At 36.6% G+C, this 72,089-nt stretch overlaps 2 pseudogenes; both read right to left on the bottom strand.

Moving 5' to 3' along the window:
- Positions 1-38,623: 38,623 nt before the first annotated feature.
- LOC116628920 lies at positions 38,624-40,683 on the bottom strand (annotated as a pseudogene).
- Positions 40,684-46,558: 5,875 nt separating this feature from the next.
- On the bottom strand, positions 46,559-48,508 carry LOC116628904 (annotated as a pseudogene).
- Positions 48,509-72,089: the final 23,581 nt, after the last annotated feature.

The following is a 72,089-nucleotide window of genomic DNA, read 5'->3' as shown; positions in this document are numbered from 1 at the left end:
TGCACATGCTCCTACATCTGGCCTTTGGTGGGCTTTTAGAAATGTGACCCCTGGCCTTGGGCTGTGGGATTAGGGAGGATGGCTAGCATATTGCATGTAATGCTATAGGCCTCTTCATCTTGCCAATGCTTCTGTGGGTGAAGGTGGTTCTCTGGGATAGTTACAGCTGTTTTGGAATAATCTAGATAGGTTTGTGAAGTTACACATTTTTGAGTCTTGCTCCCAGAGATTCAAAGACAGTAGATACATTTAAAGTGGTGGTGGTGGGACAAAGGGAGAGTGGATAGGATCTGAACTGCTTAAATTCTCTCCAGGTCTATCTAATAATTATTTAGATTGGGAAGCTACTCTGTATTCAGCAATCTTAGCATTTCATTATACTTTAACTTGCACAAGGAAGTCAAAGACTGTAGAGAAAGCCTGTAAATGGGAATAGGGCACTCTGGGCTTTAGGTCCTTGTTTACTATTTATTATTTGTGGGAGCTTGGCCAATCACAGAACCTAAGCCTCAGTGACTACACTTGTAAAATGAAGTCAGAAATGTAAGTAATTATATTTTACAATGTTCCTAAAATTTCTATGAAAATAATAAAACTTTAGAAATACAGTTAAAATAAATTGAAAGTTATCTATAAGAAAACCATACTGAGAGTTTTTGATAAAAATTGACATTTTCTTGTTTTAAAAGTTCTCTAAAGCCATAACATAACATAAATATTCAATTGAAAAATATTTTTCCTGGGGCGCCTGGGTGGCTCAGTCGTTAAGTGTCTGCCTTCAGCTCAGGTCATGATCCCAGGGTCCTGGGATCGAGCCCCACATCGGGCTCCCTGCTCAGTGGGAAGCCTGCTTCTCCTTCTCCCACTCCCCCTGCTTGTGTTCCCTCTCTCGCTGTGTCTCTCTCTGTCAAATAAATAAATAAAATCTTTAAAAAAAAAAAAAGAAAAATATTTTTCCTTACTGATTTGTTTAAATGATTCTGGAATTGTAATGATTACTAAAAGGTCTGGTATGACTTTCTCTTATATCTCTTTCTCCTTCAACTTTATATCAGAAAACATGATCAAATTGCACCTTAGCAGATTAGCATAGAAGCAAATACAATTGAAGGGAAAGACAAGCAAAGAAACTGTCATCATGTCAAAATACATTTTCAAATCAAAAGCATTAAGAGATTTAAAAAGTCTCCGGGAAGATTCATAGGCTCTGCGAATATATGATTTGTTTAAATTAACCAAAGGCAAAAGCAAGTATTGAAGACAGAAAAATATAGTCAAGCCACAAGAACAAGAAGAAAAATAGGACTAAATCTGAGAGGATTAAAATGTATTAATCCTTCCTTGTTAACGTTGCCAGGTGCAATGATAAAGAGAATTATGAGTCACTCAGGGACACACAGTCAGACGGAATAATGCAGTGCCCTTAATTCCCTTTCTTGTTTGGAATTGAGAGCAGTTGTAGGTGGAGGCACATGTGCATCATGCCACATACATTCCAGTTTTTAATTATTTAGATATTCTCTCTTTTTAAATATCATGCTATAAACTATATTAAGAATGAGCAAGCTATAACAGCAATACTTAAAAAAAAAAACCTGAACCCAATAGTTTGGCATCTAATTTATTTAAATATAAATAAGATGGAATTTAATTAATATCTTGTAAATAAAAGTATGTTTAAGATCAATAACAATGCTTTTAAATTCTGTATACCAAAGAAAACAGGAAAAAAATTCCAGGTGTCCTTGTAGTGAAACAATGTGCTTTTTCATTGAGGAAACACAAATTTGCAATTACAACCTTGCTGCTTATATATATATGTAACTTTGAGCATGTACTCCCTCTGAGGCTCAGTGAGGAACAAATAGTTTGAGGTGTGCTGATAAAGGGGGACAAATGGAATTGGTGGTAACTATACTTATGAACTTAAGAGGTAGAAATATGCTCTTACTCTGCTTTGGCATGTGTTTTTCTTCCATGAGAGTTTTTGGGAAGAACTTAAAACATTTGCAAATATATTGCATTTTCCTTATGTATGAATTGTGAAAATTGCATTCCTTTTTGTCTTGGAGTATTAGGAATAAATAATGAAAATTGTTCAACCTGGGCTCTAGGTCTTTGTCCACTATTAACTATTTGTGGGTTGGGCAAATCACAGATAACTAAACTATCCATAATTTTGTACCTTGGACTATTGATGGAAAAAGTGGTGCAGACACTCAGGGATGTCAGTGGTATATTTAGCACCAGTATACATCTGGAAATTTCTTTGGTCCTCCCAGGTTGTTTTTGTAGCTTGGAACATACCCATAGCCAATAATAAGAAATTACTACTGGATGAGACATGTGAGAACAAAGATTTCTGAACTGGGTGCAAACATTGAAATTGCAGGTATATGTATCTTCTCATTCATGATGATATGAGTTGTTAGGGTAGCCAGAGATGTGTCCAAAGTGAAAAGAAATTCAGTAATTTGAATAAGGGTATACATTATATAAACCTGAGTCAGAATAAACCTTGAGAAACCATATTAACAGATTTTACAATGCCTAAGGGAATCAAGAGGCTAATAATTTTTTCCAGAGATAATGTAAGTTAGAATGCTTTTGATAATTCTCTATACTACTGGTATAGAGAATACTATTTATCCCTGTATATCCATTCTTGCATAGTAGTAAAAACTTTGATTTTTTAACTGGACTTATGACTACCAAAGTAAAGACATTTCTCAGCCAATGGAAAAGTTGTGGAATATAAGTGGAAATGTTATTTGGTAATTTCCAATTAAGAAAACAATCTCAGAAGCAGACCCATAAATACAGAGAACTGATGGTTGCCAGAGGGAAGGGGGTGGGGGGAAGGGAAAAATGGGTGAAAGGGAGTGGGAGATACAGGCTTCCAGTTATGAAATGAACGAGTCATGAGGATAAAAGGTACAGCATAGAGAATATAGTCAATGGTGTTGTAATAGCATTGTACAGTGATGGATGATAACTACACTTGTGGTGAGAATACCATATTGTATAGCCTTGTTGAATCTCTATGTAACATTGTATGTCAACTATACTTCAATTAAAAAAAAAAGAAAAAAGGAAAAATACAATCAAGAACACCAGCAATCAGGTAGATGTGCTTTTGAATGGACTACAGATTTCAACATAAAGAAAATAAAAGTTAATGGAAATCTTTAAATAATGAGTCTGTTCAATAGAAGCCTCTATAGAAGCTCTCCACATGAGGGAAATAATATGAATGTGAGCTAATGGGTAAAAATAGAAATATGAGTTTCTGAAGGTGACCAAGTAGGCATGGCCAGACAGGTGTCATTATTTTCTTCTCAGAATAAATATTAGTGGGCCTATGAAATTCCTTTATTATTTGAAAAGCTCCTGCAATTAACTTTTTTTCTGGAGAAGAAAACTTATTTCCAACAGCATGAAAAAGAATAAAGCACTTAGGAATAAATTTAACCAAGGAGGTGAAAGATCTATACACAACTGATGCAAGAAATTGAAGAAGACACAAATAAATGGGAAGATTTTCCATGCTCATGGTTTGCAAGAATTGATATTGTTAACATGTCCATAATACCCAACAACTACTGATTCAGTGTAATCCCTATAAAAATTCTAATGACATTTTTCATACATATAGAAAAAACAATCCTAAAACTTGTATGGAACTACTAAAGACCCTAAAGAATGGAAGCAATCTTGAGAAAGAAGAGCAAGACTGGAGGCATCACACGTCCTGATTTCAAACTATACTATAACACTAGAGTAATTAAAATGGTATGGAATTAACACATAGATTGATGGAACACATAGATCAATTGAAAAGATTTTTGATTTATTATATTTTACTTTTATATTTATTAATTTATCACTTCCATATTTTTAGTAAATATATGCATATGTATTTCAGTGTTTTTGAAGTTAGTGTCTAGCTCATTTTCTTCTGGTTTTTATTGCTGTTTAATAATGCAATATTTATGGGCACCTGGGTGGCTCAGTGGGTTAAACATTGGACTCTTAATTTCAGCTCAGGTCATGATCTCAGGGTCTGGGCATCAAGCCCCTGTGTCAGATTCTGCACTCAGCGGGGAGTCTGCTTGAAGATTTCTCTCCTTTTGCCTGTCTCTCTCTCTCTCAAATAAATAAATTAATCTTAAAAAAATAATGCAATATTTATGGATTTTCTATTGAGAATGGCCTTGGCTGTGTCCCCATACATTTTGATAATTTGTTTTTTTATTTTCTAAATAGATGCATTTGGTTTTAGTTCCTCTATGATCTAAGAATGCGGTAACTTTTCATCCACAATTTGGATTACCATTTTTTCTACAAGTGTGTCTATGTTTTTGTATTGCTGTCGCTTCACATGGTGAGATCCTCTTCCTTTTCCTGACCTCCCTTGGCCTTGTCCGACCATGCCCCACCTCCTCTCCATGTCTTCCCATCTGATTCCTTTTTATTCTTTTCTCTCATGATATATCTCTATTTCTTTTGCTACTTTACTATCCTAGTGCAGTTTTTATTTTATATTGTGGTTATTTATATGTGTGTCCAAGTCCTAGCTTGTAAATTCTTTTGGTGCAGGATAAATTTTTGATTTGTCTTGAATTTTACAGAGTAAGGACTTGGTAAATACATAGGTGCTGAACAAATGCCTGTTTTTGAGTGGCAGAGAAATACGAGATGCTCAAACCAGCTAAACTGACCCAGGAATTCAGTAGAAAGAAATCCCAGCTTAACAAGTGGGAGCAGGTCCAGAAAGTAATCAATGCCAAATTGGAACCAGAATGCAGTAGGCTTCAAGGGTGCCCTCAGAAAGATGAATGGGGATTACAAGCAACAAACAGAATGACAAATGAGCTGGGTGATAGTAGTGACACAGTGAAGAAAGCATATGCTTCTTCTCTCAAAAATAAAAAATGAGACAAATAGAAAGTCCAGGAAATATAACAGCTAAATGTGTCTGAGAAAGTCATTGTCCAAATGTGGGATAAACTACATAAGGCATGATTTTGAGCAAATAGTGAAGTATAATTATGGAGAGTTCACTTGACCTGGATGCTTAGGATCATTACACATTGATTAGTAGTACAAGGATGCTGATATTGGATATACCATGAAGGAAATAGAATCTTAGCATATTAGTTGGCTCTCCATTGAATATTTATGTAGTCATTATATTGTAACTGCTGTTAGTTTTCAACTCTCAGAACATCTCTATAGACAAAGCATGAAGATTTAATTATGGTTATAGAACAGAACCGAAGTTAATAATCCTTATCATGTAAAAGTAATGATTTTTCTGATGGAAGGTAGAAGGTAAAGGGGACATATATGTGAAGGCTCAATAAAAGGGTGTCAAGTAATTAATTAATGTTCTCAGAATTAAATAGAGAGTTAAGTGTATTTTTTAATTCAGAAAGTTTACCAAAATGAAAACTAAAAATTATAGAATTAATCTTTTTGTTTCCAAGGGGGCTTAATAAACAGCAATTGTCATCCTCACCTGGGTTCCTAGGTAATTGAAAAAAATAAGGAGCAGCAGGGAGAAGGAAAAATATCACTTTGGTTACTGGTACAAAATGTATGAGGCTAAACAGGCTTGCTAAGTGAACTTGAGTGATGGACAGACTAACTATCCTGTAGTGCAGGGCTAGAGCAGGTCCATACTAACAGTAGAGAACAGCAGAGAACTTCTGGACAAGTCCAGAAAAAGAAGTGAAGGTAATTAGGAGAGAACCATGCTTAGTTTATTGTTCCTGATTTTACCAATTAGATATTCATTCAATGTTTTTCAGCTCCTACAGTATGGATAAAGACACAGAGAATGGCCAGGGAGTTGAAGTCAGTGGAGCCACAAGAACATAGTAAGTCACTTGAAGTGGGAACTAAGATTGTCCACTCACCACCACCACCACCACCATCACCACCACTCACCACCATCACTCACCACCACCACTCAACACCACCACCACCACTCACCATCACCACTTACCACCAATCACCACCACTCACCACCACCACCACCAACACTCACCACCAACACTCACCACCACCACTCACCATCACCACCACTCACCACCACCACTCACCACCACCACGACCACTCACCACCACCACTCACCACCACCACGACCACTCACCACCACCACCACCACCAACACCATCACCACTCACCACCACTCACCAACACCAACACCACCAACACCATCACCACTCACCAACACCACCACCACTCACCACCAACACCACCAACACCATCACCACTCACCACCACTCACCACCACACCACCACCACTCAAGACCAACACTCACCACCACCACCACCACCAGTCACCACCACCACTACTACCAACACCATCACCACTCACCACCACTCACCACCACCACCACCACTCACCACCACTCACCACCACCACCACCACTACCACTCACCACTACTCACCACCACCACCACTCATCACCACCACTCACCACTACTCACCACCACCACCACCACTCACCACCACTCACCACCACTCACTACCACTCACCACCACTACCACCACCACTACTCACCACCACCACCACCACCACTCACCACTACTCACCACCACCACCACCACTCATCACCGCCACTCGCCACTACTCACCACCACCACCACCACCACCACCACCACCAATAGCACTCACCACTACTCACCACCACCACCACTCACCAATACTCACCACCACCACCACCACTCACCACCACCACCACTCACCACCACTCACCACCAACCCCACTATAAGCTTGAGGGGACTGGGATGAGGCTAGGAGGGTGGGGTTGGCATAAGTGAATTGATTCTTCACCTTTCATAGTTGGCTATTGGTAGATATTATCTAAAATGAATAAAACAAGAGAAAGCAGATTTTTCTATTTAGCAGTGAACAGGTTTCCTCAGAAGAACTGGATGTTTAAAATAAATTTACTCTATAGATTATAAACTCTTCCACTTGAATTTTTTTTTTTTTAGCACTATGGATGTCTTATTGTGGTTACAAAAGGACAATAAAGTGATGTATTCTTATAATTAAAGTTCAAAATAACATTCTCCATAATAGTAATATTTATTTATTTATTCATTTGTTTGCTTGTTTATTTTTTTAATAAAAATAATGCCCAATGCGGGGTTTGAACTCACAATCCTGAGATCAAGACCTGAGATCAAGAGTTGGATGCTCTACCGACTGAGCCACCCAGGAGCTCCCACAATAGTAATATTTTAGGATTAATAATTGAACTTTATCTGATCAAAGCTCTCTTTCTCATTTTACCCCTCAAGTTTACAGATATATAATGCTCTAATAATAATACTACTTTTGTAAATACGAAAAACCCTAACATTTGTTGTATGCTATACTGTGTGTGAAGAGATTTTTGTGAAGGAGATTTCTATTAATCTAGACAACACTGCCATGTCACAGATGAGGGACTAGGTGACTTGCTCAAGTCACAGTGTATGAATGCCACAGCAGGGAATTCAGCCCAGTCTGACACCCCAGACTGCAATCTAAAACACATCACTACACAGACCATATTCCATCCAGACAACCCCAGCAAAGTTTGTGAGGATATACTTACTGTGGAGAACAGTTGAATTAAACTGAACATTTTCTTTTAAATGGCTTTATTGGGGTTTAATTTATATATCATGAAGTTCATTCACCTGCTTTAAGTGTGGGACGTTGTCTGCTGTTACAGATGACCAGCAGAGGTGGATCTTCTCAAGATTAACTAAATGGCCCATGCTCAAACTGTTTACAGTCTAGCTGGGGACATGGCATGAACACAACTACTAAAGATATAATAGTACAGATATGATTACAATCGGAGTAAGATGGAAAATTCACTCTGCCAATGCTAGAGTGAAGTTTCAAAACTAACACTGCAGATCCTACTGAGTATTTGAACGGTAAATAGGTTACAATTTTAATTTTCAATTAGGAGTCATATCTCTCTTTAACAGAGAGTAAATGAGTCTCAGAGCTTAAATAAGGGACTAATTCCACTCTTAAAATTACCCACAGGAAAGCAAGAATAATGAACATGAATGTCTTCTCCTTAGAACAATTATATTAAATTTTTAAAATATTTTCCCACAAGCACTAAAATCACAAATTAGAAGAATATATTATGCAAATTTTCTGGTAAAGAGAGAAACTCCTTTGGCATATATTGATTCAAGAAAATGAGGAAATGAATCCTCAGATGATTTTGAAATAATCCTTCTTGAGAATTGAAAGAAAATCTACATACAGAATGAGAGAGCATAGAGGCTTAATGATTCCATGTGATTAGAACACATGTAAATGTGCTGAATGCATGTATTTACTATTTAGTATTAAATGCTTGGTTTTGCTGGGATTTTCTGGGGAAGAAGATCACATGTAATATCTCTATTTTGGGAATTGATACCAAACCATAAGAAATATCACATAGTCCGCAGAAAACTAATTTTTAAGGAAACTTATTTCAATATTTAGCATTTTTGTAATTTTGGTTTGGACTGCATGACAGCTCATGCTGAAAAGATAGTTATTGAAGAGCTAATATGTTTAGGATATTTTCTGGTATTAAAGTTATATCATGAAGTTAATTTTGTCACTAGTGGTATATGATGAAAGTGGTAATTCTTGGTACCAAGTATGAACATCTAATATTAAAAAACTTAACAAATTAGTTAAAAGAAAATAAAATTGCCATTCTCAGTATTTCCCCTTAGCAGCACACTGTGCTTTGATTCATACATATCATCTCATTTAACTGTCACAGTAACACTTGAGTGACATGTTTATGTTTCTATCTTACACATGAGAAAACTAAGGTTCTATGTAGTGAATAAACATCCCTAAATTCCTAATCACAAATGTGAGGCAGAGGCAGTCTGTAAACAGATTTGCCAGCCCTGGAGCCCACACTCCTAATCCCTGTGCCCCACTGCCTGGGTATATCCTGATTGGAATATTTGGAATTCTAGTAGCATTTTCTAATTTATGGTATATGTTCTCTCTGTGCAAGAGCTCCCTAAGTCTCTGGAAGATGTTTGACAGCGTTCTAATTTCCCTTGAAATTTACATGTGATGGTAGTTGCAGGAGTCTATCCTTTAAAATATACTTGAATTATGAACAATTTAACACATTCACACAGTGAATTCAAAAGGATGAATTTTCCTTACCAAGGATATCAGGGAATTCCCTCAGGTCTTAAATGTGTATATTTTTGCCAGAGCACAGCAGTAGGTGCTTAGTGTGAGTGGAGTGTATCAACTTTCTACCAGGTGACTACACGTTTTGATGTCATCTTCCTAGTTCAATTGTGAAATAAGCCAAGGTAATATGGAAGTCAGGGCCATTGTTAGAGCTGGTTGTGAAAGAAAGGCATTTTTAAAAAGATTTTATTTATTTATTTGAGGGAGAGAGAGAGAGAGAGCATGCGCATGAGAGAGAGCGAGCAGCAGGAGGGGCAGAGGGAGAGGAAGAGGGACCGCCTTCTCCCCTCTGAGTGGGGAAGCCAGACTCTGGGCTCATTCCAGGACCCCGAGATCATGACCCAAGCCAAAGTTAGGAGTCAGATGCTTAACCAACTGAGCCACCTAGGCACTCCAGAAAGGCATGTTTTAGTGAGAGCTGCTCCTTTCTCAACCAAAGCTCCTTCCCCTCCTCCCATCCAACCCCCAGCCCAAGCCCCCTCTAGGCTCTCTCCCTTTGATATTAAAACCTGGTTAATGCCTTTTCCTCTGGGTTGTTCTGAGGGTTAAAAGAGATCATCTGTGTGAAAAAATGACTCCAGTGCCTGACACATAATGAGAACTCAAGAACTGTTAGTCATTTTGTAATTACACGTGCTTCACAAACTACTTTCATACAGTCTCCTTGAATCCTGATTATAATTCAGTGACGTAAACATTCTCATCCCCATTTTTCAAATAAGAAAGTTGAGGCTCGTGATACTAGGTATCAGCTAATTCAACACAGACAATCCTAAAACCACCATCTTCTGACTCAATCTTGCATTTTTTCCTACTGCATCACAAACATTCTAAAAAAGATACCAAATCTTCTTCTCTGGTTAAATTCTCATATCTTATTAAGTTAAATTAAATTTTATTTTTTAAATTTTATTTATTTATTTTTTTATTGGAGGACAGTTGACACACAAAGTGAATTAGTTTCAGGTGTACAATTTAGTGATTTGACAAGTTTATACATTACGCTATATTCACCACAAGTGTAGCTGCCATCTGTCCCGTTACATCATTATCACAGTATCATTGACTGTATTCCTTATGCTCTGCCTTTTATTTCTGTGACTTACTCATTCCATAACTGGAGTTATCTCTCTCTCCCCTTCTCCTATTTTGCCCAACCCTCCACCCCCCTACCCCTCTGACAACCATCAGTTTGTTCTCTGTATTTATAGGTCTGATTCTGCCCTTTGTTCATTTTTTGTTAGATTCCATTTATGAATGGAATCATATAGTATTTGTCTTTCTCAGTCTGGCTTATTTCATTTAGCATAATACCCTCAAGATCCATTCAAGTTGTTACAAATGGCAAGATTTCAGTCTTTTTTATGGCTGAGTAATAATCCACTATGTGTGTGTGTGTGTGGTGTGTGTGTGTATGAATCTCACAATTTTTTATTCATTCATCCATCAATCGATTCTTAGGTTATTTCCATATCTTGGTTATTGTGAATAATGCTGGAACAAGCAGAAGGGTGCATATATCTTTTTGAATTAGTGTTTTCATTTTCTTTGAGTAAATACCCAATAATGGCATTATTGGATCATATGGTATTTCTATTTTTAATGTTTTGAGGAACCTCCATACTCTTTCCACAGTGGCTGTACCAATTTATATTCCTACCAACAGTGCATGAGCATTCCCTATTCTCATCCTCACCAACATTTTTTATTTCTTGCTATTTTCACTTCAGCCATTCTAACTGATGTGAGGTGATATCTCATTGTGGTTTTGATTTTCATTTCTCTGATGATTGGTGATGTTAAGCATATTTTCATGAGCCCGTTGGCCATGCATATGTCTTCTTTGGAAAAATGTCTGCTCACGTCCTCTGCCCATTTTTTAATCAGGCTGTTTTTTTTTTTTGCTGTTGAATTGTGTAGGTTCTTTATATATTTTGAATATTAACCCCTCAAGGGATATATCATTTGCAAACATCTCCCATTCAATAGGTTGTTTTTTGTTTTGTTGATTTTTTTTGTCTTGTTGATGGTTTCTCGTGCTGTGCAAAACCTTTTTATTTTGATGTAGTCCCAATAGGTTGTTTTTGCTTTTGTTTCTTTTGTTTTGGGAGACGTATCTAGAAAAATGCTGGTTTAGTGGAGATAAATTCCTTTATCTTTTTTTTTGTCTGGGAAACCCTTTATTTTTCCTTTAAATCTGGGTGATAACCTTGCCTGGTAGAGTGTTCTTGGTGGTAGAATTTTTTCCTTTCAGCACTTTGAATATGTACCTTCTGGCGTGCAACATTTCTGCTGAAAAATCACCTGATAGCTTTGTAAGTTTTCTTTCCATACTCAATTTTTTGTTTCTCTCTTGCTGCTTTTAAGATTCTCTCTTAATCTTTAAACTTTGGCATTTTAATTATTATGTGCCATGTTGTGGACTTCCTTAGGTTCTTCTTGTTTGGAACTCTTTGTACTTCTTGGACTTGGATGTCTATTTCCCTCTCTAAGCTAGGGAAGTTTTCATTCTTCAAATAAGTTGTCTTCACTTTTCTCTCTCTTTTCTTCTGGGACCCCTATAATGCAAATGTTTGTTTGTTTGATGTTGTCTAAGAGATCTTTTAATCTATCCTCATTTAAAAGAAAATATTTTCTCTTTTTGTTGTTCAACTTGTGTGCTTCCCATTACTCTATCTTCCAGATTGTGGATACATTCTTCTGTATCCTCTAATCTACTATTGACTCCCTCTAGAGTGCTTTTTATTTCAATTATTGTATTTTTCAACTCTGGTTCTTTTTAATGTTTTCCATCTCTTTATTGAAGTTCTCACTGAATTCTTCCACTCTTTTCTCCAAGCCAGTGAGTATATTTATGATCATTACTGTAACTTCTTTATCAAGCATATTGCTTATCTCTGTTTCATTTAGTCTTTTTCTGAAGTTTTTTTCTTGTTCTTTCTTTTGGAACATATTCCTCTGTCTCCCCATTTTGGTTGGCTTTTGTTTTGTTTTGTAGGCTAGGTAGAACAGCAACTTCTCTTAAACTTAAAGGAGTTGTCCCCTTTGTAGCCTGTGTGTGCTTGGTGACTTTTGCTGGCTGGCTGGAGCTGTGACTGTATATGCTAGTTACGCTTCCAAACTGTAGCTTTTTACAGAAAGAAGAAAAAAAAAATAAAATCAAAAGAAAAAAATAAAATAAAGGAAGAAAAGATAAAAAATAATTAAAAAAACAAGAAAAAAGAGAAGAAAACAGAAGAAAAGAAAAAAGAGAAAAATAAAGGAAAGAAAAAAAAAACCAAGAACAAAAATAAAACCAAAACAAGACAGATTAAAAAAAAAATTGCTTTTAGTTAAAAAACAGCAGCAACAACAGAAAAAACACCCACACGGTGCTCAAGCACCATGGAGGCTGGTGTGGTTTTATGATCCCTGGGCTTGCTGAGCTTGCAAGTTCCCTGTGATGACTGGACCTGCCTGTTATGATATTAGAACCCACCAGTTATGGCATCTGGACCCTACTCTGGTCTGGGCCCTTAAGGTGGAGGAGAAGAGATTATTTCCACAATTCCTTGACCCTTTTAAGCTCTGGCTTTTTTTTTTTTTTTTTTCTCTGCTCCAGCTTATCTGGAGCTAGTGTGGGCTTGCAGACCCAAGGCTTACTGAAGTCACAAGCTCACTGTGATGACTGGACCTGCCCATTATAGTGTCCAGACCCTGCTCTGGTCCAGACTTTTAAGGTGGGATGGGAACATAAAATATTTTTTCTAGTCCCTCTGACCTGGAGAGCATTCCTACATTTGCTCCACCACTTGGGAGGGTTCTAATGTTGTGTCATATGCTAGTTGTTCTTTTAGACCTTGGTTTTTTTTCTGTGCCCAAGGACCAAAGGAATCTATTCTTGGTCCCTCAGTACTATCTTTTCCCACTTCTGTTTGCAGTATTATCTTTATTACTTTGTCTCCATCTCTTGTGCTGTTCTCTTTATCTTTGGTTGTCTAGTAGCTGTTTGGTCAGCCCTCAGTTCTTTAGGAAAGGTTGTTCTGTTAATAGGTGTAATTTGCTGTGTTTCATGAAGGAGGTGAGTTCAGGATCTTCCTATATTGCCATCTTGGACTGGAACCTCTCACATCTTTTGTACTCCACTGAGCATTGCTTCAACTCTTCTCTCTGGCTGTGCTGTGCTATTACCTCTAGAGGGAAGATTTAGTCTGTGGAACTACCAAGGAATTGATGTCATTGCCAGTTTTCATTGAGCTCTGAAGACACTTTTGTCCTTTCACTTCAGTATTGGTATTGCTTCATATTTTCCAGTTAGTCTTTTACCTATTTATTTATATTTGAAATTCCCTCAGGTCATTTACTATATATAGGAATTACTTGATTCTTCCACCGTGCCTTAGATTCATTCATTCAGCCAAACAACCATTCAACAAATATGTTTATTTGTTTCCTGTAAGTAAAGATATATTTCTGGATAGAGAAAACATGATCTCATAATTTTATAACCTCATGAAAGGAGGAGGAGATTAAGAGTAAATATGCTTTTAACATATTTGAAAATATTTAAACTTTGACTGAAAGTGAAGGGATGGAAAAAGATATTTCATGCAAATGGAAGCCAAAAGAAAGTTAAGGTAACTATACTTATATCAGATGAAATAGACTTTAAAACCAAGACCATAGTAAGAGACAAAGATAGGTTTTATATAATGATAAAGGAGTTAATCTGACAAGGGGATCAAACACTTTTTTTAAAGATTTAATTTATTTTTGACAGAGAGAGAGAGAGGGAACACAAGCGAGGGGGGGGGGGGGGGGGGAGACAGAGAAGCATGCTTCCCGTGGAGCAGGGAGCCCAATGTGAGGCTCGATCCCAGGACCCTGGGATCATGACCTCAGCCAAAGGCAGATGCTTAACGACTGAGCTACCCAGGTGCCCCAAGGGGATCAAACATTTGCAAATATTTATGCATTTAATATAGAAGCACCTAAATATATAAAGTAAATATTAACATACCTAAAGGGAGAAATAGGCAGCAATACAATAATGATAGGGGACTTTGAAATCTACCCACTTACATCAGTGGGTAGATTATCCAGCTAGAAAATCAATAAGGAAATATTGATCTTAAATGACACATTAGAGCAGATGGACTTAACAGATATATACAGAATATTCCATCTAAAAGCAACAGAATAGGGGCACCTGGGTGGCTCAGTTGGTTAAGCCTTTGGCTCAGGTCATGATCCCAGGGTCCTGAGATCAAACCCCACATCAGGCTCCCTGCTCAATGAGAAGACTGCTTCTCCCTCTCCGTCTGCAACTCCCCCTGCTTGTTCTCACTCTTTCTCTCTGTCAAATAAATAAATAAAATCTTAAAAAAATAAAATAACAGCAACAGAATATACATTGTTCTCAAGTAAACATCGAATGTTTTTTAGGCTACATCTGATGTTGGGCAACAAAACAAGTCTTAATAAATTTTAGAAGATTGAAATCATATCAAGCTTTTTTTCTGACCTCAATGGTATGAAACTAGAAATTAATTACATGGAAGAAAACTGGAAAATTCATAAGATGTGTGGAGGTTAAACTATATGCTACTGAACAACTAATGGGTCAAAGAAGAAGTCAAAAAAGAAACAAAAAATACCTTGAGACAAATAAAAATGGAAATATACCAAAATTTATGGGATGCAGCAAAGACAGTTTTAGTATATGTGCTGCAGAAGCGAGCACTACAGCAAAGACAGTTTTAAGAGGGAGGTTCATAGTGATAAGGGCCTACCTTAAGAAATAAGAAAAGTCTTAAATAAACAACCTAATTTTACACTTCAAGGAACTAGAAAAAGAAGAACAAACAAAACCAAAAGTTAGCAGAAGGAAGGAAATAACAAAAATTAAAGCAGGAATAAAGAGACTAAAAAGATAAGGGAGAAGCTCAATGAAGCTAAGTGTTTGTTCTTAGAAACCATAAACAAAATTTACAAGCCTTTAGCTAGACTCACCAAGGAAATAAAAAGAGGACTCAAATAAAATCAGAAATAAAAGATGTTACAACTAGTATTATAGAAGTACAAAGGATCATGAGACTGTAATGAATCATGAACTACCATTATCAAGTGGGATTTATTCCAGTAATGCAAAGATGGTTCAACATATGTTAATTAATCAATGTGATATATCACATTAACAAAATGAAGGATAAAAATCATAAGATCATCTCAGTACAGGGCACCTGGGTGGCTCAGTTGGTTAAGCATCTTCCTTTGGCTAAAGTCATGATCCCGGGGTCCTGGGACTGAGTCGCACATCAGGCTCCCTCCTCAGCAGGGAGTCTGTTTCTCCCTCTCTCTCTGCTGCTGCTCTCTCTCTCTCTGTCAAATAAATAAATAAAATCTTTTGAAAAAAGATCATCTCAGTAGATACAGAAAAAACACTTGAGAAAAAATTCTACATCCATTTATTATAAAAACTCCCAACAAAGTGGGTATAGAGGGCATATACCTCAACATAATATAGGTCATATATGACAAACCCACAGCCATCATACTCAATGGTGAAAATCTGGAAGTTTTTCCTCTAAGATCAGAAACAAGACAAGTATGCCCACTCTTGCTACTTTTATACAACATAGTACTGGAACTCCTAGCCAGAGCAATTAGACAAGAAAAAGAAATAAAAGGTACCCAAATTGGAAAGAAAGAGTAAAACTGTCACTATTTGCAGATGACATGAATTATATGCAGAAAACCCTAGACTCCATCAGAAAACTGTTAGAACTAATAAATGAATTCAGTAAAGTTACAGAATATAAAAATCAATACACAAAAGTCTGTTGCATTTCTGTATACTAAAAAAAAACTATCAGAAAAACGAATTTAAAAAATCCTATTTATAGTTGTATCAAAAAGAATAAAATACCTCGGGATAAATTTAATCAGTGAGGTGAAAGATCTGTATATTAAAAACTACAAGATATTAATGAAAGAAATTGAAGAAGACAAATAAATAGAAAGATTTTCTATGCTCATGGATTGGAAGATTCAATATTGTTAAAATATACATATTACCCAACAACTACAGATTCAAAACAATCTACAGATTCTGTGCAATCCCTTTAAAAATTCCAATGTTATTTTTCACAGAGATAGAGCAAACAATCCTAAAATTTTTATGGAATCACAAAAGACCCTGAATAGCAAAAAAAATCTGGAGAAAAAGAACAAAGCTGGAGGCATCATGCTCCCTGATTTCAAACTATATTACCAAGCTATAGTAATTAAAATAGTATGGTATTGGCATAAAAATAGACACAAAGATCAGTGGAACAGAATAGACAGTCCAGTAATAAACCCACACATATATGGTCAATTAACTTATTATAAAGAAGCCAAGAATATACAGTTAGAAAGGACAGCCTCCTCAATGAATGACGTTGGGAAAACTGGATAGACACATGCAAAAGAATGAAATTGGACCAGAATCTTAGACCACACACAAATATTAATTTAAAATGGATTAAAGACTTGAATGTAGGATCTGAACCATAAAACTTCTAGAAGAAAACATAGGTGGTAAGCTCTTTGACATAGGTCTTGGCAATGGTTTTTTGAATTTGATACCAAAAACAAAAACAACAAAACCACAAATAAACAAGTGGGACTATATCAAACTAAAAATCTTCTGAACAGCAAAGGAAATCAACAAAATGAAAAGACAACCTACTGAATGTAATAAAATATCTATAAATCATATATCTGATAAAAGGCTAATATTAAAAATATATAAAGAACTCACACAACTAAAGAGCAAAAATACAAACAATCTGATTAAAAAATGGGTAGAAGATTTGAATACACATATTTCTCTAAAAGACATACAAATGGCCAGCAGGTTTGTGAAAAGATGTTCTACATCATTTATCATTAGGAAATTGCAAATCAAAACCACAATGAGATACCACCTCACACCTGTTAGAATGGCTAGTATCAAATAGAAATAATGAGTGTTGACAAGGATGTGACTATAAAAGGAAATCCTGTGCACTGTTGGTAAGAATGTAAATTGGTGCAGCTATCATGGAAAACCGTATGAAGGTTCTTCAAAAAATTAACATATAATTACCATATGATCCAGCAATTCTACTTCTGGGTATTTATCTAAAGAAATTAAAAACAGTAACTTGAAAAGATATATGCTCTTCATGTTCATTATAGCATTACCTACAACAGCTAAGATACAGAAACAGCCTAAGAATCCATTGATGGATGAATGAATTAAAAAATTGTTATATATATATGTTTATGTGTATATGTATATATATGTTTATGTTTTATGTTTATGTATACACGCACACATACACACAATGGAATATTACTCAGTCATTAAAAAAAAGAAACCCTGCCATTTATGACAGTATGGATGGATCTTGAGGATATTATTCTAAGTGAAATGTCAAACAGAGAAAGACAAATACTGTATGATTTCACTTATACATGAAACCTAAAAAACAAAACAAAACAAACAAAACAAACTAAAAACTAGATTCATAGATACAGAAAACAGCTTGCCTGTTGCCAGAAGGGAATGCGGTTTGGGAGGGCAAAATGGATGAAGGCAATCAAGAATTACAAACTTCCTGTTATAAAATAAATAAGTCATGATGATGTAATGTGGAATGGGGACTAATACTGTTAAGTTATTAATATTGTTAATAATATTGTATTAACTTTATATGGTGAGAAGTGGTAACTAGACTTACTGTGGTAATCATTTTGCAATGTATACAAATATCCAATCCCTATGTTTTATACCTGAAACTAATATTACATATGTCAGTTATACTTCAGTTAACAAAAAAGACATGGCAAATACTTTCGATTTTTCAAAAATTCTTATTTAAGCAATTTTCTGCTAAATACACTCAACTTAAAATGATTTTAGACATCTTTTATTCACATAATTCACACAATTTGAAGATCATGATGTGCTCTCACATCTTAATTTAAAAAACAAATAAAATATCTTCTATTTAGGGAGGTGTGAGCTCAGCATGATAATTTTATGCCTTATTCAGTTGCTAAAAATGATGTCTTATTTGTATTTAATTTTGTGTATTGTTTACCAAATAAATGTTCAAGATGTCCTTCTGAATAGCTCTTTTCTGTGATAATAATAGGTAATGATCTCAAATGAACAGATTTCTAGGCAGTGTTGCAAAATCATAAATACATTTCACACAAATTGGTAAATAATTTAAACAAGGCTAATAGTGCTCATAGTTACCTTAAGTCATTTCTTAAAAATAAATATGAAGAATTTTTGAATAGATATAAATAATATGCAAATAATTCTTCCTTCTGGTTCTTGTTAGACGCAAGCAACTTCAGGAAGTTTTCAAACATTAAACATTCATTTACCCCAATTCAATATTCTGGCACCAAGATGATATTTACAACAGAATAAAGGTGGAAAGTTATGTTTTTATGTAATTTGTGAGTTTAAAGGCATTGTCAAAAGGATACACAGGGAAGGAATACATTTGACTTCAAACAAATGAAAACCATAGCTTAAACAATGAGTGGATTTGTCTTCCCAGTGAGAAGTCTAAAAGTAATCTGTCAGTGACTGGAGGAGCAGTAGCTCTGCTGTATTATCAAAGATTTGGCATCTTTCTAACTTCTTGCTCCACTGTCCTAAGCATGAAGCATTCATGCTCATGGTTTCAATATGGTTGCCCCATTACCAGGGATTGCATCCGTATTTCAAGCGGGAAGAAGGGGAAGAATAAAAGGCAAAAGAGTCTTTGCCTTTTTATTTGGAAGGGATGCCCTCCTTACTGACTTGTGTTTGTTAGAGAAGCGAGTTTTCCATCTGGACATCTTGCTGTCCCAATTTTGAATGCTTTCCCCAAACAAAATCTAGGTTTTATTAATAAGTAAAGTGAGGAAATACTTACTGGATAGGCTGTAACAGTGTATGGCAAAACATAGTGCTCAAACCTTGCTCCAGTGCAAGTCATAGTCATACCTGGGATCTGATGATAATGTTAACTAGCTCTCTGTGAGCTCAGAGAATTCACTTGTGTTTTGCTCAAATATTGCTGCACACTAAGGGTACTAGACAATGGAGAGGCAAGGATTAATATGATACTGCAGGATGGGCATATATTTTAGCTAATATGTTAGTTAAATTTGTTAAAAATTTGACACAATTGTATTTACTCAATTGTATTCTGTATTAGCTACTTCTGGTTGGTGATCTTCCTTCCTATAAGAACATAACTTTAAATGCATTAAAGAGCATAATTTTAGGTGCTAGTTAATACATTGAACTCAGTAAAACAAACAAATATAAAAAAAGAGAAACTAAAACAGTAAATATTAAGTTTTCAACTAGCTTTTTGGGCATCATGAAATTCACACTGTTTCTAAAATCTGATAGTCATCTCAGTTAGTTTTTGAAACTTTACTGCTTTCTTGTACAGGCCATTGACAATTAACTGCTTTTCCTATTTGACTTTGGAATGGATGGTTTCCAGTGTCTTTTTCATTTATTTCTTCCTCTCAGTGATCTATTGTGCTGGGTCACCATCCAAAGATCTGTTTCCTTTGTAAGGTTGTGTCTCCACTATCACACATCTGTAGTACCTTAATGAGGCTGCAATTTATCTACTCAGTTTGGGAATGGAAGAGTCCTTCAGGAAATACAGAAGTAATAGACGTTTTGGTTGGCCGGTGATTTGTTTCATAAGGGAAAATTGATGTTCACAATGGCCCTTAAGTTAAAACACTGCATTACCACAAGGGCAACATCTTAAACCTTCTGTAATCCAAAGGCTTAAATCACCTTCTTATGGCAGAACACTTACATCATTCCTGTGAACCTCTTTTTATATAAATTCAGAATTTTCTTCTAAAGGTTATAAATTTTAGAAAAACAGTTGAACAAATATCACGTTCCTATTCTTTAGGGCAAATAGGAGGAAAAACTTAATTATTGATTATTCTTTCTGTCTCTACTGGTTTGATTTTTAACAGCAGATATATTTCATTTTGGAGTTAGAATTATACAAACAAAACTTCCTAGTATTTTAATAGTTTCTCATATGCCATAAGAACACAATTTCATGACTGTGTATTGTATAAAGTGCTTGGAAACTCTGAAACACATCAAATGGCTTGTTTTTGATGGGCACCATTTTGCTTCCTGGTGGCACATAGAAATAAGTTACTTCCTTTTGCATCCCACACCCTGGAGACTGATTCTTAAGATTGAACTTCTGTCTGCTTTAAGGTGGTTAGAGCCAGAGATTTAGCCACATCCAGCACTGTTTTTTTTCAATATGGGGGAAATTCTCCTCAAATAACCATCAGTAGAAATAAATTATTTTATGTCTTTCCTGAGATTATTAGAACTGAGCTAATTTCAAGAAGCTTGTGGGCTTTCGTAATTGTCCTTGACCACAAGAAGCTGGCCTGGATATCCCCTGATTAGAGCACATTGTCTCAGCTCCCCTGACCTCATATTCCCGGAGCTGGCTCTTGGGTCTTCAACTTTTCTCAGGAGTTTAATGTATTGATCTGCAGCATTATTTTCAGCAATTATCTTAGATTAAGCATGACTCATTAATGCTAACTTCAGATAGCATCAGAGATTTGACTAACATGAACAGGCCTGATACTCCTATTGTATAATGTACCTGTGAGTCTCACCTCCTAAATGATTTATGAGTTATCAAGCTTCTGACAAAGAGGACTTAAAGAAAGATAAATCATGCCATCTATGGCTTTCTGCAACAAAACGTGTGCGTTGTATGTTTAATGATCTTTTGTCCTTTCAGAACAGGTTGCAAGGTGGTTTCATACTTCCTATCTGGCTGTCTCTGATTCAAAATGCCCTTTTTGCCAGTCTTTTTGATTCATTCCTCTATTCTAGAATACTCCAGCACTCCCCAGGTCCAGGAAATTCTTCCTTTTCTCCAGTCCCATAGCACCTTATTCATATTGTTGTCCAACATTACACCTTAAATTATGGTGATTGGTTTACATCGCCTGTATTCCTCATTGGACTGGGTTCCTGAGAGAGAAATGCAGCCTACAGAGCAGTGCTTCAGTGCCTGAGACTTAAAAAGTACTCCATAAAATTGTGTTGAATTCATATTGGCCTTCTTCTTTTTCTCAGTGATGTAATTATTTCTTTTTATTTTTTAAAAGATTTATTTATTTGAGAGAGAGAGAGACAAAGAGACAGAGGAACAGAGTGAGTGTGGGGAGGAGCAGAGGAAGAGAATTTTCAAGCAGACTCCCCACTGAGAATGGAGTCTGATGCAGGGCTTGGCCCTACAAACCCATGAGATCACAACCTGAGCTGAAACCAAGAGTCAGACACTTAACTGACTGAGCCACCCAGGTGCCCCGTTATTTCTTTTTAATGACACTGAACTGTAAACAAAAAATTTGAGACTAACTTCCTTATAATATACCTTTTTTGTCATAATGGAAAAGATAAAATATAATTTAAAACTTGAAACATAATAGTATTTTAAAACAAGTATATATTTTAAAATCCGACATTAATAATGGAGATAATTATTTCTCTTTATTAGCAAGATTTGGAAACATAAAAATTGGTTTTAGTCAGCAGTTCAAATAACCTCAGAGGTACTGGTGTGTGTAATTATTTAAAAACCTAAAATAGTGACTTTATTATATGTTCATTGGCATTTGCATTCACAGCATTTCAGGGAAACCTAACAAAGAATAGAATGTCAGCCCTGGGAGAAACTTCAAGGTGTTTCAAATGATAGATGTTTGTTTGTGTATGCCCCCATGAACCAGTCACAGAGATAATATAGAAGGTGAGGGTCTATAGCCAAGCCGTGGATCTTAGGAGTTGAGGTAGATGTGGTAAATGTCTATAGAAAGATATAGCAGACTAGAAGGTGTGCAGCTCAGATCTTTCATCAAGAAAGTCCTTGCTGTCCAGCTTCTAAGAGTGTTATTTGCAGTCTCCAGCTGTTGACTCCTAGTTTGCTCCTAAGTTTTTGGACCAAGATCACGTTCTCTCATGGTTGTTTTGAGACAACGACTGAGCAAGGTGATGGTATAAAGGCTGTTTCTACCCATCATGGGACTCCTGGAATGAATAATCTTCATCCCAGAACTCTCCACTGGGCTGGCAGAGACCAAGTCAGCTCTGCATGGCCATCTGCTGGCTCCTCTTACCCAAGCTAGCTTCTGTCTCTTTTCTTCTACAGGGGTTACTCCCTAATGCACTTTGTGCACTTCTAACTAGGTCTCAGGGTCTGCCCCTTGGAGAAATCAATCTGCATGCTTCACTCAGCTTCAGTGTTTTCTTCCCAGAGAATCCAAGCTGTAACAGTATAATAACACTATACTAATAATATATATAATAATACAAATGTTAATGAACTACTCAAGAATGTAGATATATAGTAAGTTGTAAGTAAACATATATCCCAGTATCTATGATGAATTATTTTATTTTTATTTTTTTAAAGATTTTATTTTATTTATTTGTCAGAGAGAGAGAGAGAGCACGAGCAGGGGAGAGGGGGAGAAGCAGACTCCCCGCTGAGCAAGGAGCCTGATGTGGGACTCGATCCCAGGACCCTTGGATCATGACCTGAGCTGAAGGCAGATGCTTAAGACTAAGCCACCCAGGCATCCCTATGATGAATTATTCTAATATAGGTTAGAAAAATATATCACTATCCCTCCCCATGATTTTGCACCTTCCTTCTATGTGTAGATCCTATGCTTTGTAATAGCCATACTTAATTCCTTGCAGTTCCCCAAGGCATCATGCCATTGACTCTACTTTAGGCATTGGTTTGTGTAGTTTCCTCTGTTTTTGGATGAATCTTCCTGTCTACCTGGAGAACTCTTCCTTTTCCTGCAAGACACAGTTTGAACATCTACAATGAAGCTTTCTTTGATGCCCTGAAAATAATTTGATCATTTCTCTTTACCACCACAGTACACCTAGTATATGCTTCTGGCTTTGTAATTAATCACTCAAAATGCATGAAGTCAGAGGAGAACAAAATTTTAGAAAGGAAGTACAATATTTTTTAAGCATCTTCAATTTCAGAAGACATCTAAGTGCATATGTTTAGAAGGCTGTTGAAAATGAGAATCCCAATATACTGGTTTGAGTATCATTGCTTGTTAACACTTAAAGATCATTATAGAAGGCATAATTGGAGTTTAGTCCATTGTGAAATATATGTTGGAAGCAACAGCACTGTAAATAGACTCTATGCACAGTTAAGTGATTAAGATGAACTGAAAGTTGGAAACATCTAGCTCTGTTATTTGAATCTAGTGACTAGTCGCCTAGAAACAGGAATCATGATTGACATTACTAGGCAATTCTCCTTTGAGATTACTTTTAATAATCCAACTAAATTTGTAAATGAGTTTCTTTGAGGAGGAGATCGTTAAAGTTGAGAAATCCTAAAACCATAAATGATTTTAAGCTAGAAATCTTTTAAAGCAAGAGGCATAATTGTGAATCAGCCAAGGAAGTAAGAAAAAGGAGACATGTGCTAACCACTTTATATATATTTTCATTCTATCCCACACAAACCCATGAGGAAATATAACCAGCTTATTGAATGAGGTCAACTTGGTAGAGGCAAGCTGAAAGCAATTTTATTCTTTCTCTTGTCTCCTCAAATTTTCTGTCTTTCTCTTTTAATACCCTTGTGGAAGTATAATAAATATACAATAAACAGTACATATTTAAAGTGTACAATTTGATAAGTTTTAGCATATGTCACATACTTGTGAAACCACCAGCATGATAAAAATAATGAATGTATTCATCACCCTCAAAAGTTTCCAACTGCTCATTGCTAGTTTATAGAAATGTAGTTGATTTTGTATATTTAATTTTTTACCCTGCAAGCTTGCTAATCTTAAATATTAGTTGTAGTGGAATTTTAATAGATTCTATAGAATGTTTATAGAGACAATTATGTCATCTCTGAATAAAGACCTGTTTTACTTGTTCTTTTCTCAGGCTGGATACCTTTTATTTATTTTTTCTGGTCTTACTATACTGGCTAGAACCTGCAATGTGTTGAATATGAGTGTTGGCACTGGATATCCTTGTCTTGCTTTCAATCTTAGGACAAAGCATCCAGTCTTTTACCATTAAGGGGACATTAGCTGTAGGTTTTTTATAGATACAAATATCAGGTTGAAAAGGTTCCTTTCTATTTTTAGTTTGCTGAGGGTTTTCATTAGGAATGAATATTGGAATTTTTTTCAAATGCTCTTCTGCATTGACTGAGATGATCATATATAGTTTCTTTGGTAGTCTTCTAGTATGCTGAATTAACAAGGATCCTCATATGTTAAACTTACCTTCAGAAATTGCTTGCAGTTCTGTGCTGAAGAGTGGACATTTCGAGGATGTGGAGAAAGGGGAACCCTCTTACCCTGTTGGTGGGAATTCAAGCTGGTACAGTCATTCGGGAAAAGAGTAGGGAGGTTCCTCAAAAAGTTAAAAATAGAACTACCCTATGACACAGCAATTGCACTACTAGGTATTTATCCAAAGGATACAAACATAGTGATTTGAAGGGGTGCATGCACCCCAATGTTTATAGCAGCAATGTCCACAATAGCCAAAATATGGAAAGAGCCCAGATGTCCATCGACAGATGAATGGATATAGAAGAAGTGGTATATACATATATAGGGATATTATCTAGGCATCAAAAAGAATGAAATCTTGACATTTGCAGTGATGTGGATAGAACTAGAGGGTATTATGCTAAGTGAAATAAGTCAGTCAGAGAAAGATGGGTATCATGATTTCACTCATATGTGGAACTTAAGAAACGAAACAGATGAACATAGGGGAAGGGAAGGAAAAATAAAATAAGATGATATCAGAGAGAAAGACAAACCATAAGAGACTCTTAACTATAGGAAATAAACTGAGGGTTGCTGGAAAGGAGATGGGTGGGGGTATGGAGTAACTGAGTGGTGGGCATTAAGGAGGGCACTTGATGGAATGAGCACTGGGTGTTATATGCACCTGATGAATCACTAAATTCTACCTCTGAAACTAATAATACAGTATAGATTAATTAAATTGAATTTTAATAAAAATTTGAAAAAGAGTGAATATCTGTTACTTCATTAATTCATATCCTACTTAGGTCATGTTTCCTGAGAATCATGTACTATTCTAGATGTTGGGATGGACAGTGAATAGAATAGAACAAAGTTTCTGCTTCCAGGGAGCCCATATGCTAGTTGGGTAAATAGTTGATAAGCAAATAAACAGATATACACTATGTAAAGTACCAGTGAGTTTTATTAAGAAGAATATAGAAAAACCACCATGCTGTTTTCCGCAGTGGGTATACCAATTTACATTCCCACCAACAGTGTATGAGGGTTCCTTTTTCTCCACATCCTCTCCAATTCTTGTTTCTTATCTTCTTGATTTTAATCATTTTAACAGGTGTGAGGTGATATCTCATTGTAGTTTTGATTTGCATTTCCCTGATGATGAGTGATGTTGAGCATCTTTTCATGTGCTTGTTGGCCATCTGCATGTCTTCTTTGAAAAATGTCTATTCAGGTCCTCTACCCATTTTTTTTTTTTAAGATTTTATTTATTTATTTGACAGAGAGAGAGAGCACAAGTAGGCAGAGCAGTAGGCAGAGGGAGAGGGAGAAACAGGCTCTCCACCGAGCAGGGAGCCCAAAGTGGGGCTCGATCCCAGGACCCTGGGATCATGACCTGAGCCAAAGGCAGCCACTTAACCAACTGAGCCACCCAGGTATCCCCCCTACCCATTATTTAATCAGATTGTTTATTTTTTGGTGTTGAGTTGTATACATTTTTTATATATTTGGGATATTAATCTCTTATCAGGTATGTCATTTGCAAATATCTTCTCCCATTCACCAGGGAAAACAAAAACACTAATTTAAAAAGACATTACACACCGCTATGTTTGTTGCTGCATTATTTACAATAACCAAGACATGGAAGCAACGTAAGTGTCCATCAATAGATGAATGGATAAAGAAGATATGATACACACACACACACACACACACACACACACACACACAAAATGGAATATTACACAGCCATTAAAAGGATGAGACTGCGCCATTTGAGACAATAGGGATGGACCTAAAGGGTATTATGCTAAGTGAAATAAATCAAACTGAGAAAGACAAATACTCTATGACTCCACTCCCATAAATAGAATCTAAAAAAACATTGAATAAACAAACAAAAAGCAGAATTGTGGGAATTAACAATGCCTGGCTAGCTAAGATACGATAAACACAATCCTCCTTGGGAGAGGCTAATTGAAAAGCCAAGAGGGAGTGACCAAAAAACTGGGCTTACTTTGAAGTTTCTGGGCTGAAAACAGCCAGATCCTAATTGTGGCTCAGCGCTATCTCCCAGGGGACAGATGCTTAACTTAGGTTAGACATAAATCCTTAATAGTCACCTACTCCCTGCCTGCAAGTCATGAACACAGATAGTTCTAATCACACAATGCCCGTAAATGTCACTGCCTTAGTTATTGAAACTTTACATTCCTTTCTAATCTTGATTCTTTGATAACATATATAGTAAAAATGGAGGTAGAGTTTGGCTCGGGGGCCTTTAGCCACTAGAGCATCTGGTCCCCAGGCCCTCTCCTTTCTCCTATTTAGTTGTCTGAAGTAATCTTTTCATTTGCCATCTCAGGGTTTGCTGGCTAAACCCGACACAGAATCAGAACTATGAATACAGAGAACTGATGGTTGCCAGAGGGGATGGGGTCATGGGCTGGGCAAAATGGGTGAAAGGGAGAGGGAGATACAGGCCTTCAGTTATGGAATGAGTAAGTCGTGAGAGTAAAAAGCACAGCATGAAGAATACAGTCAATGATACTGTAATAATGTAATAGTGGAATGTAATGGGACAGATGGCAGCTTTACTTGTGGTGAACATAGCATAATGTATAAACTTTTCAAATCACTAAGTCGTACACCTGAAACTAATGTAATGTAGTGTGTTAACTGTATGCAAATAAAAAAAGGAAAAAGAAAAGAAAAATATAGAAGAGTAAATGAATGAGTATATCAGAAGTGAGGCAGGTGGTGTGCTCTTTTTATAGTAGGTAGCCAAGAAAGACCTTTCTTACAATGTGACATTTGGGCAAATATCGGCAGAAAATGAAAGCAACCATTCAGACACATGGAGGAAGGGAATTTCAGTCAGAATAACAGTAAGTGCTAAGGTGGGAGGTGTTTGGCGTGTCTATAAAACTACAAAGAGATCACTGTCGCTGGATTAGTGTGTGGAAACATACCCCTCCATTAACAGTGTTAATCAATTCAAGTAAAAACTGAAGATAGAAGGCTATTAAACTAGATGCAAAATTCAAAGTGATATCATTTACTGAAATTCCAGTGAAATATTCAATTTGATGATACAAATATATTGGCATGTATTTCCTGCTTCTTCCTTACTGTGATCTCATTCTTTCTTAATTTAAAGTTGAGACATAAGAAGCAGAATTTAACAACATTAATATGTTTTTATATTTGGACCAGTCTTGGTCACACATCACTATTTAAACTCTAAAAATGTTTTATTATGAAATTTTTCCATATGAACATTTAGTTTTACTTGATGCTTCAAATTTCAACTACCAAGGCTAGGGGATATTGCTTTGAAGGAAGATTGCAAATTGATGGTCATTTTTCTCATACACTTTTTCTCCAGAAGGCATTATTTAGATTGAAAAATGTTTGGAGAGTAGAAAAAGCTTCTGAGGTCAAATGAATAGAAGTAATGTTGGTTAAAGATAAAAGCTAATTATTTTTCTTACCTGTGAAACTTTCAGGTGTTTATGAAATGATAAAGTAGGTTGTGGATCTTTAAGAGGAGGACATCCTGTTGACAACAGAATATCTACCAACAGTTCAAGAAGGTTGTGCTCACCAGAGCAGATCTTGCAAAAAATCTTTAAAAAAGCAAGGACGGTTTGGTCTGTTAAGTTTTTCTTTAAGTTGATGGGAATGGTAAACAGCTGGACGGCACACCATGGGATCATAATCCAAAGGTCGGAAATGATACCATTAAAAAATTATAAGCAGAAGCTTATAAATTTTTATTATTCACTGCTTTTAATTAACCTTTAAAAGCTATTCATGTAGGAATGCATAGGTCTTGGCTTTTGAAGAAAGCAAGGTTTAATATAGCTCTGTTTTCTAATGAGGACCCATGGATATATCTCTTCCAGTGTGGCTATGACATTTCAAGTTTCAATAATACCATGCCTAGTCAAAGTACCACTAACTGAGTTTCAAGATGGGCACCAGGTAGAAAGATGGCATTTTGCTTTCTTAATCATGTTTCTTTTGCTCTCAGGCATTTCAAAAGATTGCTAAGTGTTTTTTAGATATGATCAGTATAATTGTATAATCAATCAGTCAGACAGTTCAGTTCCAAACTCTATCAAGTTTTCTATAAACTTATAGGGTAAACCTTCAACAATGAGCTATATAACTTATCTTTAGGGAAACAAACAACTAAAAAAGGATAGTGTATTAGTTGTCTATTACTGCATAAGAAATTACCACAAGCATAGCAGTTGAGGGTAACACATATTTATTATCGACTGGTTTCTTTTTTTTTTTTTAAAGATTTTATTTATTTATTTGACAGAGCGAGAGAGCACAAGCAGGGGGAACAGTTCAGGGAGGGGGAGAAGCAGGTTCCCCGCCAAGCAGGGAGCCCGATGTGGGGCTCGATCCCAGGACCCTGGGATCAGGACCTGAGCCGAAGGCAGACGCTTAACCATCTGAGCCACCCAGGTGCCCCTATCGACTGGTTTCTTGGGTCAAGAGTTCAGGCAGAGCTTAGCTGTCACTTCTGCTTAGGGTCTTACCAGGCTGTAATTAAGCTGTTGGCTAGGCTGGTTTCTCATCTGGAAGCTTGACTGGGAAGAACCTCCTCCAAACTCACCTTGGTTGTTGACAGAATTTTTGTCTGAGTATCTGTAGGATTGAGACCCCTGACTTCTTGCTGGCAGTAAGCTGGAGCCTACCCTCCACTCCTAGTGGGTTACATGGATTTCAAATCTGGAAAGAAAGTCTCCAGAGCAAGTCTGTTCACAAGTTGGAATATATATATATATATATTTTTTCTTTTTCTAATTATGTTTTTGATAAACCTAGTTAACACTCTGGGCTCACATTTTAAAAGTTACTTTCATGTTTACTGAGCGTATTGTAGGAGGTAAAATGAAAACAGTAATTTTGCCCACATGTGCACAAACCTGTAGGCGCACACCCCAAATGGCCTTGGCTGTAAGAGGTACTGGAGGCGGCTGGACATCAGGACCCGTTAACCTAGTAGCCATTGTCCTTTGAGAACCAGTGTTTCTTACAGGAGGATGAATGCTGGTGTGGCTCTCGGGTACTTTTTAGTTTTCCTTCTAGGTTTTTAGTTTTACCAATCACCTGGCATCCACAGTGCCATGGGAACCTCTCAAGGTCCCTGACAAGGCCTGACTGAGACAGGGAAAAATTTCACAAAGAGTTCATAAAGCCCGTCATCTTACTGTCTTCTAGAGTCTCCTCCCAATTCTTCCTCTTTCCATCACCATGGCAATACCTATTAAAAATGGGCCAAAAGAGATTTTTATCATTTATCTTGCTTGGGATCCCTATCTCATCCTGTGCTACAACTAGGCAGGCCATACCCAGACTCCAAACTATCCCACATTGACATCACACAATCTAAATGACCTTGACTTTATATGCCAGATTGGTGAAGCAATCTTCCCTTTTTCTTATCTCCACCCTGTTCACAGAAACTGAAGCTGGATGAACAGAAAGTTAAACACCAACCTAAACACTAGTCTCAATCACCTTCTAAAGTGATTAACTGGGAAAAAATGGAATCCTCTAGGTAGGCCAGCAGAGAATGGCTCTTGGCTTAGCAGAGAGTGGGAATGGAAACAGTTTTCTACCATCTCCATTCACTCTGCTTCTGTTGATGATTAGTCTATTAATAGCAAGCTTCTGCAAACTTAACATTTTAATATTTTTAATAACATAAAATGGGTTGAATTCTTGAGTCAAAAATAGAAAATGCCTGCTGTCTTAGCAGGTGTTTTACATTAGTTTTATGTATACACTCTACATAGTATATTTAAAGGGTGAGTGTATGGTATGTGCTGAAGACTGGTTTGTGCAAACGCACCCTTGAATGTCCCTGTTAATCACTATCTTGAGAATGCAGAGATCCTGTGCTTCCTCTATGTTCCCATCGAGCAGAAGAACATGTTTACCATTCAAGATCAGGGGCTTGGGAGTGGCCAACCTGGAGCATCTTCTTTGTAATGAATGTCTGTTTGGCAGACCTTGATCTCCTTGGAATGCTGGTGGTACAGGGAGGGAAGGGCTACTGCTAGTTGCTAGGCTAAGTCGCTACACTATAAAAGTTTGCTGCATATAGATCTCAACAGCAGATGCTTTGTCCAGTTGGCTGCTCCTGGACTCCCTGTAGGTAGTCCCCCCCTTCCCCCCCGCCCCGCAGTAAACCTGTATCTTGATTGCTGTCTCTGGGTCTTTTCTTTGGTCTCACTGGACCATCATGCTTAGAGTCTGCTGGGGTGTGGCTGCACAGTAACTCTAAAGCAAGGTGGCCGTTTACCAACCAGAGGAGCACATGTACTTCCTGGTGAGCATTGCTTCAGTTGGGATAGCCATCCCTAGGGATACTGCCGTGGGATGAAATATATTTCCGAGCCTAGTTCTGCATGTCTTCAATGGTGCAAAAGCTTAATATCGTAAAGGGGGATTTGGTATTTGTAAACAACTGAAGAGCCTTCATTCAGAGCCATTTGAATTAAATATGATAGGTGACCCTGGGAAAGAACACTATGTGTGGCTGATATGGAAATAAGAGTTTGATATGAAAATGATTATCATATTTTGCTTCTAAGCTATCACTGAAAGCAAATACCAGAAATGAACTGCATATAAATTTTGATCAACGAGAGCAGTATTGAAATGAGCATGGTATGTTCCTAGTTACCCTTTCTAGGAGACAATACTTATTGTATAATCTAGAAGTATATGCTAAAAGTATATTTCATTACTTTATAGATACTTTTATGCTGTGTGTTGGGCATAGAGTTCTGTGATAGTTTACCTCCTTGCTTGCTTTCTCATTAGAATCATACACACAATCTAGCAGGAGTCCTCTTTATCAAGGAAACTGTACTCCATACATCCAAAGGTTAAGAAATGAATAGAATAAAGTCTTTTTAAAGGGAAGAAGTAAATTAAAATATAATTGATTTAGAATATGAATTAGGGCTCATTAAATTAGCATGTGTGAGCATGGGAGATTTTACATAATTGCTTAATTGTGATTCTTGCTTTCTAAAATGAAGGAAATATAAAAATTTTATCATAGTCAACTTCAAGAAAAAGTAAATTTTTTTGTTACTATTTTAAGTCCATCATAAAACTTAATTGCTTTTCATTTGTCTTACAAATTTCTGGATGCTACTATTTTTAGAAAATTCAGAAACCTGTTCTGTTTCTGCTTTCATATTTTAGATTGGTTTTAAAGTTGTTAATGATGAAAATATTTAAAATAAGTAAATATAAATTTGTTAACAATATGCCTCTTCACACAAAGCATTTGGCATTCAATTATTAAAAAAATACTCATGTAGTGTTGTGTAAAATTACCAGAAGTCTTTCAGATGACTTTTCTCATTTTATCTGAATTATATTGGCACTATGATCTCTACATTAAAGTTGAGGAAAATAATGCTCCACAGAGTTCAATGACACAGAGCTAGTTAACAATAGAGTCTAGACTAGACTCAGGTGTAGTTCTGGATACTGGCTTATGTTCTAGAGCATTCTTCACTGACCTCATCTACATCCATAGGAGCTTCCTGTCTTCTTCCTGTCACAACTGAGTTAATAAACTAAAGACAATCCAAACTTGATGGTTATTTTTTATTTACTCCCTGACTGTACCTAAAAAGTAATTTGATATGATGGTCAATGTGTATAAATTAAAAAATAGAAGTAAGCCAGGAAATAGGGTAAAAAAAAAAGAGTAGAAAAAATCAGATTGTACATTGGTATAAAATGCATGTGCTTAAGCTGTGCTATCTCATGAACTTGACAGAGTAGGGGTTAGAAATCAATATCTGAGCTTTCTAGCAATCACTGAGAGAATCCAGCCATAGTCCCTTATACAATTCTCAGTACTCATAAGATGAAAAACAAACTCGTGGTCATGGAGAAACACAACTATCTCTAACAGGAAAAACTAAAAAAAAATTTTTCCTGTGGAAATAAGAATGTGCCATACTTGCATCAGTGATTGTCTAACCACAACCAAGCACAAGTACCCTTGCAGACAAAGCCCGAGGGAGGTTTCTAACCAACACAGACAAGGTTGTACTACAGCCATAAAATGAATTACATCCCATTCTTGTGTTATCTCTGCTTCCTTACAATGACAAGACACTCCTTTTTCCTCAAATTGTCATTTCCTGCTTCAGGGGGAAAAAAAAGGAAATCATTGAGATACACAATCACTGAATTGCCTCTGCTTCCTCATAGTATCCAACCCACTCTCCTAATCTGTCCTCAGAATTGTTCAGCCTGTGCCCAAACTCTATAAGCCCCTCCCATCTTCCCTTTACTAAGATGCTCCTAATGGTCCCCTGGGTGCCTTCTCCCTTGTTATAGCAGGCTAAATAAAACAGCTGTGTAATTTGTACTTTTACAAATGTACTTTGTACATCTGTGTGATTATAGGTGTTTTCTTGGTATCATTTGATTAGCAAGTTTCGGCAGATGTCAAAAATACAAGACTGTTTAATGAAGTGAAAAGTATCTTCAACAATATAACCAGAGCAAACAAAATAATTTTCACATGCCATTTCCTTACACAACTCCTTAATTTAGGCCAGCATCATTATACCAAAGGGTATATAACCACATTATTATTAATGTAGTAGAGCAAAGCAGTTTTCACATGACTTGACCTAATCCAGAGAAGCATTTGATATTTATGCCTAAAACGTTCCTTAAGAAAACTCAAGGAAACTTGATGGATCTTAGATTTATTCACAATATTTTTTAGAAGAGTTTTTATAGTTTAAAACATATCAGTCTTTAAAACTTTCTCCTTATAAATGAGTTACCAACTTTTCATATAGTTATAACCTGGTAACTATCATTTCACAGTGGGCTTAAATCACACTCAGATTTTCAGTTATGTACTGAGACTGGAGGATTTATTCCAAGGTCTTTGCTGAGATAAAGTATTTTTAGAGTCAGAAAAACATCCCTAGAATTCCTAGATCTAAAAAAATGATTTTGAAATGGAAGCCATTTGATTCCTACCATAGGGAAACAAAAATTCTAATACCTCACCCCTGAAAAAATTCATAGAGAGTTAATTGCTTCTTCAAGGCTTTGTATAAGGCTGGTTTTCAACTAAAGCTTATTTTTATTTTTTAGATGGTAAACCATAATATTTGCCATATTGTAGGGAGTGAAAACCAGTACAAGTTTTTTTAATAGTTTCTCTAACATCCAGAAATATTTCTCCTCTCTATTATTGACTGAATTTCATTTTTCATTATGTAGTTAATGAATTCTACCCCTAAAGAAAGAAGGTTTTCTTATCTGAGTTAGCCATTGATAACAAAGACTTTTATTTTCATAAGAATACAACTCATATCATTGATTTAAAAAATTCACCATTCTGTTTGGGACTGTAAGTAGAGGGTGAAACACCACAAAGTAAAGAAACCTTGGGAAAATGTAAAGGCTTGTTAATTACCCAGAGACTGAAGCTGAAACGGAAGTGATGGACATTTGGTTTTTAATTTTTTGGAAATGATTCCCATTTCTCAAACATGCTTTCTGCTTTCCATAAAACACTTGCTAAGGTTTTCCATCTGCCTGTCCTTGTATCCATCCATGATGTTCTAAATATGAATTTTCTGGCTTTAAAGAACAGTTTCAATGTCAAAGCTATTTTCTACAAACACATTCCAACGTTGTTCCAGGATCATGTTAGTGTTTTATGTATTTCTGCAATCTCTTCAGAGGGAGTGTAACACAAATATGATATTCTCATTTCAGAACTGAATTCTCAAAAATACTTCTCACCTATTTGGGCGAGAAGTCAATCCCTGGATAAATGTTTATTTAGTCAAAAGTGTAGATATCAATATCCAAAAGTTGGAAGTCAGCCTTACCTCCAACTTTTAGAAAACAAGATGAAATTTTGTTTTGGTGTTAGGATGGTGTTATATCCGGGGATCCAGAAATACCCAAATCCTGTATCTGACCAAACCACACTTTCTGACAAACCTCTGGAGGGAAATTAGGCACAAGTAACAATGTGCACAGAAAACAAAGGTAACCCTTTATTGATTTCCAGACTGGAGACACAAATTCCAGTGTAGGAAATCTTCCGAGGGGTTGGTTCCACTCCCTGTCCAGAGCTTCTCAGATGTAATCTGAAACCAGCTCCCATAGGAGGAGGGCAGGGAGAGACCAAAGAAAGGGGCGGGCCACTCCAGGTTGGTGAGTGGCAGTTTTAATAAACAAAGGAACCTACATATGAAGCTTGTGCAAGACTTAGTCCTGTGTCTGCCTGTCAAATCTTAGAAGTTTATATAGAGGCCTTAACTGGGTTCAGCCATGTACACCGTGCAGGTGATATGTTCTTGGAACAGCCTCTGGGAGCAGGAAAGGCAAGTGGAACCTACATTCTAAGGACAGGGGAGGATGTGAGGAGGCTCAGATCACCTGGGTCCAGCTCACAGGTCAACTGGCAGTCACATCTTTTTGATGACCTTCCCCAGTAGTAACCCAGGCCAAAATACACAGAACATCCCTTTTTCTAAGCTAGCAAGGACCTGATGGCACCTGACAGCGTCAGTGGGGAGAGGGGGGTAAGTTTGGGTATTCATTCATTTGCAATGTAAAGAATGCTATTTATTATAAGATTCAGTATGGAGGGGGTCTTTCCCCACAGGGAGATCAGGGAGTGGCTATCAGGAAATTGGTAAATGGATAATAGAAGAGCAAAGCAACAGTTGGAAAAATCAGCCAGTTGAACCAACGAGGGACAGAACGTACATCTCAGGACTCAATTGAATGCTCACTGCACTTTGTTACTCTGCTACTTCAGAGCAAATTCTGTAAACCCTGAAGAAATTAGAACATCTTATTAAAATACTTGAAAAAATTTCACATCTAATTTGTCATTTTGTGGGATCTAACATCACTTGGGGACTCCAGAAAATTCTTTAAGAATGTGATGATAACAGAAAATCACCATATACAAAGTAGCTGGATTCTCTCTCTTCTGAGTTTCTACTATATCTAGAATAGTTTTGAATTTCTTATAATCATTCAGATAAAATTTAAAATTTAATATAAAATTAATATTGTTGTTTTGTTTCCTTAAAAGGAGAAGGACTTCTTAAAATGTTTTAAATCCTTAGAAAGATCTCTGGATAATAATTCCTGAGGAATATTTTCCCTTTTATTAACATTTTAGAGCACAGAATGTATTACCATAGAGTATACCACATAGGTTGTTATTCATTTGGGAAATAAAAACCATTTGAAGACAATCTGTTCAATGAAGTGTTCAATGACGTTTAAAAACTTTTTCAAAGCAATTTGACTACCTTGCGTCACTTGATAATTCAACTTGTTGAAATAAATGGTCTATTGAAAGTCAAAATGTTTGTGCACATAAACAAGGTGAGTATGGAAGGGTGAGAGCAAGGACTATCTATGAATTTTTGCAGCTGTGTTTCATTACTTTTTCATGATGTTCAAATGTACATGTGTGTGTTGTACACAGATTTACCTATTCAAATGGGAAGGATTTGCGAACTCAATAGGAAATGACTGACATGTATAGTACCTTGAACTTGCATATGTAGAAGGGCTTTGCATTGGCTTTTCCAGCTTTATTGTCGGTAAATGGCCACTTTTAACTTTTTTTTTGAATATTCCTGACTCTCAATGCACATATCACCTCTGTCCTGCCACCTTTTGCATTCTCTAATGTAGACTCATTTTTGTATCAGTTCTATTTTCACAGTGGGACATGACATTTATTGGTTTGAGAACACTGACTAAATTGGAATACAATTCTAATATACATAAAGGCACCTACAACAGCAGGATGACATTAATCTGAATAAATAAGAAATTACAAAGGTCAGTCACAATAAAAGTTGGAGTTGGTAAATAAAAACACAATAATTCTCAGAAATAAAAAAGGAACCAAAAATAATAAAATAATATTCAACACAAATGAAAAGAGCAGGAAATGCATCTAAAGTAGAGGTTTTGATGAGGAGGAGTTAGAAATAAAATTCTGGTATAAATTACACTATTTTCTCAGAAGGACTAAATGAATGCCCGAGGAAGAATATAGTTATGCTGTCAAACTAACAGAAGATGATTGGGGAGAAATAGATTTTTGTTGTCAGTAACAGTTATAATTCACTGCCTATAATCCTTAATTAATATCAAAGTTGATTAATGCTAAATAATCCTTAAAATTTAGCAGCTGAAATAAAGCATGAATATGAAGTAATCTGGAAAAATAACAAAAAAATCAACATAGACTAAGAAATGAAAGTAGTAATAGGTGATTTTCAAACATAGTTCTATATTATAATGTGGAAAAAAATTAAATCTAATAATTACGGGTATTAAAAAGCACATGCAGAAAGTGCATATAACACAAATATAAGGAATTAAGTAAGAGATTTAAGAGAAAGCCGATATTCTCTTATTCACCAGAGAGACCACAATTATAAAGAAAAAGATATACAGGAAAAAGAAAGAAAGAAACTGCTGAGGTCAGGGACAGAAATCTTGGGTGCAGTTAACTTCCACTTGGAAAGGAAAATAGCAAAGTACAGAAAACAGTGAACATTGTCAGAATGAACATTGTAATTTACCAATTAGCTCCATGTCACTAAATGTAATGGCCGGTTTTCCAAGCTCATTTCAATTGACCCATCATAGGTTTTAACCAAGGTGATCATTCTTCCCTGATGCACTTTCCTCACTTGGATTCTAAGAACACCCACCATCCACTGCTTCTCTCCTAGCTCTCTGGTTGCTCCTTCCCAGGCACCTTGGTTGATGCTCTTCTTCCTCCTGACCTCTTCATGGTAAGCCCAAGCGTGGTCCTTGGTCCACACACTAGCTCATGGTTTCATCCAGGCTGGTGACTTGCAGTACCATCTGCATGCTGATAAACTCCAGCCTAGACCTTTCGCATGAACTCCAGACTCATATATCCAACGATTCATTTGTGTCCATCCTAGATAGATTTAATGTCCAAAGCCACAGTCCTAATCTTCCTTCTCTAACCTCCTTCATGTAGTTTTCCTCATTTAACTGTGGGAAATTCCATCCTTGGAAGTGTCCAGGCCAAACCTTTTGGAGTCATCGTTGGTCCTCCTTTTTAGCACATATCCTTCTTATATCCACTTATATCCTTTTGTTCTAACTTCAGACTATATCCAGAATTTGTCCACGTTTAAGCCCCTCTCCACCAATTTTCACCCAATCTGTGCAGCTGTCCTTGCATTACTGCAATAAAGTCTCCTAATTGGTCACCCTGCATTTATCCTCATCTCCCTACAGTGTCCTCTATATAGCAGTGGAATGATCCATTTGAAACCCACATCTGAGTAGATTGCTTCTCTGTTCGGAATCCTGCAATGGCTCTTCACTATATTCAGGAAAAGCCAAAGCTCATGCAAGCATCATATGATCTAGCCTGCTTCCCTCATTACCTTTTCAGCCAGAATTTCTACACTTCTTCCCTGCTGCCACTACCTCAGGGAGCCAGATTTATCTAACTATTTTTTCCTGAACACAAGAGGTACGCTCTTACCTTGGGAACTTTGCTCCGGATGTTGCCTTATTGCCTCTGCCTAGAATGCTCTTCCCTTAGCCACCTGCTTGGCCAACTTTTTCAACTCCTCAAATATTTGCTCAAATTTCACCTTGATGAGGCTTACCTTGACCACTCTTTTTAATATTGCAACTTGACAACAGCTCACACCCCTGCCATTCAAAATTTCAAATCACCTTACTTTGTTCCACTTTTTATTTTGTTCCATGGAAATTATAGCTTTCTAACATGACACACAGTCACTTATTATATCTATTATTTACTGGTTGTATTCTCCTGCTGAGATTTAGGAGAGTAGAGGTTTGTTTTTTTTTAAGGCTACATGAAGTCAATTTATTAGTAGAAAACAATAATTTGAGGAGTCCTGTTCACAGAGGGTGACCACAGTAATCCCCCCGCCCCCACTTCCTGTGGGTGCTATTGGAGGGCATGAAGGTGACATCCTCAACTCTCTCTGATCTTCATCCCTGAGCAGGCAAGGGCTCTGAGGACAGACTGGGACCCAGGTCCAGGGGTCTTGGTTCTCTTTCCTCCTGTGGCCTGTTGTTTGATGTGGAGGGCAGTGATGCCCAGCTCCTTGAACCTCTGGTCCATATTCTGGTTGGCCAACATGGCAGCATATGGAGAAGATTCACCTTGACCAGTCTTCACCTTCATCCTACCAGTTACACGGGCAGATGGTTTCCTTGCCAGAAAGATCGGTGCCATAGACAAAAGTATCATTGAAAGTTACAAAGGTGTGGCAGACACCAAATACTTTTTCTCCTACAGCCACCTGAGATCCAAGGCTGATGACCTGTTCTTTCTCTTTTTTTCCCCTTGCAAGATGCTATTTCTGTACATCTTCTCCAGACTCCATCACCAGAAAGATCGAGAGTAGAGAGTTTTGACAGTTTTGTTCCCTAATATACCAAAGCACACTGGATTGAACTACTAGCTGAATCAAATTAACTTATCTTCATATAGTGAACTTTCAGGGTTATAATCTATGTACTTTTATTTTTTAATACCATTGGGGATGCCTCAAAACATCCTCCAAATAACATGCATATTCAATATGGGTTAAAGGCTCATCACTGTCATTGATCACAATTCATTCAGTGCTAGATTCCAAATAAAAGATCAACAACTTCTATACGCCATTACATTTGCAAGAATATATTAAGCATTTAGTAGATTCAAAACTCTGTGTAGCAAAAAATACAATAATATAAAAACATGGTCTCTAGAGATTTACTATTCAGGAGAGAAAAATAACATAATTTTCATATTTATCTGACCGCTAAATTTCTTCCCAGCTATAATCCTCCTTTGAAAACCAAATAAAATAGTATCTTTTTTCAGGAGTTCAGACTAAAAAAATGATTCTCCCTATCTTTTCTAAGGCTCTTTAGAATTGTCGTAAATGAAATGTCTGGTTACCTAGTTAACTCTTCTTTGGATGCTAATGGGATTACAAATTCATTTAAATTTGGCCTTTTAGGGAGTTCCCTGGAGGCCAGGCTAGCATGCTGAGCTCAAGTAATAGACTTTCAGCATCACAATCTAGGTACACACTTTTTTTAATGCCACAGGGACCTTAAAATGGTTTAAAGTAGATGAAATATTGTCATTATGCTTTTATGTGATGTTCTGTAGTGCTGGGATATTTTTAAAATGTTTGAGTGATATTTTAAACAAAGTAATAAAATACACAATCTGTCCCTGGTTGGTACAACTGAAACTATATCTATGGAAACGGAACTCAGTGACCATGAATGTTAATCCATCTGCAATTTCACAAAGAGGTACAAAATGAAAATCTCAATTCCAACTACATTTTTTTTGCAAATGCAATCTCCTTTTTAAGCTAGTGGGTGACTTGATGTATTTGATATGCAAGAATAATGTTTTTTCCCTAAAGTGTGGATATTAATGTCCTATCCTTTTCAATCTCTTAAAATCTAAGGGGCTAGCCTTACTCTTAATGAGTAGACAGCTAAGAATGATATAATTCTGGCCTTTGGTTGAAGACTTACATAATACTCCAGTGGCCACACTTGTATTGTGAGGTTTGATTTAAACAGCAAGATACTGGCCCCATTGCCCAAATATCTGCTTATGACTACCTACCAATCTAAGTGACTGACTTTATTTTGTCATGCTGTTTCAAATTCCTTTGATTAAATATCCATTTCTTCCTAAAGCTGCTTTGAAAACGAACTTCTCTGACAGCATTTTCTGATACTACTAGCTGATAGGAGAAGGAGAGGGCAGATACTTAGGAAAAGGAGAGTTTTAACTGAGAAGAGAATAAAGAGAAGTCCTTGTATAAAATGGCGTAGGGTACTAGTGACCTATGTATGCCCATGCCTATTCCCATGCCCATTCCCATGCCCATGCCTAGGCCCATGTATTTGCAGATGCCTGTGCCTATGACTGTGCCCATGCCTACACCCATGCCTATCCTCATGCCTATGCCTGCCTGTGCCCATGCCCATGTCCATGTGTATGTCTGTGCCTATGCCCATTCCCATGCCTATGCCTATGCCTCTACCCATGCATGTGTCTGTATCTATGCCTATACTCATGCCTGTACCTAAGTCCATGCCCATGCCTATGCCTATACTCATGCCTATGCTTATGCCTATACCTATACCCTTGCCTGTGTCCATGCTAATGCCTATGCCCCATTCCCATGCCTATGCTTATGACTATACCCATGCCTATGCCTATGCCCATGTCTATGCCTATACCCATGCTTATGTCTATGCCTATACTCATGCCTATACCCAAGTCCATGCCTATACGATGCCTATGCCCTTGCTGTGCCTATACTCATGCCTATACGCATGCCCATGCCTATGCTTATACCCATGCCCATACTTATGCCTAGACCTATATGCATACTTATGCCTATGCCTATAGTCTATATCTATACCTGTACCTATGGCCTTGCCCAGACCTATACCCAGGCCTGTACCTAGGCCCATACCTATACCTATACTGCTTCTGTATTTTTATCTTTATCTATATTTGAATAAAAGCCAATTAAAAAACATAAACATTTTTGTGGGCCACATTTTTGTCCATTCAAGATAAAAATAGTTATACTGAGTCCCACAGGGAAAAATGGATATTTTACAAATTAGACATCATTTTGTAGCATATAATGATTTATCTTATTGAATAGAAGAATGCCGATGAGAAACTTGTTATTGTTTTCTAGCCATCAATATGTTAGCATCTTTTGGGCATATTTGAGAAGTTGTAATCTTGAGTAGCTGTCTTATCTTTCAATCTGGAATGTGATTTAGAGTAGGCTAGGCAGGGGGGATCACTGGACTCTGTTCAGAAGATTGAACTGGGGAGCTGTAGAGCACCATGGACACTTCCAGAGCGGGGGGAGGTGGCTCCAGAAGGTGGAGATGGACGATGAGAGGATTTCAAAGACAGTTCCCAGCTATTTCATAATTTTTCCAGAGTCCAATATGTCATCCCTATTCCTTTTGTTTTAATATGTAATCATGATCTTGAAACTTCTCCCTTATAAAATCACTTAATATAGGGTTTACAATGTATATACATAAAATGGAAAACTTTCTAAGAAGCAAAATGTATTTTCTTCACCTTTAAAAATATGATTGCAAAATTTACCACTCACTTTTCATCTTAACAAACATATTTAGAAATTCATGTTACTCACTCCTTATTTTTTGCCTAAAACAGCTGGAAAATGGAATATCCTACCTTAGCAGAGTTCAGTGCCACACCCGAGGAACGTTAGAAAGCAGGTCAAAAGGTAGTTATTTGGGGTGGTTTGCTGTGGTGTCTGTGAACTATCGTTTTTAGAGAAATGAATTTCTGTAATTTTGGCTAATTTGTAATGGTAACTGTTTCTGTTGACAGGTGGTTTAAAACTATTTGTGAATGATCAGTCATCTTGCAAAAGAAGAAAAACTATTGTGGTTTAATAAAATATTCCATAATCAATATTTGAACAATCATAGTACTCAGGTTACTAGCAAAAAATGTATGATATATGCTGTTACTGACTTATTTTGGGGTCATTGTATTTTTTAGAATGCAAATAATTACAGGTAAAAAATGTGGTGCATAAAATACTTATGTTTTTTAATTGGTCCTCATGCCAATCTCTATCTCTAATTCTATAATCTATATTAGTATATATCTGTATCTGTATCTACTGGTATATGCCCCTATCTATTTCTGTGCTGGTAGAGATGATAATACAGATGCAGATAGGCACAGATATAAGTCTTAGGTAAAGGTACAAGTATTGGTATACATCATTATCATAGTCCATTCAGGTTGCTATAAGAAAGTACCATAGATGTGGTGGCTTATAAACAGAAACTTATTTCTCACAGTTCTGGAGGCTATAAGTCCATGATCAGGATGCCAATGGTTGGGTTCTGGTGAGATCCCTTTTTTGACTTGCAGACTTCCAGCTCTCATTGTACACTCATATGGCAGAAAGAGGGTGAGAGAGTGGTTTGGAGCCCCCTTTATGAAGGCACTAATAACATTCATGAAGGCTGCACTCTCATGAAATAATTACCTACCAAAGGCCCTACCTCTTAAAACCATCACACTGGGGCTAGGATTTCAACATATGAATTTTGAGGAGACATAAACATTCAGTTCATGGCCATCACCATTATCCTAAACCATTCTACATGTAAATCAAAGTAACTGGGACTGCTTTCGTCATGGTATGGATATAGTGTAGTAACCGTTGAAAATATTTATCAGTCACCTTTGTCTCCTCTAACCTGCACAACTATAGCTGTGAGGTTTTATAATTTGAAGTCTGAATCTTCCAAAATCTGCAGTTCATTTTTTCCAAAGCTGGCAACGTTCATTCACTCATTCACCAAACACATAATGAACTCTCGCTCTTTACCAGACATTGTACCAGATGCTGGGGATACAGAAAACAGGACTTGGTCCATACATTTATTTGTTGTCTGGTAGGAGAAATGCAAATGTACTAGGAAATATAAAATTAAAACACAATATGATGCAAATGAGGTGCCATAGTAGGAAAATAAGAGCTGTGAATCTAGACCTGACTTTTACAAATAGACTTAGGTTTACCAAATGGGAAGGGCTAGAATTTCTCTTTGTGGCATAAACTTGATGTGCTAGGAAAAACTCTTGCTACTTGGGATTCAAGATTTACCTTTCCTCTACCTGAGGAAGAAGGGGATGAAAGCACAGTGAGGCTGCAGAGCTCATTCTTTTGAATTTGTTTAATGATTCATTCATTTGCTGGGTCTAAAGCTGGGCTCTGAAGTCCAGCTTCCCTGCTCCTAAGTTACCCTCTCCCTAGGTACTGGGCTCTGTTCCCCAAATCTAATCATGGTCTGGGGATCTGAAGGACCGCAGGCTTTAATACGGAAGGGGAGAAATTTGTTTCCCTTCTGAATTTGTAGGGTTAGCACAGAAGGCACTCACATATCATAAACCAGAGACTTTTAATACAATGTAATCTCCAGAACAGCTCTAAATGGTACCACTTTCTGGAAGCCCTTTTGTCATTTCTCATGCCAGTCTGGGTAGGGACTCCATGTTGAGTTAACTCAAGTTAGCTATGCCACTTGACCATGATGAGACAGTCTATAAAACAGGGATCCTAATGTCGACCTCCCAGGGACAAGTGTGAGGAGTGTAATGTGTCTGTCATTTAATAAGCACGGTGTTAACTGTCATCCCCTCCCCCAAACCATCAAATCATCATTTCTCTGCTTGTTAGCATTAAGAGTAAAGTGTAAGGTAAGAAAAAAATGTTGAAACATATATTATTTGATTTACTTATGGGTCTCCTTTGGTAAAAGATCAAGTAGGGGGAATATGTTCAAAATTACTGTTAATAACTGTCTTTTTATTTATTTATAAAATGATTGATACATTTTAACACTGATAATCAAGTCAGCTCACACTGGCAGAAGTGAGTTAGAACTATTGTGTAGCCTAAATTTCCACCATGTTAAAATATCACTGTGCTTTTGATACACAAAATTTATATTTGCAAGTTTTGCAGTCAAACAACATTCTTTCTGTAGCCCTAACCCATAGTTATAACACATTATCAAGTCAATAAAATATTCCTAGGTCAGTTTTTGTAAAGGCATTCATTTTTTACTGGCTATGAGAAATAATCTGGTATAACCTATTTTTTAAATGAACATCGTTGGCAATTACAGAGTAAATAGAGACTGTAGCTTACTTCAATTTAGAACATGTGTGAATTATCATATTTTTACTTGGATTTCTTTATTTAGCCTCCCTCTATTAGCCTGTTCCTTGTCTAAGCTCCCTCGTTACCCAAAACCCAAAAGATTTGTATTCTCAGTCTATTTATTTGAATTCTCTTTCCTGGGCTACCTGAGAGTTATAACCCCTTCTGATATTCTGCTTCTATTGAACATTTACTTTTTCTGTCCTCTGCCTCCCACCAAAGTATCTTGGGTTGCTCTTTTTTATGGTGATTGTTGGGTCTTGGAGCCATTTCTCTTTTTATTTCCCCATTAACAACAAACCTTGAATGGTGAAGCTCTGGTTATTCAAGAGCCAATGTAGTTGAAGTGGATATGAGTACAAAAATTTGTGCTAGACTACCTGTGTTCATACTCTAACTCTACCCCTTACTGGTTATGAGATTTGGGAAAAGTTACTTAAACTTTCTGGTCCTTCATTTTCTAGAATGTAAAACGTCAGTAATAATAGTATCTACCACATGCAGTCATTGTGAAGATTAAATGAATTGATATATTTACAACATCATAGTAGGCGCTATACAAGAGTTAGTTATTATTATTTGTTTTTGAACCTCATCATGGCCACTCTTCTAAAATAAGATCTTAGGGGCGCCTGGGTGGCTCAGCCGTTAAGCGTCTGCCTTTGGCTCAGGTCATGATCCCAGGGTCCTGGGATCGAGCCCCGCATCGGGCTCCCTGCTCCACGGGAAGCCTGCTTCTGCCTCTCCCTCCGCCTGCTTGGGTTCCCTCTCTCGCTGTGTCTCTCTCTGTCAAATAAATAAATAAAAAAATCTTAAAAAAAAAAAATAAGATCTTAATAATTTATATCTGTGAAGGCTGAATCTCAAATTCAAAATTTGACTCACATCCTGTTATCCATACCATGTTCATTGACCACCCCCAGCAGGAGCCAATCAATAGTTTCCTTTGTCAGGTACTCTTGCAGGTATCATCCTGAGCCTTTGCCAGAATTGCCATTTCAAACATTATGCTCTTTTTCTCTCATGAACACATTTATACTTATTAGGCACCTCATCTCAAACTTTATTTAAGGGAGTATAATTATATTTAAATAGATGAACATAAGTGTGAGGTAATTGCCAGCAGAGTTACTTCTTTGCTACCCCTTAGTAGCCCATCACTACCTTCAATGATTTGATCTTTAAATTTTTAGGACATATAAAACTTTAGTATCAGGCTTTTCTGAGGATAATCAAAATAGGGAATATTTGGTTAGTAGCCAAGGTTTACACAAGACAAACATATATTAAAAAATGCAATTCTTCCTTTAATGAAAAAGGTATCGAGTAATTGATAATTCACATGATTTAATAGTTAGAGTATTCCAAGACTTAATGAAATATAGTCCCTGCTATATTCCTTTCTATCAATGAAGCCCTGTCCTTAATGTCTTGTATTTATCCCTTTGTTATTTCTAAATAATATACCAGTGTTTCTAGATTTATCAATTTTAGAGTTTCTTGACTTCCTGCCAGAAACATAAGAATTCAGTACCATTTATTTATTTTCTGTTTATTTCTTTAAAGCAGTAATTAGATTGGAAATCACACACACACACACACACACACACACACACACACACTTTAGTACAGGCATACCTTAGAGAGATTGCTGGTTCTGTTCCAGATCACCACAATAAAGTGAATATTATAATAAAGTGGGTCATGAATTTTTTGGTTTCCTACTGCATTTAAAAGCTATCTTTAGGGGTGCCTGAGTGGCTCAGTTAAGTGTCTGACTCTTGGTTTTGGCTCAGGTCATGATCTCATGGGTGTGAGATAAAGCCCCACATCGGGCTTCACACTCAGTGGGGAGTCTGCTTGAGATTCTTTCTCTCCTTCTCCCTCTGCCCCTCCCACAGCATGCATGCTCTCTTTCTGTCTCTCTCTCTAAAGTAAATAATCTTTAAAAAAGTTATCTTAATACTGTACTGCAGTCTATTAAGTGAGCAATGGTATTATGTCTAAAAAAACAATGTACATATCTTAATTTTAAAAATGCTTTGTTACTAAAAAAATGCTAGCCATCATCTGAGCTTTCAGTGAGTTGTAATCTTTTTGCTGGTGGAGGACTAGCTTCAATGTTGACGGCTGCTGACTGATCAAAGTGGTCGTTGCTGAAGGTTGGGGTGGCTGTGGCAATTTCTTAAAATGAGACAACAATGAAGTTTGCTGCATCAATTGACTCTTCTTTTCACAAATAATTTCTCTGTAGCATGCAATGCTCTTTAATAGCATTTTACCCATAGTAGAACCTCTTTCAAAATTGGAGTCAATCTCAAATGCTGCTGCTGCTTCATTGACTAAGTTTATGTCATATTCTGAATCCTTTGTTGTCATTTCATCAATCTTCACAGCATCTGCACCAAGACTAAATTGCATTTCAAGAAACCACTCTGTTTACCATAAGATGCAACTCCTTATCATTAAACTTTTATTATGAGATTGCAGCAATTCAGTCTCATCTTCAGGCTCCATTTCTCCTTCTAGTTCTCTTGCAAATTCTACCCCATCGGCAGTTACTTCCTCTGCTGAAGTCTTGAACCCCTCAAAGTCATCCATGAGGGTTGGAATCCACTTCTTCCAAACTCCTGTTGATGTTGATATTTTGACTCTTCCCATGAATCACAAATGTTCTTAATGGCATCTAGAATGGTAAATCCTTTCCAGAGGGTTTTCAGTTTACTTTGCCCAGATCTGTCAGAGGAATAACTAGCTATGGCAGCTAAAGCCTTACAAAAGATATTTCTTAAATAATAAAACTTGCAAGTAGTAATAACTTCTTGATCCATGGGCTACAAAATGGATGTTGTATTAGTAGGCATGAAAACAATATAAATCTTGTACATTAGAGCCCTTGGGTGACCAGGTGAATTGTCAGTGAGCAGTCATATATGTAGTTTTAAGATTTTTAAAATTTATTTGAGAGAGAGAGAGTGCATGAGTTGGGGGGGGGGAGGGACAGAGGGAGAGGGAGAAGCAGACTCCCTGCTGAGCAGGAAGCCCCATGCAGGGCTCGATTCCAGGACCCTGAGATCATGACCTGAGCCGAAGTCGACGCTTAACTGACTGAGCCCCCCAGGAGCCCCAAGCAGTCATATTTTGAAGGGAATCTTTTTTTTTCTTTTTCCTGAGCAATTGGTCTCATCAGTAGCCTTAAAATTCAGTAAGCCATGTTATAAACAGATGTGCTGTCATCCAGGCTTCATTGTTCCATTTATAAAGCACAGGCAGAGTAGACATAGCATACTTCTTCAGGGCCCTAGGATTTTCACCATGGTAAATGAGCATTGGCTTTAACTTCAGGTCACCAGCTGCATTAGCCCCTAACAAGAGAGTCAGCCTGTCCTTTGAAGTTTTGAAGCCAGGCTTTGACTTCTCCTCTCTAACTATGAAAGTCCTAAATGGTATCTTCTTCCAATAGAAGGCTGTTTTGTTTACCTTGAAAATATTTTGTTCAGTGCAGCCCCCTTCATTAATTATCTTAGATCTTCTGGATAACTTGCTGCAGCTTCTATATCAGCACCTGATGCTTCGCATTGCACTTTTATATTGTGATGAGAGCTTCTCTCCTTAAACCTCTTGTACCAACCTCTGCTAGCTTCAAATTTCTTCTGCAGCTTCCTCACCTTTCTTAACCTTCACGGAATTGAAAACAGTTCAGGCCTTGCTCTGCATTGGGCTTTGGTTTAAGGGAATGTTGTGGCTGGTTTGATCTTCTATCTAGACCACTCAAACTTTCTCCATATCAGCAGTAAGTCTGTTTTACTTTCTTATCATTCATGTATTCACTGGAGTAGCACTTTTAATTTCCTTTAAGAACTTCTCTTTTGCATTCACAGCCTGGATGACTGGCACAAGAGGCCTAAACTTTCGACATGCCTTCCTTACTAAGCTTAATCATTTTTAGCTTTTGATTTAAAGTGAGAGATATACAGCACTTCCTTTCACTTGAATACTTAGAGGCCATTGTAGGGTATTAACTGGCCTAATTTCAATATTGGTGTGTCTTTGGGAATAGGGAGGTCCTAGGAGAGGGAGATAGAGGGGACAGTTGGGGTGGAGTAGTTAGAACACACACACCATTTATCAATTAAGTTCACCATCCTATATGAGCATGATTCATGGTACCCCCAAAACATTTACAATACTAACATCAAAGACCACAGATCACAGATCACCGTAACAAATACAATAGTAATGAAAAATTTGAAATATTGTGAGAATTACTAAAAGGAACAGGCACATGAAGTGAACAAATGCTGTTGGAAAAATGGCCCCGATAGACTTGCTTGATGCGGGGGGGCTACAAACCTTCAGTTTGTTAAAACAGTATCTGTGAAGTGCAGTAAAGTGAACAGAATGAGCGAGCCTTCAATTATGTAGAAACAGATAAACTGGTTTAAGGAGTAATTGGGTTAAGGAGGCATATTTGATGTGCCTGTACAGTGAAATCTCTTATAGATATTTAAAAAAGACCCATGGGTGACTCCAGTCCTCAAACATTCTGATTAAACCCATCTGGGTTGTGACTTGGATATTGGAATTTATCAAAGATGCCCATGTGCAGCAAAGTTTAGGAGATTACACAGGAGGAGAGCTGTCATGTCATTGGGGGCGGGGAATGGTACTGGTCACTGGAAAGGGCTTGGCAAGCTGGTGTGTTGTCAACCTGAGGAATTTTGCAGAAGTGCATTGAAAGTGGGTTACGGGTATGGCTGGGTCAAAAGATGGCCCTTGGTAGTCCTGAGGAAGAGAAATCAATGATGGAGCTCAGGAAGAGAGACTTTAGGGAGTTGAAAGTACTGGAACCCATCAGTATGAAAGGATATTGTCCTTTAAGTGTAATTCAAGGTCCCTGAGCCTGCCAGGATTAACTCCTTAGTTGCAGGATCATAGCGCAAGCCAAAGGAGTCCCTGGGAGGGTGAGCACCCTGGTGGTAGGTATTTGAGAAGGTGGGGCTAAGAGCAGCAGCTGTTTACTAACCAGTACAGACATACCTCAACATTTTAATGAACTTTACAGTTGTTCTCATGTATACAGGATGATTGTCAGCCATAGGACCAGTGTACTGAGCTTGGATTAGTTGTTTTTGTGGTTTATTAGCTTACCCCTCATTAAAAATAATCTTTAGGTAGATTTCAAATCTGTATTTTTTTTAAAAAGTATGTATTTTTTTTTCATTTTTTTTGTTAAATCCAATTTACTGCTATGAAGTAAACTGGGGTATGTGAGAGGAGACTGGTTCCTAGAGTTGCCAGAGCAGATTCCTCTGGAAATGAGGTGTTAAAGCTGAGACCTGGAAGTCAGAGGCTGAAGTGCTGGAAAGAGTCAAGGTAATAGTGTTTTAGGTAGAGGGAATGGCAAATTCCAAGTCTCTCTATAGCAAAGAGTTTGGTATTTCCTAAGAATTAACACAAAGACTGAATGTGATTAATAAAATTTTCAAGATCAGGGTTCTGTACAGCAATAATGTCACATATAAGAAGGTAGAGAGAACTATTCGGAGTGTATTTGCACACTGTGGATCAAATATGTTCATGGACAATCTTTTGTAAGGGACATAATGTGCTTTGATGGGTAAGTTGTAGCATAGCTCCAGTTCTCCCTGATCTCTGATTTAAAATATCTTAATAAGTTGAAAACATGTCACACAAAAACCTACACACAGATATTTATACCAACTTTATTCTTATTTGGCAGAACTTGGAAGCAACCATATATCCTTCAATAGTTGAAGGGATGAATAAGCTGTGGTACATCCAGATCATGGAATATTATTCAGCACTGTAAAAAAATGAGCTACCAAGCCGTGAACAGACATGAAAGAACCATAAATGCTTATTACTAAATGAAAGAAGAAGCTTAAAAAAGCTACATACTGTATGGTTCCAACTATATGACACTTTAGAAAAGGCAAAACTATGGGGATAGTAAAGAGACAGTGTTTGTCAGAGGTTAGGGAAAAAGGAGGGATGAATCGCGGAGAACAGAGGATTTTTAGTTCAGTGAAACTCTTCTATATGATACATGTTGTTATACCATTGGTCCAAATCCAAAGAATGTACAACCCTAAGAGCAAACCCTAATGTAAACTATGGACTCCAGGTGATGATGATGTGTCAGTGTAAGTTCATTGATTGTAACAAATGTACCACTCTGGTGGAGGATGTTGAAAGTGGGGGAGGCTGTGTGTGTGAGGGGCAGGGGAGTGTGTGTTCTTTCTCTCAATTTTGCAGTGAACCAAAACTGTTCTAAAAAGTATATATATATATTTTTTAAAAATTGGTTTCTTTTTCTTCATAATTATAAAAGTTAGATCATGTTCCATGAATGTTGCTTTGGACAAATGAATCCTGTTTCTCTAGGTCATACCTAAAGTGAACTGGGTAGATGTTTGCACTGGTTAATGCTGAAGTTATTTAATGATATTCTTTATACAGTCATTCTATGTGTGAATTTTGGGCATTTCTCAAACCTTCTCAAATGTGACGGAGTTAATTAAATCTGCCACCTACAATTATCACTCACAAGCATATCAGATTCATACGAGAAAAAATACACAACATCCCTTGAGGATAAAAAAACTGCATGCATGAGTGTGAGCAGAATATATTCTACTCTGGTCTATATTTTGCCAAAACAAATGCTTATTTGTAAATTCAGGGGGAAAAATCAAGTTTTGTTGACACTGTACATTTCAAATGGCTGCTTTGCCATTTTTACATAAGTTATCAGGAAAGAGGTTGAGCTCTGATAAATGTAATGAAATTTCTGAATGGGTAAAATAATAGTGTACTTCGTACTTTCACTTGATGAATGCCTCATCATGGGTAAGTAGCCGATGTGAAAGCAACCTGAAAGCTATCAGATGTCAAACACCTGTGCCAGGGCATCCCGGCAACACTTCCTCAGGTAGTTCATCAAATAAACTCTTTAATGAAAGCAAGGTGTGTTGGTAAATGTGTAACAATTAGCTCCCTGGACATAATGCCTTGATTTGTAGCATTTTACAATTTCTGTGGTGTAAATACAGTAGTCTCCCCTTACCCACAGTTTTGCTTTCTTCAGTTTCAATTACCAGAGGCCAACTGTCATCTGGAAGCAGATGATCCTCCTTCTGATGAATGGGCGGAAGGTCAATAACAACCCAACGCTACGTCACAGTGCCTACGTCACTCACCTCGCTCCATCTCATCATGTAGGCATTTTAACATCTCACATCATCACAAGAAGGGTGAGTACAGTACAATATTTTGAAAGAGAAACCATATTCACATAACTTTTATTTCAGTATAGCATTATAATTGCTCTATTTTTCTATTAGTTATTGTTGTTAATCTCCTACTATGCCTAATTTATAAACTGAACTTTATCCTAGGTGCGTGTGTATAGAGAAAAATATAGTATATGTAGGGTTCTGTCCTATCTGCAGCTTCAGGCATCCACTGGGGGCGGGGGGTCTCAGAACATATCCTCCAGATAAGGGGGATTACTGTATTCCCATCATGTGGATTTGCAGCTACCAATGTAATGGCACTGAACATAGAGGTGGGAAGAGATGCACACAACTGGGAAGAGATGCACACACAAAAAAAGAAGTACAAGCTGGCTCCAGCACATCACTGGTCAAGAGGTTCTTTCTTCTCAACTTCAGAAATAAGAAGGGCATACTCATTATTTTGTTTTGTGGAAACCACCTCTTTTTGCCTTCAGGGATTGCAAATTCTTCTTCGTTGCCTTAAAAAAAATCAGATTTTTTTTTGGATACTTCTTGAAGTGAGTCTTCCCAGGAAACCCACATACTACCCTCCTTTGGTGCCTCTCTCTTCCCCTGATGCAATGACCTGCATAATTTTATGTCTTTTGCTAGTTCCAATGTGTAATTTAGCTGTACGGTGGCTCATTGGAGCCAGTCTAATTGTGGCTGTGCTGTGCATGTAACATTGAGTAGAGGGGCAGACCAGTATTAACTTGGAAGAAGAGCAAAATTCCCTGATACACTGGCAGTGGTTACCCTGCCATGTCAGAATATTTCACGGATTCATTGAATCAGATGGGAGAAAAACAACTTTTATAGTATTGTGAACACCATGGATCTAGTGGGATAATTAATATCTGTATTAATATGTTAATATCTGCACATTATTCAGTGCAGAAAAAGTGCATTTTTATGACATTAAAAACTCAGGTTTCCATCTTCCAATAATTGTGGCAGGGTATGAACATAAGTAATGGGTATAGTTTAAGGTGAATAGAAGTTGAAGTCAGACTTGTCCGTTCTCTTCCAGAAAATTAGTGACATATTTCAGAGGGAAGAATTCCCTTGAGGGTTGGTGAAATTCAGATGCTGTAAATGTGGAGAAAAAGGAGAATCCTGGGATCATAATATAGATAATGAATATCTGTCATTTAGGAAGCCTTCCTATTTCTCTCCACAATCTCCATTTGATTCTGCATATGATAACTCTAAGTGTTGATTCTATATATTCTAAGCTTGGAAATCATAGCCCTCTTAAAAATCAGCTGAACATATTTACTTCTTCCAAGTGCATATTTTTTCTTGAAACAGGGTTAAGTTTGCCTTAAAAAGCTTTAACACATATTTCAGAGTCTCAATACTGGTTATGAATAATAGATAGCACTTCATAGCAAAAATATAGGATCATTTCAAAATGGTATGATTTAGTGTTCATTATTGTCAGATGCATATTTTGCTTTTTAGGGAGATAGAAAGCAAGAGAGAGAATGTGCGTGACAGCGAGTGAGCTATTTAAGCATGTAGCTAGAGATACTTAAGAAACTTTAAAACCTTTAGAGTTTAAAAACTTTAAAAATGTCACAGCAGAAATGTATAAATGACTCAAGTAGAAAAACATTTCTTTTGTTAAAAAGTACATAGTTTCAGCATTGGTTTATTAATTAGATTTTGTAATACTGACAAAATGCTCTCAATGTGGCTTTTCAGCATCACCTTTTCCCCCTCATAAAACCCTACTAAAGACTATAAAAATGATTCTTTAGAATCTTTGGAAAACTGGAAAATTTCAAATAGAAAAACAACTTTCCCCTTCACCATGTTTAAAGGTTGGGATTAACAAGTGACTCATCAAAAATCTTAAAGGTCTATAAATTATGAGAAAGTACAAAATTCCTTCTGCATAAAACTGCATTTCTGGTAATTATTGTAAGATGAATTTAGTGGCTGATTGGTAGGTAAAACTCTAAGCAAATAAAACTTTGATAAAAAGATAACATTTTTTTCCCTTTATAATTTCTCTCTCCATGTTAATCATTATGACAAATGGATTCATTATTTGGTTCAGATGAACACATTTCCAACGTGAGTTCTTATTGACCTTATCCAGTCAACTTTCAGGAAGACACAAGGCTTAGTTCTAATGAATATTTATGTCCTGCACAATCTCATGGGGTGACAATGTCATTAGTGAGATCATGTAACTGTCTCTGGCTTCCAGGATAAATGTCAATAAAAGTAACAGCCCCATGAAATTGGAAGGCACATTAACTGCTTTCCTGGAGGAGGCATATAAGCGGTCATCCTGGGAGAGGAGCAGCTCAACAGTGGCCTGCACATAATTCAAAGAAAGTATGAAAGTTTGGACTGCCCTTGCAGGAGCGAACATCAATATTTCATTGAAACTAAAGATTGTATCTGTTGTTATAAAGGAAAACCAGAGCTGGAGACAGGGCAGCGGGTATCTGTGGTCTGGGGAAGAAAGTGGTAATGAACACCAAGGGTGAGGGTCAAGAAGACTGCTAGGCATGACCCTTATTTTCTATCAATTGACACTACTTTGAACCTAAGCCTCCAATATTCTATTTGAGAAAGGCCAGCTTTATTGCTTTCTCTGCTCCATCTGAAGCTGGTTTGCTATAAACCATACTTCCTTATGAAGCAAGCAATGACAGTCTTTCAATTTTTCAAGGTCTCTAATTGTCAGTTGGAATATGGCTGTCTGCATTTCCTCTCAGCAATTTATTTACTAGACCAGTGTGTTGGTTTGGGTTCCTGTAAATGCAGTGCTTGGGACAGGATTTGACCCTGGTTTAGGCTAGTGCATGGAGAAGGCAGAACCGAGAGTTGGGGAATGAAACAGGGAGGGGAAACAGAGGGTACTAGCATGCAGGTCATCAGTGTAGACCCCAGGGATCAATTCTTCAGGTGACCTTTTAGAAGAATGGGAGCCTGGCATGTCCTTTTTTCCTTTCATTTCCTGAGCATTGCCTGTAGGGGAATTACCTTCCTGGCACTTCCACGTTGCATCTTAGTGCAGGCTGGAAGCTCCAGAGGTGCTGGAGAGAACTCTCAGGCAGAGAGAACAGGCTCTCACTGGGGCAAACCATCATCTAGCCAGGAACGGTCTGCAGCCCTGTAGAGAACTCAAGCAGGTAGAGGGGCTATAAAGTTTCAGCCATTCTCATAAAGTTTAAGCATGACTAGAAGTAACATTATGTAATTTCTTCACAGCTCTGGTTTTGACTATCTGGCAAATGATCAAATTTGTACTCTTAATACACATTATTTTTCCTTTAATGACTCTGTGACACTTTTTAATTTTTTTCAATTTTCTCATCTGTGTCCTGGAGATAATAATATACAAATAGGGCTGCCAGGTAAATTAGAGGATATCCAGTGAAATTTGAATTTCATATAAACAACAAATACTTTTTTTATTTTTTTATTTTTATTTATTTATTTATTTATTTATTTATTTATTTATTTATTTTTTAAAGCTTTTATTTATTTATTTGAGAGAGAGAGAATGAGAGACAGAGAGCATGAGAGGGAGGAGGGTCAGAGGGAGAAGCAGACTCCGTGCCGAGCAGGGAGCCCGATGCGGGACTCGATCCTGGGACTCCAGGATCATGACCTGAGCCGAAGGCAGTTGCTTAACCAACTGAGCCACCCAGGTGCCCCAACAAATACTTTTTTTAGTTTAAGTATCTCCCATTTAAACTAAAAAATGTATTTGTTGTTTATATGAAATTCAAATTTCATTGGATGTTTTTTATTTTAATTTGCTAAATCTGGCAACTCTAACTATAAACAATCATGCTATAAACAATAATGATATATAATAATATACAATAATGCTATGAACAATGATATTAGAATTAGTGTTATACACTTAAAGTACATTGCTTTTCTGTTAGTAGTTCTGTGACACTGGGCCCATTCTTTTTCTATGCTTCACTATGATCTGTAAAATGAAGATAAAAAGTGGGTATTGGGAGTTTATTTGCTAATTTATTTTATTTTATTTTATTTTATTTTATTTTATTTTATTTTATTATGTTATGTTAGTCACCATACAATACATCATTAGTTTTTGATGTCGTGATCCATGATTCATTGTTCTCGTATGATACCCAGTGCTCCATGCAGTATTTACCCCAAAGACACAGGTGTAGTGAAAAGAAGGGCCATATGCATCTCAATGTTCATAGCAGAAATGTCCGCAATAGCCAAACTGTGGAAAGAGCCGAGATGTCCTTCAACAGACGAATGGATAAAGAAGATGTGGTCCATATATACAATGGAATATTACTCAGCCGTCAGAAAGGATGAATACCCAACTTTTACATCAACATGGATGGGACTGGAGGAGATTATGCTAAGTGAAATAAGTCAAGCAGAGAAAGTCAATTATCATATGGTTTCACTTAATTGTGGAACATAAGGAATAACATGGAGGACATTAGGAGAAGGAAGGGAAAAATGAAGGGGGGGAAATCAGAGGGGGAGATGAACCATGAGAGACTATGGACTCCAAGAAACAAACTGAGGGTTTTAGAGGGGAGGGGCATGGGGAATGGGTTAGCCCGGTGATGGGTATTAAGGAGGGCACGTACTGCATGGAGCACTGGGTGTTATACGAAAACAATGGATCATGGTTAATTTGTATAAAACTTTTAGCATAATATAAGAGTATAGTGGATACTAGATATTATTATTGAGTGTCTGGCTCATAGCCATCATGGAAGCCATCCTACAAAAAATAACTCAGTCTGTGTTTCTAAGGTGTGGATTGGGCTGGGGGAGAGACTATAATTATAGCTGATAAAAACTTTAGGACAAAGCTATCCTAGTCCACCAAAAAAAGAGAAGGATTATGTTAAATGTTTCTTTCTGTTCTCAGTAGAAACAGATTATATTAGGTCAATAGTTCAAGTGAATTTGTACAGATTTTCAGTTGGTGGTTGAGAAAGTAAGAGTTGAACAGAATTTTTCTATCTTATTTGCTTTGTCAAATATAGTTACCCACCTACAAATTAATGATCAATTTATTTTCTAGTTAGATGATTAATTTTAATAAAAATGGGTTGGATTTAGTGGCTTTGATAAAATTAATAGGCATAAATGAGTAAAAGCAAATCTACAGCATGGCTTTTGGTTTAAATTTTGTTCAAATATGGATTCCCAGGTCAAGGCCCTATAATATCTATGTTTATAATTGCATGCTCAGTTTTTACAGAAGAGTTCCTAATTTTTATAATAGTTAACACTTCGATCCAATCTAAAGCACTGCATGTGTTCTCATACCCAATGGCATCTGACCTTCTCTTCCTGAGTCATTCTTAACCATGTCACTAGTGTGTTCTTCATGCATAAGCATTATGCAGAATTTAAGCTGGAGACATTACACAGTTCTTAAATGCTGAGCAAGGACTTCAGTGGCAGAACTTGGTGACAGCGGGCATAGGTCAGATAGCAGATATGCCCGCCTGGATTAGATGCTGGCATGAAACTCATTGCACTTAATTCTGCTTTCACTACAAAATAGTACAACGATGCAAAAGGAAACGAAAAACTAGGCTTTCAGCTCTGACATATAAAGAGCTTGGGAGTCATCATTCTCTTTTACAAGAAGAAAAATATGTACATACTGAAAAATCAGTGACTTTTCTTGGACATAAAACTGAGGTCAGACTTAAATATGAAAAATGGGGGAAAAAAGAATAACTTTATAGTGGAGAAACCCAGCAAACACTATGTCAGATCAAGATTAACATTGACAATGTTAAATCACATTGATAGTGTGTACCTTTGATATAATGTGATGAGAATGTCACTTTACCTTTGTGGTCTTCCTCCCCAAAACCTATAACCTTGGTCTAATCATGACAAAAACAACTGACAAACCTCAACTATCTGACCAGTACTCTTAAAAACTGTCAAGGTCATCAAAACTCAGGATATTCTAAGAAACTAACCTAGTCAAGAGGAACCCAAGGAGATATTACTAATATATGAAATGTGGTATCCTGACTAAGATCCTAGAATAGAAAAAGGGCATTAGGGAAATACTGAGAAAATCTAAATAAGGTATGGACTTTAGTTAATAGTAATGTATCAGCTCATTAGTTGTAACAAGTGTACTAACAGATGTTAATAGGAGGGGAAACTGCTGTGGGATATATGGGAACTCTATATTATCTTCATGATGTTTTTGTAAATCTTAAATTGTTTTAAAATATAAACATTTATTTAAAATATTAAAAACAAATGAGGTCATGAAGCAAATGAGGAAAAAATATACATGAATGAAATTCAGTAGAAAAAACAAACAGTAGTTTTGGAATCTCAAATAAAACCAATTATACCAGATACAGATATAAAATATGCACAGATAATACTTAAAAAACAAAAGTAAAAGAATAAAAACCAAGAAATAAGGAATCACCAAAAAGAAGAGACAAATTTTTTTTAAAGTACAGGTAATTGCTTTTAGAAAAACAAAATATTATTACTGAAGTTAAGAAATTTATGGGTGCATTTCATAGCATATGAGGCAAATCTGAAGAAAGAAATTCTGAATGGGAAGACGTAACTCAATAAGTTTTCTAGAATCCAGGTCAGGAAGACAAGAAGATTGAAAATAAGAAGTTGAGATAGGGATAAGAGAATGAGAGAGTGCAACGTAACAGCTACTCTGATTTCCAGAAGCACAGAAGAGACTTACTGTTGTAAAGGAAATATTTAAGGTGTTAATGGCTTATGTAAAAATTTTATCACCTTTTAAAGCATTAACTAGATCCATCCATTAATGGATATAATCAGTATCAAGCATCGTTTATATTGCTGCTAGACCTAACTACATCTGCCATGTGTATCTTTTGTGAATACAACATGGATTCCTAAATACTACTGGAACCAGCTGACTTAAGGACATGCAAAAAATGAATGCTTAGCACTTGTGAAAATGACACTTCTTTGTGCAAGAACCTATTGCATTCATGCCATATAACCTGATAATTAAAGTGTCCTTTTTCTTAGAAAAAGGTGTTAACAGACTTTGGCCAAGTTTAGGTCTCTCTGAATTGACTCCATTGGATAGTCAACAATTTTCATTAGAAACTAATGAAAATGAGAAATTGCTCCAAAATATCAATTGACTGGTTCTTGACAGTGAGCAATTTACATGGCAGAAGGGTCAGAAAGATGTTTTCCCTCCTTATATTTTCAGCATGTAATACTATTAAAAGGGGGCTGCATGGATACTACTCAATCTGATCTCTTGTCAGGCCCAGATAAAAGAAGTAACAGTTGAAGAATTAAGATCAAAACCTAGGAAGAAAGGCTAAAGCATGGCTAGAGCAAACCCTAAGCAAAACTGAGATAGAAGATATTATATTAGGGGAAATTGGGAACATTGTTGTTATGCACTGTTCACCAACCATCCATAGTGTCCAGTGTTCAGGGAGCAATCACCTGTATCTTCCTACTAACACACCTGCATTTGAACAATCACCTTGTGTAAAATGTTGCCTTTCTCATCCTTCCAAGGTGCAATTCTCTCAGAGTCAATTTCAGAGAGAACAAATGGAATTGCTAACTAGACCTGCAGGGTCAGCTCAGCTATGCAGTTTATGTATACTTCTGAAGGCACTCTTTGGGAGGTGAAGAAAGAATAAAGGTGAGCAGATGAATTTTTTTGTTGTGTCCTCGTTAAGACAAACAAACAAACAAACAAAAGGAGTAGTTTGTGGAATGCTGAAATACTTTTTTCAAGGAAAAGCTGACTTAATTATATTACTTGAATATTTCTGATAAGAAATATCTTATAAATGGAATGACCAGTGAGCTAGTATCTTTATAAACATTGCTGAGATTATTTCCTCACCAATGACACAATGTGAGGTAATGAGTTGAGTGTCTCTTTGTTCTCTTTGAAGTCTAAACAAAACCAAAACAGAGACACACAACAAAAACTGAAAAAAATGAAAACTACAATAGGATTCATCTCTTCATAGTTCACAAGTCACAAAGGTTTCCACAAATTGTCCAACAGTAAGTTATTGTGAGACCAGACACTTGGGAGTTCCATGAAAGGTTTTGGGAAAGCAATTGTGGTTTAAGTTTTAATCATGTAGCTGACTTTTAGCCGTTGATACAACAAAGCATAAACATGAAGATACCCCATTTATTCAAAATAGTCAGCATTCTAATTTTTCATTGATAGTTTGAAAGAAAATTGCAGCTGAAGGAAAGGCCAGGTTTTATTCATGCATTTACTTAATACACATTTATAGAGAATGTGTTTTGTGACAAGCACTGTGGGCATCAGGCTTATAAGGACAAACACTCTTCTATGCTCAAAGAATTTGTAGGTTTAGGTGGGTTGAGGGAGGTGATACCAGAGTTCTGACTAAAAGAAGAGCCACGAGTATCTAAGCTAAGGAGAATAGTGGCAGCAGGAGAGAGGAGCTTCCAGGCTGTTCGACCTCTAAAGGTCCTTTCTGGCCCTGCACTTCTAAGCACATCAACATAATTAATTCATTTCACTATTCCCCAAAGTCCTACTGTTTAATAAGAAAAATAGGAAAAAATTTAAAACAATCAATTAACAGCTAGAGAACTCAAAACCTAAATTAGCAAAAGACTATTAATAGATGTATGCCTCATTTAGCTAACTTCTTTGGAGAATAATATATACTGTACGAATGAAATTTCCAATTAAATGAACACTTGAAATATCAGCACTTTTAACATTTAAATATATTCATTATGATATATTTTAAAAATGTATAGCTTGATTTCTTGCCTGCTTATGTGGAAGGTAATTGAAGGCATTTCTAGCTTTTGTGGATGTCCCAGGGTCCTAATTATGAACTCCCGTCATTTTCCCTGTATGGATGCAGCTTTGGCCCTTCTCTCAGTAATAGAACATTGGCTCTACTTCTGTTGGGTTAGCTGGCTCTCAAAGCTCTTCTAATACCCTTTCCAGTTTGCTGCTTCTGATCTGCTGTGGGGCTGTAACACTGGCTAAACCATTCATTTTAAGTTTATAATTTTTGGTATTAAATAAAAAGGTCTAACATTTGGAAGGATGAGCAAGAAAGGAGCACCAACACAAATATTTATTGGGGGTCTAATATGTGCCAGGCCTTCTGCTTAGTACTTGTGTCTTAGTCTGCTCAGGCTACCATAACAAAATGCCCTGGGATGGGTGTCCTAAACAACAGAAATCTGTTACTGTTCTGGTGGGTAACAAGTCCCAGGCCAAGGTCCCACAGGGTCAGTTTATGGTGAGAGTTCTCTTTCTGGCTTGCAGATGGCCACCTTCTAGTCCTAACATAGTAGAGAGAATGGGGTCTCTGTGTCTTTTCCTGTAAGGATACTAATCCTATTCGATCAAGACCCCGTCCTTATGATCTCATTTATTTTTTAATGGGTATTTATTTATTTACTTATTTATCATTTACCTTAATTACCTATATAAAGGTCCTGTCTCCAAATACAGTCACATTGGCGGTAGGGGTTTTTACAGGAATTTTGGGGGAACACAAACATTCAGTCCATAGCACCTTCTTATTTCACCTAAGCCTTACGTTAGTCCTGAGATTCGGGCATTATTATCTGCATATTCAGATGAGGCTCAGAAAGGTGAGAGGCTTGCTTAGGCTCATATGTGTCAGGGCTGGGAATTCAGTCCGGATGTTTCAACTCCTTATCTGTCTTGCTTTACCGTTGATTATGACCTCCATAAATAATACCAAGGCTTCCAGTTGTTCACACCACTAACCTCAGCCTCATTTTGAACTTTTCTCTGTCACTGACCACCTTCCTTCTGGACCCAGTCCATCCTTATATCAGAAATTTTACCTTCTCTCTCTCTTTAAGATTTATTCATTTGAGAGAGAGAGAGAGAGAAAGTGTGAGAGCATGAGTGGGAGGTACAGAGGGAGAGGGATAGAGAATCTCAAGCAGACCCTGCACTGAGTGTGGAGCCCAAGGTGGGGTTCGATCTCATAATCCTGAGATCATGACCTTAGCTGAAACCAAGGGTCAGATGTTTAACTGACTGTGCCACCCAGGCACCCCAGAAATTTTACCTCCTAAATCTCTCTCAAGTGAAACCCATCTTTCCAGATCTATTGCTTGCCTTAACTAAGCCCTCTTTTTTGTGGGTTATTACAAAAGCATTGCAACTGATCTTGTCACCTTCCATCTTCCCCACTTCCTATCTTCATACCTGTAGCCAAACTGATCTTCCTGAAATGCAAATAACAGAATCACTTCCTCCTAAACACTCCTTGATGAATCAATACCTTTAAAATAAAGGTAAGATCCCTTATTTGGCATGTAAGACTCTTTATGATCTGGCTCTCAAGCTCTACCACTTAGAGAGATTTGCACATGCTACTTCTGTTTCTGGAAACTCTCTTCCATATTCTTCATTAGATAGCTTCCTATCATCCTTTAAGCTCATCTTCAATGTCTGTTGTTCTAAAAAGTCTTCCCTAATCTTGGCTAGATTAGACACCTCTCCTCTATATTCTTTGATTTCACTGTCATAACAATTTCTATACTACATAGAACATTTAACTGACTGACCCACAAAATTATAACACTTTGATGGGGCACCTGGGTGGCTCAGTCATTAAGCGTCTGCCTTCAGCCCAGGTCATGATCCGGGTGTCCTGGGATGGAGCCCTGTGTCTGGCTCCCTGCTCAGCAGGGAGCCTGCTTCTCCTACTCCGGTTCCCACTGCTTGTGTTCCGTCTCTCTGTCAAATAGATATGTTAGAAATGTTTTAATGTTTTAAAAAAATTATAACACTTTGATGTAGAAACCTTATTTTTATAATACTTATGTTTTGTTCTCACTTAATGTAATAAAGATGTTATGTAATAGAGAAACACCCCCAAATATTAAAAAAGGAAGAAATGGATTTCTTTTCATATAAAAGATATGTGGAGGTTAGGAAGTCTTAGGGCTATATACCGTCTTTTCCACTGTCAAGATGTAAACTTCCATATTCTCACTTTGCTCTCCTTTTCATGGGTTGGTGAGCTGGTGCCCCTTGGGTGGCTACCTGTTTTATAAATGGATGGTTATAAATGTCCATTCTATTAGGCATTGTCTGTGGCTGCTTTTTTGTTATAATGGCAAAATTGAGTAGTTATAATAGAGACAATATGGCCTACAAAGCCTAATGCTATTAATTGGCTTCCTTTTTTAGTATCTTAGAGAATGGTTTTATTGGCCTTCATGTCTCTTCATATTCCAAAATGGCTGCTATTACTCCAGCTACTTCTTTTATATAATTGAAAGCAGGAAGAAGGAAATGCGTGGCCTCTCCCTTTTTAAAACATTTCTCAGAAGTTCCTCATCACAGTCCCTTATATCTTACTGGCCACGATTCAGTAACATGGCCATCCCAAGCAGCAAGGGAATCTGGGAAATGTAGTTTTTTTTTATTTGCAATGTTGTGTTCATTAAATGTTGGTTAGGAGGAAGTGTTGGAAGGATGATGTAGTAAGCAACTATAGTCTCTGCTACAATCTCAATAAACATTTCTTGTCAGCATCAAGTACCTAGTAAGTACTCAATAAATTTGTGATGAATATAATTGTCTGTAAAGTGTTTAGTGATGAATATTGTTTCTAGGGCTCAAGTCAGTGACTTCTGGCTTATGCTACAGAAAGCATTCATCCCTGGTTAAGTATATTGTGGCAGCCCTGAAAAAAGTTTTAGTAACTCTAGGGTTTTAGTTTGTCTTTTTATGTGGTACATTTTTTTGCTAGTGACTTATTTAAAATCAGGGCGCCTGGGTAGCATAGTCAGTTAAGCTTCCAACTCTTGGTTTCAGCTCAGGTCATGATCTCAGGGTCATGAGATAGAGCCCCGGCATGGAGTCTGCTTGGGATTCTCTCTCCCTCTCCCTCTGCCCCTCCTGCTCACTCTCCCTCTTTCTCAAAATAAATAAATAAATCTTTAAAATCATATATTTCAGCCAGTAGTCTAAAATTTAGTGATACAAAATTTAATGTAATTACTTATTTGCTCCAAAGGAAAGCTCTCTTCCTTTCTCCTTGAAGTAGATAATGCGGTTGAGTTTAGCAAAGGTAATGTTTCCAGTTTAGGCACGCAGAAGTGAGAGAAAGGACTAGCTAATGATTGTTTTCTCTAATCCATAGTGGAAACAAAATTACTGAGGAGTAGAAAGATGTCTCACTATTGTAGGTCCTGTGGTTTCTAGAGTCCTCAGTGCTCCTCTGATACTTTCTGTAGATGTTTAAGGTGGCTTTGGTCTTAAACTCAAGCAGTGTGGTGGTCAGCAATCAGCTCTCACAGATGGGACATAAAACTGTGGGTTGTAAGTAAGGCTGTAATCCCACAGACATCTCCCACCCTTTTATTTTTGTCCCCTTTTCACTCATCCATCCTCTTTCTCTTTAGCCTTCTTCTCTCATAACTGTGTGGATCCATATTCTGGAGCAGTGGTGACTGGAGTGAAAAAAGATGCTGCATGTGATTTTGTCAGAGGCTCCCCTAACTTCATGGGTTCCTGTTGTCCATGGACAAGCACTCAGTTATGCCTTCACCACCTGTCAGCGTTTTGAATACAATTCTTCATGTAATGATTGCCTTTCCCAACAGGGCATTTTGCAATGATTAGAGGGGAGAGTTACTCTCTTTTCTTCACATTACTTCATGGGTGCAGTAAAGGTCATGCTAGTCAAACAAACAGTTGAACAAAAGGGTGAGTAGTGCTGGGCCAGATAATCTAGTTTGGCTGTGGATAGAACACAGCTTGCCAATTCATTCTTTTCTTGCTCCAAATGCACTGCATTGAAATTTTCTTTTCCACATTTGTAGCTTCTAATTAGCTTTGAAATGATTCTGTGGTTCTGTTTAAAGTCTGCCTTCCCCCTTCAGTGATTCCTTTGGGACTGGTTGTTCATTTTTTTTTAAAAAAAGAACATTTTGCATTTTTATAGTTCTGTGTGCTGGACCATGGAGGGGCAGCAGATGTTGCTTGAATTCTCCCACCCACGCATCCAAATGCGAATAATCTTGGTGCTTCTGGCAAACTTCTACCTCATATAGCATTACTCTTCTAGAATTGGTGAAGACTTCATCCTACGAAATGTTCATGAAGAACAAATTCAAACACTAGCGTTTAATGGTGAAATGTATATTAGGTAGTCAAAGGAGCTCTCAACTTGAAATTGGATAATCCTTGATCCGCTAGTAAGCTCTATGACCTTAGGTAAATTTTAAATTCTTTTTTAGGCCTAAGTTTTCATATATGTAAACTCAAGATAATGCTATTCACATTATAAGATTGTGCTTGACACATACTTGGCACTCAACAATTAACTTTTATGTTTGGTTAAAATATACAAAATGTTTGGAATCACTTCAAAAATGCTAAACTATTTGGTATTGTGATATTGCGATTCATAGTAAGAGCTTTATATTTGGTCTTCATCCCTATTTCTGTCACAGAGCTCCCAAAACCCTTGGAATTTCCTAAGCAAGGAGAGCAATAAAGGTGTCTTTTGTGATATCAATGAGGTAACTTTTGGACCTGACCTAAGGTTGGGGGCTAGTTGTCAGTGGAGTCAACCAGGTGATGAGAGGGTTAGAACTTTCAGTCTCACCTCCTGACCTCCGGAAACAGGGGAGTGGCTGGAGATGGAATTCAATCACTAATGGCCTATGATTTAATCAATCATATCTATGTAATAAAGCCTCTACAAAACCCCACGAGGGCATGGTTCAGAGAGCTTTCAGGTTGTTAAAACTTGGAGATTCAGGAAGAATGACGTGCCCAAATAGAGCATGGAAGCTCCACACCTTGTCCTTTCCCCGTATACCTTGCCATATGCATCTCTTCCATCTGGCTGTTTCTGAGTTAAGCCTCTTATAATCTAGCATGAGTCCACAGTCCTTGTTCTTCTTACTTAAGTGTTAGCTCTTTTACTTTTCCCTATAATCTTTAGAATCCGTTTGTCAATATCCACAAAATAACTTGCTGGGATTTTTATTTCATTAAATCTATAGATCAAATTGGGAAAAATTGGCATCTTAATGATATCAAGTCTTCTTATCTATGACCATGGATATCTCCCCATTATTTAGATCTTTAAAATTTTGTTTAAACTATGTATGATGACAAATGATAACTAGACATTGTGGTGATCATTTTGTAATAAATACAAATATCAAATCATTATGTTGTATACCTGAAGCTAATATATTGTTTAATAATACCTCAATTAAAAAATTCTTTCATCAAAGTTTTGTTGTTTTCCTCACATATACATCTTGATAGATTGATGGCTAAGATTTATATCTATTTCATATTTTTTTGTATTAATATCTTTTTGTATTATATCTTTTTGTATTAATATAAATAGTGTAAATTTATGTATTTAATATCAAATTTCAATTGTTCATTGCTGGTATATAGGAAAGTAATTGACTTTTTAGATTAACCTTGTATCCTACATCCTTTCTGTAGCTGCTTATTAGTTCCAGGAGGTTTTGTAGTTATTGTTTCTATTGATTTTTTTGGCTTTTCTACGTAGACAATCATATCATCACTGAACAAAGATAGTATTATTTTTTCCTTTGAAATTTGGATACACTTACTTTCTCTTTTTGTATTCTTGCATTAGCTAGGACTTTCAGTACTATGTTGAATAGGAATAGAGAGAGGGGGCCTTCTTGCCTTGTTCCCAATCATAGGGAGAAAGCACATAGTTTCTCAGTAGAAAGTGTGATTTTATCTGTAGTTTTTTTTGTAGATGTTTCTTATCAAGTTTCTGGTTTGCTATTTCTGGTTTGCTGAGAGCTTTTATCATGCACAAGTATTGGATTTTGTCAATTGTTTTTCTGCATCAGTGATATGATCATGTAGTTTTCCTTTAACCTGTTGAGGTGACAGATTACATTAATGAATTTTCAAATGTTTAACCAGGCTTGCATACTTGGAATAAATTCCAGTTGACCATGATGTATAAGTTTTTAATATATTCTTAGACTAGATTTACTAGTATTTCACTGAGAATTTTTTGCATCTATGTCCATGAGAATTTTTGATCTTGACTTTTCCTCTCTTTTAAGGTCTTTATCCAGTATTAGGGTACTACTAACTTCATAGAATGAATTAGTAAGTAAGAATGAGTGGAAGTGTTCCCTCTGCTTCCATTTTCTGGAAGAGTTTGGAGAGAAGTTGTGCCATTTCTTCCTTAAATATTTGGTAGAATTAAACAATGAAATCATCTGGACATGGTGCTTTCTTCTTTGGAAGGTTATTGATTCAATTTTGATTCAATTTCTTTAAAAGATATAGGCCTATTTAGATTATATTTTTCTCCTTTATGAGCATTGACTGTTTTTTAAGGAATTGGTCCATTTCATCCAAGTTATCAAATTTGTGGTACAGAGTTGTTCATAATATTCTTTTATTATCTTTTTAATGTTCATGGGATTAGTAATGATGACCCTTATTCTACTTCTGATATTATAAATTGTGTCTTTTCTATTTTTTCTTGTTTAGCTTTGCTTAAAGTTTATCAATTTTACTGTCCTTTTCAAAGAAGATTTTGGCATCATTGATTTTATTGTTTTTGTTGTCAATTTCATTGATTTCTGCTTTACTTTTTATTATTTCTCTTCTTTTGCTTGCTTTAAGCTTACATTACTCTTCTTTGTCTAGTTTCCTAATAAGGAAGCTTAGATTATTGGTTTTATAACTTTCTTCTTTTGAACTATGTGTATGCAATGAACAATCAGCCAAAGAATGACACATTTATGTCATTTGACTAACTTGGATGAGCTCAGTAGAATTGTTTTCTATATGATTATATAGCATCTGGCCCTAAAATTAATTGCAGAGTTCTATTTTCACCTTAAGACATTGCATCTACTACATGGATAACCTTAAGGTTTTGAAGGGTTTAGGTTATATTTTTACCATATTTTGATATCTGAGTTGCTTTATTGCTTTAGTTTAAATGCATTATTGGTACTTCTGTGACGGTGTGGTTGATGTGGAACTCAACGTCTTTCTTTTATTCTTCCTTTTATATTTTTGATTTATGACCTGTAGTTCACCAGTATAACAGAATTCTAATACAATTCTTTGATTTGTAGTAACTGACTATTCTTACCTTTGCACAATTGAAGTAAATGTAGAAATCATAAATTTTCTTTGTGATTGCAATTCAGATTGCTAATCTTTGGTTTAGTGTATGACTCTAAATAACCTGACATTTGTCAAATACTATTATTAAAATTATATAATTCAAAATAATATGTTATTTTCAACTAGTGTGTACATGTGTGTTCATGCAGTGTGTGTGTATATGTAATTTTGACTTAGTACATAATGTAAATATAAGTAAACCATTGAGCACGAACAGAAATATTTTCTCCCATTATTCACAGTGATATGTATTGTTCAACTGAGATTCTTTCTAGATGATAATATAACAATTGATTGAAATGTACAACTTGAAAAATTTAATGGAAGTTCATTAGCTACATATTTTTCTTCTTAGGCAAAACTCCTTGGGAATTAATTCTTTATTCTATTCAATGAGTGAGAGATACATTTACTTAAGGAAAGGGTCTTATGAGATAATTTCCTTATAATTCTGTTCTAAGATCAGGTTCAGTTGATCACTTTTCCAGTGTTGATTTTAATGGCAAGTCACAGGTATAGAATGAACCAAAATCCTCCCCAGGTTTCCTGAGTTCAGTATGTTGATTATGAAGTTGGTATGATAAGAGTAAGCTGGAAAATAGGAAATGTTGGAAAGGTTAATGCAAGAAATCATCCTTTGAATCATAGGGTCACCAACCTGAGAAGGCTCAAGGGGAATACTAATGAGAATAAGCAGCGGCCACCCTCTTGAATTTACACTATTGTTTCCTGCAAGATTTTGTGAGCATGTGTGATCAAAGTACCCTTCTTTGGGGAAATTCCTTCTAATAAGAAACACAGGGAGCAGATGTATAAAAAGCATCTTAAATCTGTTTGTTCACAGGGTCACTAGAAAATCAAAACTGATTATCCTATTAGGAAGTATAACCTTGTGCAGAAAATGTCTGAACACTCTCTAGACTAATTGATTTTGTCAATACATGAATATATTCTATCCAATTTACATTTACCACTGATAGATTTTGTCAGTGGTCATTGGAAATGACATTATTGATTTACCTAGTGCACAGTGTCTGGAAGGGTAGGCAAGTATAGTTATTGCCAAAAATAAAAATACAATTGTATTAGAAGTCAATTATAAGCATATAAACATTTTTAGTGGTTGGTGTAAAGTTTTTGCTCTTTTGGTGGTAATATGACTCAACACTGAGTCACTTTGGTTGGATACTTGGTTCTTTGGAGTTTCTTTGTTCTCCCATAATCTCTCTTTTCTGGTACCCCTCTGTATGTCCTTGCTCCCTGGAATCTCTGCTCCATCCTGAAGGTTGTCCTTCCTGTTGGCTTTGTCTTGGGATGGCAATAGCGGATCTCTTTGGACAATAATTATCATAATTATCTATAACAGTAGATTCGTAGAATCGAGCATCTGTAAGACAAATTGTCATTTGCCAGTATTTAATGCCTTTCATAGGATACCATCAATACAATTGTGCACAAAAACTCCACTTTCATCAGGGGTTAGGAGAAAAGAAATAAGAGGAGAGAGATATAAAAATTTCTTTCCTGTTGCAATTTTTTAAAAAAGCCCTTGGAAAGAAGGTTGTTATTACAAACCATAGCTTTTTAAAATATTAGCATATAGGGCATTTGCCAAGGTATGGGTTTTGTGGAAAATGGAAATATCCTATGATCAGCCTTTTTGACCCAATAATGTATGAAATCCAGAATGTTCCCAGGAGCTAGATATCATAGAAAAGTAAAAAGAGTAAAAAAAAGAGAATGGTGTAAGGAGGCAGGAATGAAAGAGACCACACATTTTCAAAACTGTTTTACCTGGATAGCATATTTCAGAAGTACAATACCTTGTAATGGTGATTCTTATACATAAAACTTTTCAATAATAAAATCCTTTATTGATGCTTTAGTTATTTTTTATTGAAGTGTAGTTAGCATACAATATTATATTAGTTTTAGGTGTCCAACAGTGATTCACCAATTATATACATTACAAAGTGTTCATGATAAGTGTAGTTACCATCTGTCACTATAAAAATTATTGCAATATTGTTGACTATATAAGCATGTCACTTTTCTATGACAAAATATGCTAGGTTCCCCCGCCCATTTTTTTCTGAGTAATGTTGATATACATATTCTAAAACTCATGAATATTTTATTTCGATTCTTTTTTTTTTTTTCTGAGAACAAATTTATGAGCCAATGCATGTAACTTGCCAGAGATTACTTCCTTACATAAAGAAAGATAGTGTGTCTTCAGGTTTGTTAACAAGCATTGTTGCTTGTTAACTCAATGCTTTTTGACTCTAACAGAGCACATATCTTGGAGAAATACAGAAAAAATGGAATGGGGAGAGGAGAGGAAGCAAGTGGGAAAGATTTTACAATTAATCAAAAATGAATTTTATTATCTCTTTTTAAATATAGCAAACCTTGCTTATAACAAATCAGCAATACAGTGAATATGAGGCATAGTATTATGACATACTTAAAAGTTAGAGATAAGAAAGGATAAGCAATGAAGGCCCTCCTTAGCTAACTGATTAATTCATTTAACTGCTGAAGAGGTGGTTTGCTAATTAGTAGCTGAGATTTGAGAAGTAACTGCATAAATCCCAATCTTCCTGGTACGTACATCTGATAATCTCATTAAGAAATGGTCTCACAGGGTCAAAGAGGTGAATATATGAGATTGAAGCAGATAACTCCGTAGTTTACTATTAGCTTTTAATACACTGTGCATGTCAAAACAGTGTGAATAAGTGGGTCCATTGCCTAATTAATACTTGTGGGAAGGGGAGAGGAATTATGATGGCTTATATTAGAAAATATAGGATGTTTTAGAAAGAGCTTCAGAACTATAATGGCAGTCTTACTAAGGAATAATTCAATAACAGTTTGTTGGTTAAGTAGTTAAAAGTGCCGAGTCATTTAGTAAGTTGTTAAAATTAAATCTTAGAATAATCCCTCTTGTGCTGTCAGACTAGCAGGCATTCCACTTCTCAAGATTGCAACAAGGTTGAGTTTACTACGTAGGATAACACGATAGTGAGAAAAATCCCATAGCAGAGACCCCATGTGCGTAAATAACCTTAGAGTTGGCTATGAATTGGTAGGTATTAAACAGGTTCTCATTACCTAAGGAAAGAGATTTGAGAACTAACTAACTTTGGCACGGCAGAGACAAGCTAATTGTTAATTGAAAACTATTATTATTTCCTCTTTAGTCCACAGCCCACTCACTTTTCCCAGCCTCCTTTGTAATTAAGCGGGGCCATGTGATGGAGGACTGACCAGTGAAATGTAGGTGCAAGTGTACATGCCACGTCCAGGTGCGACCCATTCAAACCTCTCATGGTTCTCCACTCTCTCTCTTCCTCCTCCTAGCTAGATGTGGACTCTGTGGAAAGAAGATGCTGGAATTTATATGAAACTTGGTCTCTGAATAGAATATGCCATTGTCATGCATTCAGCTTTCTGTGAGCTAAAAAAAGTATACTGTATTAGGCCATTAAAATTTTTTTCATATAGATCATACATCATACAAATTTTTTTCATATAGATCATACATTTACCATAATATAACTGGAATCTCTATGATCTCCTTTACTTCTTACCTTTCATTGACACATGTATTGAAGAAGCATTTATTGAGTTACTCTATGTGTTACAACATTGCCAGCAACTAGAAATATGAACTAGAAGGTGGCAAACAGAGGTAGATAACTAACATTAGAGCTTAGACATTTCTGTAATGTCTCCAGGACACGGCAGTTTTGTTAAGCCAAAGGCTTTGTTTCCTTTGCATTCAAAGAGAATTGAATACTTCCGTCCTACCTAGATTTACTATTTTTGCTTTTGATATATGCCAAAATTGGTAAGTTCTGATTCTCTTGTGTCAGAGAATATTGGTTTGCAACAGTTATTTTTTTCCGCTTAGGTACATATTAACTAAAGGTTTTGCCTTTTGTAAAATTCACAATATAGAGAACTCTTTTTTTTTTGTCCTAGGGGTTGTCTTTCCTTGCACAATATTATTAACCAGACGTAAATAAAGATTTTTATCACTAATCCAGAATCACAGAGTTATAAATTGCTGT

This window comes from Phoca vitulina, unplaced genomic scaffold (genome assembly GCF_004348235.1).
Source record: "Phoca vitulina isolate PV1807 unplaced genomic scaffold, GSC_HSeal_1.0 scaffold3, whole genome shotgun sequence".
NCBI classification, from domain to species: domain Eukaryota; kingdom Metazoa; phylum Chordata; class Mammalia; order Carnivora; family Phocidae; genus Phoca; species Phoca vitulina.
This window is presented reverse-complemented; position numbering and strand designations above follow the sequence as displayed.